Below are 72,089 nucleotides of genomic sequence, written 5' to 3'. Positions count from 1 at the left end.
TTCTAGTTGATTTTTCATCTAAGCTGTACTTTTCTCTAAGATACTGCTTGTAGATGTTTTAGAGTCATCCTCTTCTTGGGTGTTTGTATTTTTAGCTTCCCTGCTATCATAAATTTATTGTGGTGGAATCCTCCCACCTTCACATTCTCTCAGCTTACTTCGTGACTTTGGACACTTTTTGGGGGGTGGGAGTGTGAGGGATATTTTATACTAACTTTTTAATGCTATTATATTTTTAAAGGTCTTTGCTAAGAGCTAATACAGTCTACAGGTTGATTGTTAATGGTAATCACATTGCTGAGGAATTAAGAAGTACCATGTTATAAGTGGTCTCCCACAGATTAGTCATAGACTTTGAAGTAGCAACTACCCTCTGGGACCCCAACCTATAAATATTTGTGCAAGCTGGAGGAGTGACCCTAGAGGAGATATAATATAAGTGCTTAATAAATGCTTCTTGATTCATTGATGTGGTCACTTTACCCTTACCATGCTGGTTACATTCTTTTTGATGAAATCCAGGTATTACTAAGATGTAGTGCCCCAAATTTAAAAACAAAACAAATAAAAACCCTGCTCTAGATCTGTCTAAATAAGGCAAAATACAATGAGACAATCATCCCCATCTTTATGGCCACTCAATGGAGCCCTGAATCATAAACTTTCTTGTCTCTCTTGCTCCTATATTTTTCCTTTCTCACATTTTTTTGTTCCTCTATTCTAGAAGCCAAAGATAAATATGAAAGCAAGGGGGAAAGGTGATTAAAAGGTGCTATTCTTCATAAACAAAGACAAAAGTTGTTTATTTTCTAGTGGCCAATCCTCATTTTCTCACCTAGTCCCCTGTGCAGGATTCATTTTTCACCCACTCTGACAGGGATTAATGGTGCTGTCTGTGAGTATAGAACACAGTTTTTCTTTATCAGAAACTAATTGGTGTGTATTGTGGTAGAGCCACCAAACTTGAACTCACTAGCTCCTATCAATTGAATTAACTGGATAAGACTAAATTAAAAAAAATGATATTGTGAAAAATGATTTGATGTTTAAAACAGTGATTAAGTAGTAAAGAGGAATGAAAAATGGAGACATGTTTTGTAATGGGCCATTTAGTTTCTTGCATGCTTCTTATCTTTGACACTGAGGACTCTTGAACTCCATTTACAGGGTCACTGCTACCTGAGAATCTGAGATCAATTTTTTCCCAAGGCTAAAGGGCTTTAAGCTGTCCTATATATAGCTAGATCACTGATTTGGCATCAAAAGGTTCTTTCATCTTGACCTTCTGCTCCAAGTTGTAGAAACTCATCTCTTGCCTCATTCCCCTATGACAAAACCTTTGCTTCACACCATAGTTCCCGTAGCTGGCTTCTGGTCTTATGTTCTTATATTTGAATTCCTGCCTTGTCTATTATCACACATCCAAGTTTCTGTCAAACTAGAATCCTGCCTTTCCTTCCTACTCATCATAGTCCTCTCAATAAATGAATTTTTACCTTTTAAACCCCATTTCTTTTGGATGCTAGATGTCTCTAAGGATGACTACCCTTCTGCGTGAATTCTATTGCAATCTTCTGGAGCTTTCTCACCTTTGTGTGTCCCATCCTGGAGGGTAGTTCTGTCCTCTAGGGGGTGGTCATCCCCAGGCTGGCCTGTCATGCTAACTATTGGACCTTGGTTAGGAAAAGTTTTCAAACTATTGTAGATAAAAAAGAAATTATTATTTAGGTTAAAGTGAGTTTTGATGTTGAACTATTTGGCTGATTGCCTTAGTTCTATAGTTTATTTCACTGATGAAAACTAATTGGACTGATGGAATTTTCCCTCTGAGTGCAGAACCAACGTTGGCCTATGATGATAAGCTTCTAGGCAATGTGCCAAGGACAGGACACCACTGATGCTGTTTCTTACCCTTTCCAAAATATAATGTAAATTTCACACAACTTGACAGACTACACTGGGAAAATGCCCAATTTAAAATCAAATCATATCTCTTCATCCCATATTTTCTGAATTTCTGTTCTGTAAAGCATTGTGTTTGGTGTAGTGGGGGATAAAAAGATAAGGTTACAGAGACCCAGCTGTATAAAAACTCAGAATCTAGTATATACATTCAAATAATTGTTACATAAAGTAGAATGTGTTATGTACAAAATACAGGTACAAAGTACTATAAGAGTTCTTAGGAGGTATTGATGCGTGTTAATGATGAAAATGATGATATTGAAGGTGACTTTCAAAGTCTTTTATCACACAACCCCTTCCTACCTTTCTAGTCTTCTTATACATTACTCCCCTTCAAGTACTCTGCAATTCAGGCCTCTTTCTTGTTCCTTGAACACAACACTCCATCTCTGGACTCTGAATTATATTTAAAGCCAAGTGAACCAATTAGGTGACTTCAGTAAGTCTGGCAACAATATGGTCAGCTATAGAAAAGGCACAGGTTAGAAACAGAGCAGGTCATAGCTTCCATGGCCAATCAGTAGTGGGGTCAGGTCTAAGAGTAGGTGCTGCCCTTCCATTCTGAGAGATCTGATCTCAGGGAAAAAAAAAAAAAAGCTTTGATTATTTTTGAAAAATTCATAGCACATCAAACAAAACAACCCATCACTTAAAGTTATTTCCTTGCTTTCAAAAAAATTTTATACCACATGTTTGTTAGCCAAGTATCAAAAAAATAACAAAAGCAAAAACCTAAAAAAGGTAAATATATGAGTTATTTTATTTTATTGCTGTTCTTGATACACAATGACTTAAAGAATATCATGCAATTCATTTTTACTGCATCTTTACTTGTATATTTGTTCTTAGGTTACCTAAATCATTTAAATACAAATAAAATGAGTGTAGCAAAAAATAATGAAAGCAAACAGCAGGCAACTTTACAAATAATAGAATGTGAACCATTTCTGCCCTTCTTCAGAGTAAATTGACTCGGTTAAAACTGTGTCTTCAGGAACATTTTTACAACTGTAGTCATAAAGGTGCACACACTGATATTATATATTCCACAGATACACATAGTGTGACATGTAATATCCAGGAGACATCTGTTTCTACCATAGCCTTGAATGCTCCAACCTCAAAGTATGTACAATAAATATACCTGTGACTGGAATCAATTATCCCCTCCTTTTACAATCTGTACTATGAGAGGCCAAGATATAGGCAGGTTTCTTTGCTTAGATGAGGAAGCTGTTTTAACACTGGCCTTGTGAAATCACAACATGCCAAAAGTACTGTGCCAAACATGTAAATCATGTGTCAAAATTCCATATCCTTATATTGACCATCTCGGGTGAAAACAGATAACTCTCCAAGTGTTAACTGGCTCTACTCCTAATGTTAAATACAAAATCACATGAGAATTATAGAGATCCAAATAGAAGTAACATAAACCTTCCATAAATTATAAACAAAAACTCTTTGTGGGACATCATGGATGACTAATGGTCTACTGTATATATCTAAAAATGTTCTACTCTGTATATCTTAGAATGAAGTAGGTAGACAGAAATTGGAAGGCTAGTTCATTATGCCTTCCTCTTGCATTGGCTTCCTCTCCTTAGGTGTCTGTTGTCGACAATGTTGAGTTATTTTTCAGTAATTACAGTATTAGTGTACTGTCTTTGTATTATTCTTTACTTAATGCACCAAGTTCTGTAAGGGTTTCATCAAAATTCAACTTGTCAAAGGAAGAAAAATTCTCTAGAAAGTTCATGATCTCATAAGGGAGTATGGGGGAGGAAATAAGCAGGTATAAAGAACCTACTATGAGCTGGGAATTGTGCTAAGCACTTTACAAATATTATCTCATTTGATCCTCCCAATGACCCTTTGAGTTATTATTATCCCCATTTTACAGTTGAAGAAACTGAGTTAAACAAAGGTTAAGTGTCTTGCCCAAGATCACACAGCTAGTAAGTATCTGAGACTGGATTTGAACTCAGGTTCTCCTGAGTCCAGTGCTCTATCCACTACAACTCCTACCTTGTTCATAATAGAACATGGAGAAGTTTAGGGTTAGATCCCATCTTAGAGGATTATTCAGTTGCTTCTCCTTTTTTGTTGATTTCATATGCTTTTTGGTATGCTTGTTGTGACTCATTTCTTGTTATTAGCAGTGGCAAACTCAGCCAGATGAGGGGAATAGTCTCCTTTCATTTTCTTTCTTTCTTTCTTTCTTTTTTTTTTTTTTATTTTTTTAGTGAGGCAATTGGGGTTAAGTGACTTGCCCAGGGTCACACAGCTAGTGTCAAGTGTCTGAGGCTGGATTTGAAATCAGGCACTCCTGAATCCCAGGGCCAGTGCTTTATCCACTGCACCACCTAGCTGCCCCTCCTTTCATTTTCAAATAGAAAACTTTGCTTTCTGCTTGTGAAGCATTAGGAATCAATAACTTGCCCAATAGTCACATCACACCATTGTAGGTGTTTCTTAGCTTGGTTCCAATTTTCTCTTTCTATTCTCATATGATGTTAATCCTCCCCCTGCCCCAACACCTTTGTTCTTTTGCTTAATACTTAAAATAGATCCTCCAAGATGATCACTGGATTCCTACAATATTTTTGTTGAGAGACTAACAGACAGAGACAAGGAGATACAGAGACAGAGACAAATAATAGAAATAAACCCAATAAGTTTGAAACAGGGAAGAATAATAGAAGTGTGGCCTTGTTTTGTTTTTGCTATTGATGTATTCACAAAAGATGTTTACCAACCCAACCTCCTTGACAAAATAGATTAGGTCTAGGTCTAGCTGCTTTATAGAATAATAATCTCTTACATTTCTATCACATTACATTGTAAATGAAGGAATGAATGAAACCACTTATTAAATACTTACTGTATACATAGCACCAAGTTGAGTCCTAGGGATTCAAAGAAAAAAAATAGGGTCTTGCTCTCAAGGAGTTTATTTATACCTAGGGGGACAACTCCCATAGGGAGTTTCAGCTCTTTTAAGTGAAATAGAAAGGCCTAGTAGGCCTCAGGGTCCAGAGGCAAAGCAAATGGTAATTCATCTTTGTTTATGCCCTTTCTAAGGATAAAATCATTGCTATTTCCGATTTTAAATCATAGATTTGACAGAGCCAAGGACTTTGGGAATAAGATGATCTTTGTCTGGGTCTTCAGTCACTGAAGTTACTGAATAGGATGACATCCTATTTTTACAGTTGACATCCTATTTTTACAAGGGTTATCCTTCTGAATGATGGCTTCAGAAGTCATATTATTATAAAGGTTGGTGGTCTAGAGGTTAGTGCTCTTCCTGGTGTTCTTGGGCTTACTTGCCTGGTAGTGACAGCTGGTAGTATTAGTGATTGTGGATCCTTTCTCTCCTCAATGGTGGCTTTGAGGACTGGGACAGAAATGGAACTGATGATCTGGGGGCAATTCAACTCTGGAACTCTGGATCCTGGGCTGTTTCCACAAGGGAAAATGTACTTTCTCATACATTGTCTAACTTGACCCTCAAAATTACCCTGTGAGGTAGACAGGGCAGGTTATTATTGTCTTCATTTTATAGAATCTATAAAATCCATCCATTGATCTATCTATCTATCTATCTATCTATCTATCTATCTATCTATCTATCTATCTATCTATCATCTTTCTGTCTGTCTATCCTTCTATCATGTATACATTATTTGTCTACCTATTCTATCTCAACCTCTCATCTATTTGTCTATTATTAGTCTATCATCTATTTATTTATCTCTATCATGTATGTCTTTGTCTACATATCAGTCTATCTAGCATTTATTTATCTGACTGATATTATCATCTAAGTATCTATCATCTACTTATCTATCATCTTTGTATCTGTCTATCATCTATGTATCTGTGTATTTATCTGTCTGTTCCTCTCTGTCTGTCTGTTGAAACAGATTCATCAAGGCTAGAGGGCCTTCCCCAAGCTACATGGTTAGCCACAGAGTTGGGACTAGAACTCAGACCTGACTCCCAGCCCAGTGGTATCACATCAGACGGTTACTGGGCAAAAAATGACGGAGAAAGCATCTGCGACTCTTTAGTATATTTTAATAATTATGCGCACAGTAAAGCTGATGTGTTTTGGGGAATTGAATAAAGAAAATGGTCTGAGAAGGCATTAAGTAGGAAAATATTGTGCCTCCGGGAACTTTGGGGGCTTGTCTCACATTTAAAAATCCCACGTAGGAAAATTCTGAAATCAAGGATATAAATCAAAAGATGACAAGATGCTATATTGTCATCAAGCCAGGCACATGAGTGTCATATTAGCAGATTGTTTTATTACTACCAAGTGTACAAAACTCTTAGCAAATATACCCCCGTCATGCCAAGCTGGTAATGGCAAATAGAAGATAGGAGATTTGAAGCTTGCATAAGACAGACTTTGTAATCATAGCAATAGAGAAATGGAAATGGAGCCTCTTGTGTATAGAATATAAAGAAAATGGAAAAAAAAAAGTTCTTTTATCAAACTATCTGAAACTGTAATAGTCTTTCTCCTAAAATGTGAGGAAAAATTCTGCATAACTTTCAGGGAAAATAAAGACAGTCCAAAAACCCTTCTAGCCCATGACAGCATATCACCAAATGAGAAATGGACAATAATAGGAAATGTAGATAGATGATATAAAACGGGCTCCCAGATGCAGAGGCTTTCTGGATTAACTCTGGCAACACTTGTATACATTGTCATGTCAATAAAATTACTGAAATTGAAACTTGAAATTGAACAGCGTGTGAAAGAAAGATGATATTACTCAAGGGACGTAGGCAGTAAATATACACATTAAGGGAATCTGATGATCTCATGGAAAGTTTCAGTGGCTTGAGATGCCATCAAACTCCAAACAAAAGGGTATAATTTCAATTTTTCTCTCTGCTGAAGAGAATAGGATTTACTTATAGAGCATTTGGTTATAATGAAATTTGGCCCATAATGAATTGAAATAAAAATCTAGAAGAACTTCAGTGTGCTCCTAGTGCAGGTTTCTTGTAAGCCTGGGAGGACTGTTTAACCTCATTCAGAGTCCTGATCTTTGTCCAGTAGTGAGGTATTTATAGGAAGGAAGAGTCCTGAATCCTTTGTCTCCAGCTTATCCCCCACCCCAGAAGGTTTAAGGAAGAAAAGGACAGAAGCTGGTTCCAATCAAAGTTCTATAGAGGGTTAAAGCTAGAAACCGTGTCCCTTTCTCACCCTCAATGAGAATTTCAGGAAGAACCCCCTTGTTTTTTCTTAATTAGGAAATCCTTCAACTGCAGCTGAGGCAGCTGAGGAAGATCTGTCCTTGCAAGGAACAATTCACATCTCTTTTGGGAGAGTGCCTTGTCTAAGGAGGAAACCTCTTTCTTTTTTAAATTCTGAATTTGGAGATAGAAAGATTTTCCAAATCCCTTGTTTCAAGGAATTAGACAGACACTTTCCTCTTTTTCTGCAATGGAATTGTCTCTTAATAGACAGTCATCATGCATAATACCAAATCATTAGTAATTAGACATATGACAATTAAAACAACTATGAGATAGCACCTCACATTCATCAAGTTCACAAAGATGACAGTTCTTTTCTTTAACTTATGCATTTTATTTTGATACATGAGGTATTTGCTAATAAACATCTTCATTTCACCCTACTGTCCAAACAAAAAAAAATGTTAAACAAAAACCATCTAATATAGCATTTCAAACTGACAGTGCATGTAACTTTTCACTTGTTGTTTATTCAAAGGAAGAATATGTGTGCATTTTAACCTTCCTAATGTGGAACTGAAATTGTCCATTGCATTTGACCTGGATTCTAATGCCTTTTAGTGTTTTCTCTCTTACCTCAGTTTACCATTTCTTTTGTCTGTTTGGTTCTTATTTCTTTGCTTTGTATCTGTTCATAGAATTATGAATGCATAGATTTAGAGTTGGAAGGGAATTTAGAGGTGATCTAGTTCAGTGCCCTCATTTCATATATGAGGAAACAGGCTGAGAGGGAAAGTGACTTGCTTAATATCACATGGGTACTAAGTGGCAGAAGCTGAGATTTAAACCCACCTCTGACTCCAAATCCAGTCCCCTTCCCTTGGACAACACTGCCATCACAAATCTTTCCAAGTTTATCAGAATTTTTTATAATCATCATTCCTTATTGCATAATTACTTTTGATTGCATTCATGTACCATAAGCTGTTCAGCTATTACCCAATTATTGGGGCACTTAATTTGTTTCCAGATTTTTGCTACAAGTAGGGCTATTATGAATATTTTGATACATATTGGACTTATCTTGTTTTTATTCTCTTTAGGAGTATAAACCCAATGGTGGGATTCCAGGACTTCAGGGTTACAGACTAATAGCTTTGTTTTTATAATTCTAAATTGGTTTTCTTTTTTGGGAGGAACACTTGGACCACTTTTCAGCTCTACTAGCAATGAATTAGTGTTCTTTTCTTTCTGCACTTCTCCAACACTACTTTTAAAGTATTTTTTTTAACTATCTTTTCAAATTTGGTGTGGGGTGCTATCAGAACTATTTTCATCTGCACTTATCTTGTTATGAGCAGTTTCACACATAGTTTCATATTGCTCTGGATGGTTTACATTCCTTTTTAAAAAACTGTTAATATCCTTTGACCACATATCTATTTGGTAATAATAAATCCTGATCTTATAAATTTTCCATATAAATTTTGAATTTCAAAACTTTATCAGAGATGTTTGCTATTTAATAGAAAGATTTCCCCCTCCCTCCGATCCATAAACCATAACTTATTTTATCATTATCCTTCCAACAAATGCAAAAATAGTCTTCCTAACACACAGGTCTAACCATGACAAACCCCTGCTAAAGAATCAACAGTTTTCTATTTTCTATAGGATAAAATCAAACTCCTCAGTCTAGCATTTAGAGTCCTTCATACCCTGGCTTCAGTCTACCTTATCACATAGATTTCACATTCTTCCCTTTCATTAATTCTATATTTAAGCCTAATTGACCTATTTGTTGTTTCCTGTACTCAACATTCAATCCCTTGCCTTTGTGCCTTTCCACGGATCACAATCTATAGCCAGAATGGATTGCCTCCTCATTTTTTTACCACAGAATCCGTATTTTCTTTCAAGGCATGATCCAGGTGCCAATTCCTTTGGGAAGCCTTTCCTGATATTCAGGATTTAGTGCTCATTCCCTCACTTCCAAAAATCTTGTATAATTGGACTCCCAACCACATGTGCAATAGCAAGTTGGATCCCCAGAGCATGTCTGCTCTATCTCTGGAGACCTAATTGGCTACTTCTCCATTTCAGAATTCTAGGGGTACCCCTGAAGCTTTGGGAGTATTTTTCAAATGCTATCAGCTTGAACCCCCATTCTGGGATGTTCTTCCTGCTATCAATGACCAAATACTGCTGTCCCAAAATTATTTGACAGTGCCAGATATTATCTCCTTAATATTGTAAATACCATTGATTAGAATTAAAACAATTATCTCCATATCATTGAAAACCAATTAATATAGATTAACTTTTACAAAGGGCTATTGACTGAAGAGATACAGCATGGACATACAAACATATCTCCCACAAATCAGATCTCACTCTCCCTTTTCCCTCCTCTTTCCATCAGAAAGTGAATTCATATTTCAGTGGTTGCTGACAACATTTCCACCACAAATTTATTCCTGGGCATGGCATTACTATAGGAGCTGCTGTCCCCTTTTCTTTTTTGGAGGGTGGTTGTTTTTGTTTTTGTTTTTGTTTTTTCAGGGCAATGAGGGTTAAGTGACTTGCCCAGGGTCACACAGCTAGTAAGTGTGTCAAGTGTCTGAAGCTGGATTTGAACTTGGGTCCTCCTGAATCCAAGGCCAGTGCTTTATCCACTGCACTACCTAGCTGCCCCAGGGTGTGGTATTTCTGTTGCCACATACATTTATGGCTGTGCTTGGTCAAGCAGGTCATTTCTCACCTTGAGCTCAACAGCTGGACCTCTTGTATCTTGTCTTATCTTTCAAAATTTCACAAGCCTTGTACCAAAGGAGAGAAGGTACAAAAAGGAGGAATAAACATTTCAGTCACAGCCTTACCCCATGAAGCTCTGCACTCACTGACTTGGGCAATGAGAAAGGCAACTTCCCCCCACTAGCCCTCTGGAACTCAGTCATCCTTACATCTCAGATGTAAAGAAAAAACAATAACAAAAACCCTAAATTTTTCCCTTAGAACCTTTGGTATGCACACTCAGGTCTAGCTCTACAGTCAATTAAAAGTCTTTTTATCATCACAGTAGGCAGACAGGATTCCCTGGATAGGCTCTGAAATGAAGGGCATAGCCATCCATTATCAATTCCCTGAAGGAAATTTTCCCTATGCAGCCACATGGATTGGTGCCAGGCAGAGCACCATGTCTTTCTATGGGTGATTAAAATTGTCTAATTTGCCTTTTACAATTTCCTCTATTTTTGTCTCATTCTATATTCTTTCAGTATCCAGTTGTTATAGATATTTATTCTTTACCTTTTAATGCTGTGGCTTTTAAATACAGTTTGTTTATTTGGAATTTGCTATGGTATATGATATCAAATACTGCTTTAAATCTATTTTCTGTGAGACTCTCACTAGTTTTTCTAGTAGTTTTTTGTTGAATAAGGAGTCCGTCCTCTAGGAGTCTGTGTTATTTTATTTATCAAACACTGGGCTACTTAGTTTGTTTCTAAGTTTTAATTTTCTAACCTATTCCATTCTACTTTTAGTCAGTACCAGACAGTTTAAATAATGGTGGCTTTATAATAGAATTTGAAATTGGATAATCCATTCAAATTTTTTTTCATTATTTCCTTAAATGTTTTTAATCATTTATTCCTTTTGTTATTATTTTTTTGTCAAATTCACTACATATTCTCTTGGTAATTTAATTATAATAGTCCTAAATTTATATATTAATTTAGGCAGTATCATCATTTGTTTTTATTAGTTTGCTACAGCATAAATATTGACTATCTCTCTGATTATTTAGGATTTCCTTTATATTTGTTATTCATGTTTTGTACTTTTATATTATGGGGTGGGGTCATCAGGGGAACTCCCTAATGAACTTCTCATTGGAGCTGGACATGCATTCTAACCCTTTGCTGAAGGACATGTCCTTTGCTGAGAGATGACACAGCAACTCCTAACTGGTGGGTCCCACAACTAGTGGGTTGTGTCAAAGATTGTTGGCAGGGGCAGCTAGGTGGTGCAGTGGATAAAGCACCGGCCCTGTATTCAGGAGTACCTGAGTTCAAATCCAGCCTCAGACACTTGACACTTACTAGCTGTGTGACCCTGGGCAAGTCACTTAACCCCCCATTGCCCCACCAAAAAAAAATATTATTGGCAACTCTGGATAAAGCACTGGCCCTGGATTCAGGAGTACCTGAGTTCAAATCTGGCCTCAGACACTTGACACTTGCTAGCTGTGTGACCCCCCATGGCCCTGCCAGAGGGGAAAAAAAAAGATTATTGGCAACTCAATTAAGTATATATGTCTTCTCAGTGATCTAGCTATAAGAGGAGCTGAGGAGAAAGGGCTCTCTTTCTCCTTTGGGGATGCATCCATCTCTTTCTTTTCCTTGGACTTCAAGCAAGTACATGCAGGGGTGTGTTTCTCTCCCTTCCCCACCAGCAGCATAATCATGATACGCCCATGGTAGCAGAAATGTGTGTTTGCCTACATGAACCTGGATTCCAGGCCACCTTTCCTACTTTTTATTTTCTTTTCTGAGCACAAACCAGTGATCAATGGTCCTGAGAAACAGATCCTTCCAGTCCTGACCATAAACTCATGATTTGAAGAGGTCCAGAGTTTCTGAGTATGAGCCAAATGCTCAATGGGAGATGATTTCCAAAACAATACACTTCTCCTTTAGAGAGAATAATTCCTCACAGGACCATTCTGAAGTATGAAGCACTAATAAGTTGCTCCTGCATATCCAGGAGATCTGGACCCTATAAGTTGCTCAGGCAGTGCAGATCTGAGGTAATAATGATAGTAATAATGATAATAACAATAGGTAGCATTTATAGAACACTTTAAGGTGTTCAATGAGGTTGGGAAGAAGGGAGTGAGGAAGAGAGAGAAAGAGAGATACAGAGACAGAAACAGAAGAAGGGAGAAGGAAAGAGGGAAAATAAAAGAATCTGGGTCCTTGTGAATTCATCACTGGTGTCCTTTATAGGAAGGTATCCCCAGGCCTCAGGTCATATATGCAAGACCTTTCTGTCTTGGTAGTTTAACTCACAGATATTTTATGTATATTATAGTTATTTTCAATGGAATTTCTTTATCTTTTCCTGATGCTTTTTGTTAACAATATAGATAAATGCTGATGATTTTTGTGGATGTGCCATAATCATTGCATTACTATCAGTCTCTGCAAATTACTTTAAGTATTTTGATATGATATCATTCTGTGGAATGATGTTTATGGCAGTTTCCAGCACTGGATTGAAAGCTGGACTCAAGCAACTTCCTAGGCCTCATTTACTAAGTCAGGGATAGGTTGTAATCTGAGGTTTGCACAGTGTTGGAGAGAGCTCCCCCACAGACCAAATGATAGTAGCAATGGGAAAGTAGCCTTGGACTCAGGAAAATGTAGGTACAAGTCCAACATACATAAGCTATGGTACCAAGGACATGTCATTTGGACTTTCAGTGCTTCAGATAGCTCTCCATATAAGGCTACAAATCGCACAGTGGTTGATATGCATGAGTAGAGGGAATTTACATATTTGGGATTCCCTGTACTGATGAAATAATCATTCCACACAAACGAAATAATTGGTAATTCATTGTTTTTCATATCATGGGTGTTTTTAAGCATAATGTAGCATCATTGAGTGTCTCTCTTGACATCCAGTTTTATTGATGCTTTACCTGACATCGTGATTGCAACTCCTTTTTGACGACTTGCTTGAAGCATAGTTTATCCAGCCTTCCTTTTTAACTCTATATGAGTCTTAATATTTTAAGGGTGTTTCTTTTCTATAACAAGTTGTATTAGGGGCAGCTAGGTGGCGCAGTGGATAAAGCACTGGCCTTAGATTCAGGAGAACCTGAGTTCAAATCCAGCCTCAGACACTTGACATTAGCTGTGTGACCCTGGGCAAGTCACTTAACCCTCACCGCCCTACAAAAAAAGAAAAAAGAAAAAACATTTATAACAAGTTGTATTCTGTTAACTAGTTCATTCTGCTGCTCCTTTCCATTTTATGGCCAAGTTTAGTCCACTAACATTCATCCTTGAAGTTGTTGAATTTGTGTTTCCCTTCATCAATTTTTGTTATTTTACTTGAATGGATGTTGTTGTTCAGTCATCTCAGTAGCGTCCAACTCTTCATGATTCCATTTGGGGTTTTCCTGGCAAAGATACTGGTGTGTTTGTCATTTCCTTCTCCAGTTGATTTTATAGATGAGGAAACAGTGTTAAGTGACTTGCTCAGGGTCATACAACTAGTAAGTGTCTGAAGGAGATCTGAACTGAGGAAGATTCAAGTTTCTAATTCCAGGCCCAGTACTTTATCCACTGTGCCCCCTAGCTAACCCTTAAATGAATAAAGGAGAAAAATCTTTTTTTGAGACTGGGTCTCTTGCACACTTGCTGGAAGTGAAGCAGCTACTCATGTGCCTGATCCTACTGCTGATAGGCTCAGAAGGATTGACTTGATCTGTTTGTGATATGGGTTGGTTTTCCCCTCCATAGGCAGCCTGGTGGCCTCTTGCTTTCAGGAGTTCACCATACTGGTTCAGAATTTAAGTGCAAGCACCTGATTGACTTTCATCCTACTGCAAGCCAGACCTCCTAAACTTAACTAATCCACCAGCCTCAGCTTCCCAGTAGCAGGGACTAGAGGCATGTGCTACTCCATTTGGTGAATGCATTCCTCCATGCTAGGCACTGTGCTAAGTGTTTGGAATATAAAAAACAAATAAGCAAGAAAACTCTCATAGAGTTTATAATAGGAGAATCTAGAATTGAGAGGGAGGGGCACAGGCACTAAAAAATTATCAGCTCTCTATAGTAACTTTTTTTTTTTGTTTGTAGCAAATCTTCTACAGACACTTCCTATGTTGTCTTCAGCCCAGCCCAACTCTATATCCCTCCCCCTTTTAAAAACTCTTATTCTCTTTTATTTTTAAATTTCCTTTTGCCCAGGTAAGATTAAAATGTTTCCAGATTACACCCCCCCCACTGCTAAATACTACCCACTCCAAATCATCCTCTTTATTTTAATTTCCTTCATCATTCCAAGAAATATTAATTCAGTTTTTCCCTACGCACTTTCTAGGATATTCAGGGATATATTCCCTTTTCAGGGGTGATGCCCATAAATGTTGTCTGTTTACTCACTCAATTACCTTCATAACTGTGTTAAGTGAATCTTTCTTTTTTATCTTAATAGTATTTTATTTTTTCCAATAACATGTAAAGATAGTTTTCAACATTCTTCTTCTTCTTCTTCTTCTTCTTCTTCTTCTTCTTCTTCTTCTTCTTCTTCTTCTTCTTCTTCTTCTTCTTCTTCTTCTTCTGGCAGGGCAATGAGGCTTAAGTGACTTGCCCAGGGTCACACAGCTAGTAAGTGTCAAGTGTCCGAGGCTGGATTTGAACTCAGGTCCTCCTGAATCCAGGGCTGGTGCTTTATCCACTGTGCTACCTAGCTGCCCCTCAACATTCATTTTTATAAGATTTTAAGTTTCAAATATTTTTCCCTCCCTCCATTCCCTCTACCCTCCTCAAGACAGCAAAGCAATTTTATATAGATTATATATGTACAATCATGTTAAATATATTTCCACATTAGTCATATTGTGAAAGAAGAATCAGAACAAGAAGGAAAAAAAAAACCTCAAAAAACCCCACAAAAAGTAAAAGTAATATGATTCAATCTGCATTCAGATGCCACAGTTCTTTTTCTGGATGTGGAGAGCATTTTCCATCATGAGGCCTCTGGAATAATCTTGGATCATTGTATTGCTGAGAAGAGCTAAGTCTATCACAGCTGATCATCACACGATGATGTTGTTACTGTGTACAATGTTCTCCTGGTTCTGCTCACTTCACTCACCATCAGTCCAAAAGTGAAACTTTCAAAAGAGAAAACTTCCTTGCCTATAGTGGCTCCAGATTGCCCTACATAATTACTTTCCTTTCTTTCTTTCTTTCTTTCTTTCTTTCTTTCTTTCTTTCTTTCTTTCTTTCTTTCTTTCTTTCTTTCTTTCTTTCTTTCTTTCTTTCTTTCTTTCTTTCTTTCTTTCTTTTTTACTAGCTGTGTGACCCTGGCCAAGTCAACCCCAATTGCCTCACCAAAAAAAAAAAAACCCCAAAAACAACCCCCCCAAACCCCCAAAACAAACAAAAAATAATAATTTTTTTTTTACTTAAAGGAATTTTCATGGAGCCCCATTCCCAGAAATATTAATTTACAAAAAAGAGTTGTGATAGACAGAGCTTTTTATGCAAATTCAGTGGACTCATATTAGATCCAGATTTTGCCTCTCACCTAGAGTAAGCCATTCCAGCTCTGCTCTTCAGGAACCCAATTACCCCAGCTACCAATTAAGGAGATTTTACCAGATAATTTCCAGATTCCCTCTTCAAGTCTTTCACCTGCTTTATCATTCTTATAGGTTACTCATTATTTGTCTTCTTTTCAGGGTTTTCCCCATAAATGGTCTTTATTTTCTCAGTGGACTTCAGAAAAAGATGAAAATTCTAAAACATACTAGCTTGTCTCTTCCTTACAGAATGCAAATATAGATTTACGTGCTTGGTTTTTTATATTTTATATACTTCTTTGTTTTTCATAAATATCTTTTCTTTGATGAATATGCGTGTCAAATGTCCTGCTCACTTCTGATTTTTTAGTATTAATGATTTAAATTCCTTTCTTTCTATTGAAAATACAGTGGTACAGAGGGCAGCTAGATGGCGCAGTGGCTAGAGCACCGGCCCTGGATTCAGGAGAACCTGAGCTCAAATCCGGCCTCAGACACTTAAAACTTACTATCTGTGTGACCCTGGGCAAGTCACTTAACCCCAATTGCCCTGCAAAAAAAAAAAAAAGAAAAGAAAAGGAAAAAAAGAAAATACAATGGTACCTTGGTATTTGTCATTAATTGGTTCTAGAAAGCACGTGGCAAAACCAATAAGTACTGAATGAATTTTTCCCATAAGGAGTAATATAAATGGAAATAATCTGTTTTGAACCCTAGAAATTCAACATTTTACATGGCAATTTATAAATTGATGGGGTTGTTTTTTTGACACAAAACCTTAAAACTAGACAGACATAAATAAATAACAATAATTATGTTATAGGCCTAGCATACCCTAGAAGTTCTCTGGGGTACATCAAAAAACCTTCTCCTTGAGAAACTAAACCAAAGGACAGACACACCTAAAGTGGCACTGAATTGGGACTGAGCTAGCTCCAGGACCACCACCCTTCATTCTAGTCTCCCCCACCTCTGGGAAGATAAGATTAGGTGTGGCTACTGCCTTTGTGACTTGAGGAGGAGAGAGAAGGTTTGAGAGATCCTCAGCCACCACTTACCCAATTCCCCCAGCTACCACTAGTGGGGGATGGTCCTCACTCCAATAAGGGAATTTTGCAAAGTCAGATGATCACCCCCATCAGACCTCTATAAAAAGTATCTGCCTGTTTCCTGCTCAAGGAGATAGGTATCTCAGAGCCACAACTTTGTGCTGTGCCTTCTCCCTATGAGAAAAAGTCCAAGGATTTCTCTTGGTCTCCCTTCCCTAGCACCCTAAATAAACTATTATTTTATTCTAATTGGTTTTGTGTGCAAGAGGGTGTAATTCTTTAAAGAGGAATTCCTAAGAACCCCTATCCTGACCCCTATCCCAAACTCCTATCCCTTTCACAAACCCCCACCTATTTCCCCCATAACAAATTAGATAAAATAAAAGAACATTTAAATTCATTTTATTTGTACTGAGTGGAGTTGACGGCCTAATGGTATGGTGGCAAGGTAGAGGAGGAGGAGGAGAGAGATTTTTGCTTGGAAGGGGAGTCCCCTAGCAATATCAGGCACATGAACAAGAATTCTTTCTTTTTTCTGTCTCTTAACACCACTGAACCCTGGCTGGAGATTCCCATTTAGGGAGTTTCACTAGAAACCTATCAAGAGAATCTGGCTTCTGCCTGCATTTCAAAATGTTTCTGAAGTGGGGCATTGTTTGATCATTAAACAAGTGCACATTTCAGCTTGCTAGAGCTTTGTCATGGTGATACTTTTTAACAAGGTTTTGTGATTCAACCCATTGAGAACATACTTCTTTTAGCAGTGCAGCCAGGGCTTCTTCCCTTCCCTCCTCCTCACCTGAAGAAAGTTCCTGAGCCACTATCTCAGTGCTCTTTGAAGTTCCTGCACCTTCTCAGTGCTGAGTTCTTCTCTGTGCTCCTCCACTAACTCTTTGATGGCTTCTTCACTGACCTCCAGGTCCAGGAACTTGCCCAGAGACTCTTGGGCTAGGTTCAGCCTCAAAGCCTTCAAAGTCCCTCATAGTTTCTGGTTCTGGCCACAATTTCCTTGAGGAAGAGTTCATGGTATTGTGTGAAACAGTGGAGGATATTGAAATGGTCCTTCCAAAACTCTCTCAATATCAACTCAGTATCCAAGGTCACCTCTAAGCACTTGTGGAAGAAGGCCTTGGTATACAGGTTTTTTTTGTTTGTTTTTGGTGAGGCAATTGGGGTTAAGTGACTTGCCCAGGGTCACACAGCTAGTAAGTATTAAGTGTCTGAGGCCGGATTTGAACTCAGGTCCTCCTGAATCCAGGGCTGGTGCTCTATCCACTGCACCACCTAGCTGCCCCGGTATACAGTTTTTTAAAAGTTTGAGATAAAAAGTACAAACGGGGTAAATAGGATGGAGAGAAATAGATAGTAATAATAACTGTGAATGTGAATGAGATGAACTCTGCCACAAAATGGAAGTGAAGAGCAGAGTGGATTAAAAAGCAGAATCCTACAATATGTTATTTATAAGAAACACATTTGAAGCAAAGAGATACACACAGAATAAAGGTAAAAGGTTGGAGCAGAATATATTATGGTTCAACTGAAGTAAAAAAAGCGGGGGTAGTAATCCTTATCTCAGACAAAGCAAAGGCAAAAATAGATCTCATTAAAAGAGATAAGGAAGGAAATTACATCTTGCTAAAAGGTAACATAGATAATGAAGTAATATCAATACTAAATATGTATGCACCAAGTGGTATAGCATCCAGATTCTTAGAGAAGTTAAATGAGTTACAAGAGGAAATAGGCAGTACAACTATACTAGTGGGGGATCTGAATCTTCCCCTCTCAGAATTAGATAAATATAGTCACAAAATAAATAAGAAAGAAATTAAAGAGGTGAATAGAATATTAGAAAAGTTAGATATGATTAATATCTGGAGAAAACTGAATGGGGATAGAAAGGAATATACCTTTTCCTCAGCAGTTCATGGCACATATTCAAAAATTGACCATGTATTAGGGCACAAAAAACCTCATGGCCAAATGTAGAAAGGCAGAAATAGTAAATGCATCCTTCTCAGATCATGATGCAATAAAAATTACATGTAATAAAAAGCCATGGAAAGGTAGACTGAAAATTAATAGGAAACTAAATAATCTCATTCTAAAGAATGAGTGGGTCAAACAACAAATCATAGAAACAATCAATAACTTCATCCAAGAGAATGACAATAATGAGACAACATACCAAAACTGATGGGATGCAGCCAAAGCAGTGCTTAGGGGAAATTTTATATCTCTAAATGCTTACATGAAAAAAAAAAGAGAAAAAGGAAATCAATGAATTGATCATGCAACTAAAAAAACTACAAAAAGAACAAATTAAATATCCCCAACTAAATACTAAATTGGAAATCTTGAAAATCAAAGGAGAAATTAATAAAATTGAAAGCAAGAAAATTATAGAATTAATCAATAAAAGTAAGAGTTGGTTTTATGAAAAAAAAACAATAAAATAGATAAATCTCTGCTTAATTTGATTAAAAAAAGAAGAAAACCAAATGACCAGTATCAAAAATGAAAGGGGTGGGGCAGCTAGGTGGTGCAGTGGATAGAGCACCGGCCCTGGATTCAGGAGTACCTGAGTTCAAATCCAACCTCAGACACTTAACACTTACTAGCTGTGTGACCCTGGGCAAGTCACTTAACCCCAATTATCTCACCAAAAAAAAAAAAAAATGAAAGGGGTGATGTCACCACTAATGAAGTGGAAATTAAAACAATAATTAGGAACAATTTTGCCCAAATGAATGCCGATAAATTTGACAATCTAAATGAAATGGATGAATATTTACAAAAATACAAATTCTGAGGGTTAACTGAAGAGGAAATAAAGTCCTTAAAAAAGCCCATATTAGAAAAAAGAAATTGAACAAGCCATTAATAAATTCCCTAAGAAAAAATCTCCAGGACCAGATTGGTTTACAAGTGAATTCTACCGAACATTTAAAGAACAATGAATTCCAATACTATACAAATTCTTTGGGAAAATAGGTGAAGAAGGAGTACTACCAACTTCCCTTTATGACACAAATATGTTGTTGATACCAAAACCAGGCAGAGCCAAAACAGAGAAAGAAAATTATAGACAAATTTCCTTTATGAATATTGCTGCAAAAATTTTAAATAAGATATTAGCAAGGAGATTACAGCAGGTGATCACCAAGATAATACACTATGACCAGGTAGGATTTATACCTGGAATGCAGGGCTGGTTCAGCATTAGGAAAACTATCAACATAATCAACCACATCAATAAGAAAACTAACCCAAATCATATGATTATCTCAACAGATGCGGAGAAAACTTTTGACAAAATACAGCACCCATTCCTAATAAAAACACTAGAGAGTTTAGGAATAGGGGGAGCTTTCCTTAGAATAATAAACAGTATCTACCTAAAACCATCTACAACCATTATATGTAATGGAGATAAGTTAGAGGCCTTCCCAATAAGATCAGGGGTGAAACAGGAATGTCCATTATCACCTCTATTATTTAATATTATACTAGAAATGTTAGCTTTAGCAATAAGAGAAGAATAAGAAATTAAAGGAATTAGAATAGACAAGGAGCAAACAAAATGATCACTCTTTGCAGATGATATGATGGTATATTTAGAGAATCCTAAAGAATCAACTAAAAACTGCTTGAATCAATTAACAACTTTAGCAAAGTAGCAGGATATAAAATAAATCCACATAAATCATCAGCATTTCTATAAATGACCAACAAAGTCCAGCAGGGAGAGATAGAAAGACAAATTCAATTTAAAGTAACAGTAGACAATATAAAATAATTGGGAATCTACTTGCCAAGACAAACCCAGGAACAAAATTACAAAACACTTTACACACAAATCAAATAAGATCTTAATAATTGGAAGAATATCAATATCTCAGGGATAGGCCAAGCTAATATAATAAAAATGACAATTCTTACTCATTCAATGCCATACCAATCAGACTACCTAAAATTAATTTGTAGAGTTGGAAAAAATAATAACAAAATTCATCTGGAAAAACAAAAAGTCAAGAATATCAAGGGAACTAATAAAAAAAAATACACAGGAAGATGGGCTAGCTGTACCAAATCTGAAGCTTTGCTATAAAGAGGCAGTCATAAGGGGCAGCCAGGTGGTGTAGTGGATAGAGCACTGGCCCTGGAGTCAGGAGCACCTGAGTTTAAATCCAGCGTCAGATCCTTAACACTTACTGGCTGTGTGACCCTGGGCAAGTCACTTAACCCCAATTGCCTCACCAAAAAACAAACAAACAAACAAAAAAACCAAAACGAGGCAGTCATCAAAACTATTTGGTACTGGCTAAGAAATAGAGTGGTGACTAGCTGTGTGACCTTGGGCAAGTCTAACCTCATTCCCCCACACCAAAAAAAAAAACAACAAAAAGAAAAGAAAGAAAAAGAAATAGAGTGGAGAATCAATGGAATGGGCTAGGCACAGGAGACACAGTGGTAAATGAATTTAGTAATCTACTGTTTGATAAACCCAAAGAGTCCAGCTTCTGGGATATGAACTCAATATTTGACAAAAACTGCTGGGAAAACTGGAGGATAGTATGGCAGAAACTAGGCATCGACAAACATGATTTAGACATAAAAGGTGATACCTTAGGTGTAAAAGGTGATACTGTAGGCAGATTAGGAGAGGAACGAATAATTTACCTCTCAGGTCTTTGGAAAGGAGAATAGTTTATGACCAAACAAGAGATATATAATATCATGAAATGCAAAATGGATGATTTTAATTACATTAAATTAAAAAGGTTTTGTACAAACAGAAGCAATGCATCCAAAATTAAAAGGGAGGCAGAAAGCTGGGAAACAATTTTTATAGGCAGTCTTTCTGATAAAGGCCTCATTTCTAAAATATATCAGGGACAAAATCAAATTTATAAGAATCCAAGCCATTCCCCAATTGAGAAATGGTCAAAGGATATGAATAAGCAACTTTCTGATGAAGAAATAAAAGCTTTCCATTGTCATATGAAAAAAATGCTCTAAATCACTATTGATTAGCGAAATGCAAATTAAAATAGCTGTGACACCTATCAGATTGGCTAAAATGACAGAAAAGGAAAATAATAAATATTGGAGAAGCTGTGGGAAAATTGGAACACTAATGCATTGTTGGCGGAACTGTGAACTGATCCAACCATTCTGGAGAGCAATTTGGAACTATGCCCAAAGGGCTATAAAGCTGTGCATACCCTTTGACCCAGCAATACCACTACTAGGTCTTTTTCCCAAAGAGATCATAAAAAGGGAAAAGGACCCACATGTACAAAAATATTTAAAGCTGCTCTTTTTGTGGTGGCAAGGAATTGCAAATTGAGGGGATGCCCATCAATTGGGGAATGGCTGAACAAGTTGTAGTATATGAATGTAATGTAATACTATTGTGCAGTAAGAAATGATGAGCAGGTGGATTTCAGAGAAACCTGGAAGGACTTACAGGAACTGATGCTGAGTGAAGTGAGCAGAGCCAGGAGAACATTGTACACAGTATCAACAACATTGTGTGCTGATCAACTGTGATAGACTTGACTCTTCTCAGCAATACAATGGTCCAAGATAGTTCCAAAGGACTCATGATGGAAAATGCTCTCCACATCCAGAAAAAAAGAACTATGGAATCTAGATGCAGATTGAACCATACTATCCCTATTTTTTTTTGTTTTTCTTTTCTGAGGTTTTTCCTTTTTTGCTCTGATTCTTCTTGTACAGCATGACTAATGCAGAAATATGTTTAATGTGATTGTACATATATAACCTATATTGGATTGCTAGCTTTCTGAGGGAGAAGGGGGAGGGAAAGGAGAGAGGGAGAAAAAATTGGAACTAGAAATCTTATAAAAAATGTTGCAAACTAAAAGGATACAATCGTGTAGAAAATATATTTTAAAAGTTTAGGATTTAATGATAAAAAACAAGGCAGCATTGAAAAAAAAAGTTCGAGATGACCTGCTAGTCTCTGGGCTGAAGCAGAGGAGTTGTGTTAAGGGTCAAGAACTTCACAGTTATAAAATTAAACTCCTCCAGCAAGTCAACCTCCAAGCCAGGAGGGTGAGCAGGAGCACTGTCCATTATTAACAGAGCCCTCAGACGCACTTTTTCATGAAAATATTTCTTTTATACTGGAGTCAAACACTTCTTTGTTCATCCATTCAATGAAGAACTGCTTGACTCCCCAGGTTTTGTTGGTTGGCCTTCCACATTACACTTAACTGGGTTTTTATCATATTTTCTCTCTTGAAAACTTGGGGTTTTCATTGTGATAGACTGGTAGAGGCTTAAGTTTTAAATAGCCATTAGTATTCATACACAACAGAGTTAGCCTGTCCTTCATCTGCTTCTGCCCTGGTAATGCCTTCTCTTGAATGATATAGGTTCTATTAGGCTTTTTATTCCAAAATAAATCAGTCTCATCCCAATTGAAGACTTGTTGGGCAATAAAACCCTCAGTCTCTACATAGTCATGATGACTTGTAGGAACAAAAAAAAAATAAACTTGAAATGAAAAAAAAAGGCACGAGAAAGTACACAGAGAAATATATGGAGTTCGGCACTGAGCACGAGCTACAGTGAGACTAATGCATCAGTCTTTGTTTTGAACAGAGAGATGCTCTGTAGGGTAGTGTCTTGACTCATACAGGTTTTAGAAATTGCTGAGCAAGTGTAGTTGAGTGGTAAAGCATTTTTTCTCAAGATTACAGGAAATTTTCTTGCCTTTTTTAAAATAGGTTTTAAAAAAAAATTCTGAGGGGTGGCTAGGTGGCGCAGTGGATAAAGCACCAGCCCTGGATTCAGGAGTACCTAGGTTCAAATCCAGCCTCAGACACTTGACATTTACTAGCTGTGTGACCCTGGGCAAGTCACTTAACCCCCATTGCCCTGCAAAAAAAACCCCCCAAAACAACAAAAAAACAAAACAAAAAAAAGGAACATACAAAGGGCAGCTAGATGGAGCAGTGGATAGAGCACCGGCCCTGGAGTCAGGAGGACCTGAGTTCAAATCCGGCCTCAGACACTTAACACTTACTGGCTGTGTGACCCTGGGCAAGTCACTTAAGCCCAATTGCCTCACCAAAAAAAAAATTTCTGGGAGGCAGAATTCCTAGATTACCTTGCTACCTTTGAGGTTAATTGCTTTGCTTTGTAGAAAACCCAATAGTTCTCATAGTTTTCCTCTCTTTGGATGATATTTTGATATTTTTTTCTTACAAATCTACATTTTTGAGTTCTAAATCTGTCCATTTCTTTTACAGGATCTGCTGCTTTAGCGAGGTTCTTTATCATTTATCTTATATAATTGATCCTATTGCTTACTTACAAAAAATTCTTTTAGAGTTCAAGTTTACTTCCTAATTCAAATCATTATTACTTTTAGTTAGATTTTTACTCGCCCTGGAACTTTTTACAGCTGTCCCATTATCAGTTCTGGGGCCTATTTTTTTTTTTTTTTTTGTGGGAATATTTTCCCTCTCTTTGGGGACTCTCAACTTACTTTTGTTTATACCAGAATATTTATTCATTGTATTGGGTCCAAATTTTAGTAGTTTCTTCATTCTTCAGGCTTGCTATTGTATTTTCTGCAAGGTATTCCTTATGATGAATTCTTTCCTTTTCCTCTTTTGTTGCTGTTTTTGCTCATTTCCTTTACTTGGCATATTTCTTGTTGTTTTAAGATGATGAAGGGGAAGCTAGGTTTAGACACAACCCTTCATTCAGCCACCTTGCTGGAAAGCAATTATTTTCTACTAAGATATGTTATAGGCTGTTTTACATTCCCATGTTTTTGCAATAAAATCATATCCACACCAGTATCAGATATATAATTTCCCACAATGAAAGATTGGAAAAACCCCAGGTTTTCAAAACTGCCAAGGATTCAGAGATTGCTCCAGCTTCTCAGAAGCCTTTTGACACTCCTAGATCCCTATAATTTAATTGCCTTTGTATTAATTGAGTGTAGTGAAATGGAAAAAAGGGCCAACCTGGGAGTGAAGAAGACCAGGGTTCAAGTCCTAACCCTGATATATAATAGTTGTATGATGGTCAACAAATCGCTTAATTCCTCAGAGCCACAAAGACCTCTCTAAAATTACAACTTGGAACTGCATTGATGTATAGAGTTTCATCACAAATGAAATAATGGAACCAGATAAAAATAAATAGATACAGTCAGTCAAAGGTCTGGCTACAGCAGTTCTAGCAAATGTAGTTCTGATAGTTTCCCAAATTACCTAGCCTTTCTTCCCTGCAGGAATTTGTTAATCTTTAATAACTTTTCTTTTATTTTACAGCCTAGGGAGATGGGAGGAGGGAAGGTATTACATGCCTCTTTCCCACCTTATTTCCTCAATACTTTATGTCCAAACGGGCATTTACCAGGCTTCACAGTTAAGAGTCATTTTACAGATTCCACTGAATACTCATCTGACATGTTGCAGGCAATCAGCTTCACTGTGCTTGAATATACAGTAAAGGCAATGGCAAACACTTCTCCCCAACTGAATAGGACAATAGCCAAACTCTGGAAAGAGATAAGTGAATTCTTCAATCTAAATTGTGAAAAGACATTAAATTTATGAATCCTAAATAGTGTTACAAATGTTGTTTTTCCTTTAGATTCTTCATCTGAGGCTTTTTTGCCAAAAACCTATACATAACACATTTGTTGAGATAATCTTATCAGTTCACATCAGTTTAGGTTGGAGAAGTTAATTTTCTATATGCCATATGGTATAGAAAAAAGAACTGTGGGAAAAACACAGGGACTTGGGAAAGGTCTGATAATACCAGGTTTTAACATCTTCTCCATCTCATTTCTGATGCCATCTAATACCTTTTCATTAACTCAGGAAGATGGTAATCTAATTGAATTATTATCCCCTCCATCTAAAGTATGTACAGTCAAATCAGTTCTGCCTGGTTTTCCTTGAAGTATATCTGTGAACTCACTCAATACAGATATAATTCTTTTTCTTTTTCACTAAGAAATGTTCTCAGTCTGCCTTAATTGTTGCAAGCCGCATTCCTTTAAGCAATGAGCAAGCATGGCAATTACTTCTTCCTCCTTAGAATATGGTTTTACCCAACAAAATGATCCTTTTGTAATGCTCAGAATGAATCTCAAAACTCATTCTTGAGTTAGCCAAGGACCAAAATATACATTAGAGTAAAGGCAGTCTGGCTCATGCACAGGCCCAGCAGCTTGCTCAGGTAAGGCAACCTCTCCATGTGGAGGATATTAGGGAGCTTACTTCTGGGAGAATTGTGGTAATCTATAAAGGAAGTGCCTTGGAGGGATGTGTAGACATTCTGTAACAGTTTCCAGTTGAATATCCAAATGGTGAAGGGGAGGCTCTTTCATTGGATTTAATTATTATTATTATTATTATTATTAATAGCAACAATGATATTTATATAGTGCTTTAAGGTTTGCAAGTCACTTGATTTGGGCTGTACCTTTTCTATCGCATTTGATCCCACCAGCATCAGTCACTTCTTTGTCCTCAATCATTCTTATTTTTATTTTTTATTTTTAATTTATTTTTTTTATTTTTTTGGCAGGGCAATGAGGATTAAGTGACTTGCCCAGGGTCACACAGCTAGTGAGTGTTAAGTGTCTGAGGCTGGATTTGAACCCAGGTCCTCCTGAATCCAGAGCCAGTGCTCTATCCACTGCGCCACCTAGCTGCCCTGTCCTCAAGCATTCTTGAAGGATCTCTTAGGGTGACTCACTCAGGTGAGCGACCTTGGTCTAAGATGAAATGCCTGAGGTACTTCTGTGCTCTGAGGGTTAGTCTTTTGTTTGATTTTGTTTTTCATTGTGGGTGAAGGGAGTACAATTTCACAACCTAGTGAAAAATCATATCTACACCAGAATCAGCTATATAGTAAGTTAATATATAGATATATATACATACATGTATATACATATACATACATACATATATATGTATACACACACACACACACACACACACACACATATATATATACATAGAGAGAGAGAGAGACAGAGAGAAAGTTTAAAAAGTCATCAGGAGGGTGCTCCAGTGTTCTAGCATTCCAGAGCCAGCTCATCAGTGATATTACAAGGACCGAAGAGTGACCTGTGGGACCTCAGGCCAGCAGTCACTGAGATGAAGACTCATCTAGCAGTAATGCCACCCTGAAGATGAATAGTGGGACCATATCTTATCAAGGAATTGAGTTAAGTTTTGAGTTCCCCCTAGAGACAGAGGTAATGTTGGGAAGAGTATACTGTGCCAAGATTTTGGATGGTGGTATTTATGTACATTTCTTTTTGCTATATCTTTCAAGTAAGTATCACTTTGGAAAAGTTAATCAACCTTAAGTGATTAAATGAAACTGACATGCTAGGCCCTTAACAAAAGGGAGAACACAGCTGTTGGGTATTCAAGTTGATGGTGATAGAGAGATAACTCAATCCCTCAGGGTTACTCTCTCAACCCTGAGGAGCAGAAGTAGCAGCCTGACTCTGGGAGAGGGAGCCAGGATTTACTTGCTATCTTTGTATACAGGTTTTAATTTTAAATGTAAAATATGTGTAACGACCACTGAATCTGAATGCAATGGTATTTTGCAAAGCACATTGCATACATTATGTCATGTGAATCACATGGTATATATTCACTAGACAATCCTCATCTAAAGACCACATAAAATCAATAGCTTTTGAGATTCTAAGTGGATGTCTGCTTCAGAGTATAAAAGAAAGCAAAGGACTTTTTGATAAAGGGGAAGAACTTTCTTGTCAACCAGTGCATGCTGCTATATAGTTCTTGGATTCAGTCTTTAATTTGATCAGATATTAAGTGGCACACTTAGGGGTGAATGTTGGAAAAGTACTTTCAAATATTATAAAACATTTGAATACTGAATCTTTTTTTTTAGGTTTTGGGGCCTAATTGTGAATTTGGGGATTAGGCCAGATCCATTACTCCTGCAAGATTTTATCAAATCCTTTGTTCAATAGCTACTGACTCAAGGTTTCTCTTGTTTCACTCTTGGTTTAGGTGAAGAAGTTAGGAGATTCATGTTCTAGTCCTGATCCTGTCCCTAACCTGGGAAAAGTCATTGAGTTCCTTGGACTAGTATTTATATGGCTAAAATTTACAAATCACTTCATATCAGAGGTGTCAAGCACATGACCAATGGGCAGCTTGTAGCCCACAACACTGGAATGAGGCCTGAATCCAAATAAAATGTAATTAGGAAATATTTAACAAAATAAATAAATGTAACAATATAACTAAATAAATATAAGAAGAAATAAATAAATAAAAATACTAAATCAGTATGCAGACAGCATACTAGCAGACTAATACAGCCTTATGCATTGCTTTACATATTATCTCATTAAATTCTCACAACTTGCCTATGAGATAGATACTATTGTTTTCCCCATTTTATAGTTGAGGAAACTCAGGAAGATAGAGAAATTCAGTGACTTGCTCAGGGTTACACAGTTATGCAGAATTTGAACGTAGGTTTTTCTGACTCCAGGCCCAGGGCTCTATCCATTGGACTACTACTTTCCTCATATTTAGAAATGAGGGTGTTAGATTACATCAGGGCTTCTTAACCTTTTTCCACTCGAGACCCCTTTTCACCTGAGAAATTTTTACCCGACCCCAGGTATATAGGTATATAAAATAGGTATGCATAACCTTTTACAATTCCCAATTTTTGTGACCCCCACATTCAGTTACAGGATACCATATGGGATTTTGACCCTAAGTTTAAAAAGGTAGGGTTTAGATGGTATCCAAAGTTTCTTCCCGCTTCATAATCCTATCATCCTAGTTTCCTACATCTTCTGAAAGATACTTGGTTCTCTGTTCTGGAGAAGTTAGTCTTCTTCTTCTTCTTCTTCCTCCTCCTCCTTCTTCAGAGGCAATTGGGGTTAAGTGACTTGCCCAGGATCACACAGCTAGTAAGTATCTGAGGCTTGATTTAAACTGAGGCCCCCCTGACTCCAGGGTGCTCTATCCACTGTGCATCCCAGCTACGCCTAAGCTAACTTCTTATTAACAAGCTAAATAATATTAAATAAAGGATGGAGTCTTTGTTCTGACATTAATGATTTCTTATTCATGAAGTAAACATGATTTCAACCTGCTGATGAGGCCTCTAGCAATCAATGCTCCCCCACAGATATAATCCATGGCCTAGAGCTGAAGCTCTAGATTTACACTGACTAGGCTCAAACTTGGAAGTGTCTTACAAATCACTCTTTGCCTCATGCCCAAGGTTTTCACCTGGGAATATCAGAATATAGCCCATGTCTGCTTCCTCAGACCCCAAGCAAGCACCCAGGCTGAGAAAAGATTGAATACAACCAAGGCTTTATTCATAAGATATCAAAATAAAAACATAAAGAATTCACATATGAGCACATAAATAATAGACAATAATTAGACAATAATTCTTTTCTCTCCAGTGGACCTCCATTTCCCCTTAGGTTTGAAGTCCCTGAGCAAAGGAAAAGATCTGAGTCCATTAGTTAGTCAACCCATATTACCCAGGAAGGTATAAAGTTTTTTAGCCTCATAAGACTGCCCTGTGATTTAGAGTTGCTTTAAAGGGGAGAGAGAATACTCAGGGTGAGTATATGTCCCATCAAGGAAAGGTTTTTCAATGCTAAAAAAGATGTCATCCTTTAATCTTGTCCATCTGGTTAGCAAGTACTTACCTTTGATGACCCTCTATATAAGGTGAAGGAATGATTTTATGCTTGAAAATACCTCATCAAGAAATACTAACTTTGGGGGCCACTAGGTGGCACAGTGGATAAAGCACCAGACTTGGAGTCAGGAGTACCTGAGTTCAAATCTGACCTCAGACACTTGACACTTACTAGCTGTGTGACCCTGGGCAAGTCACTTAATCCTCATTCCTCCTCCCACCCCGAAACTACTAATTTCACAAGGGAAAGTGTAGAGAAGCCTATGACATATCCATCTGGACAATTTTTCATTTTTCACTTATCTGTGAAGAAGATAGAAATGAAGAAGCTGAAATTGCTGTTAGTGACAGCTCGGAAAATGAGAATGAATCAAAGTGCAATGTTACTACAGTTCTATTCAGTGAGTTTGGGTATTTTTTCTCTGTTTTTAAGATCTTATCCCCCAAATTAGTTGTGTTTGTGTGTGTGTGTGTATGTGTGTGTGTGTGTATGGACATGATATGTGTGACACCATGGAGGCAACTAAGTTTACTGATTATGGTAAACCAGGTAATAATCAACAAGCATTTATTAAACACCTACTATGTACCAGGTATTATGTTGAACTCTGGGTACTCCAAAAAAGGCAAAATGGTCCTTGATCTCAAGGAGTTCACAGTCTAATGGGGGAGACAACATGCAAACAACTGTACACAAACAAGATGTGTACAAAATAAATTGGAGACAATCAATAGAGGAAAGGTACTAAAATTAAGGGGAATTGGGAAATGCTTCTTAAGGAAGGTAGGATTTTAGCTCAGACTTGAAAGAAATCATGGGATTCTTAAGGAAGAGATGAGGAGAGAAAGAGTTCCAGACTTGGGGTGGGGGGCAACAAGTGAAAATGCCTGGAGTTTGAAGACGGAGGAGCTAGTGGGAAGAGGAGGGAGGAAGCCAGTGTAAAAGGATTGCAGAGTACATGACATCAGTAGAGGAACATGTAAGGTGTAAAAAGACTAAAAGAGTAGGAGGAGAAGAGGGTTATAATGTTATAATACTGTTGAAGACACTGATAATTACTTTTGTTCTTAAGCTTTTGCTTGTTTTTTTTAATCCATAAAGCAATGAAAATCAAAGAAATGCTAGATTTTTTAAAAGTTCAGCAGCTTGTAGCTACGTTGGTAAGAAAAATAAAAATATTTGAAAGTTAAGCAAAATTAACACATTTTAAATTATAAGAATAAACTATGCATTTAAATTTCAGAGGCTCAAAATAGTCATTTTATGAGCAAGTCAAAGAATATGTAATAGATTTGTACGTTCCTAGAGAAGGGAAATAAAGAAGTATTATTCGTATTTTAATTTTTCCTGATTCCAAAAGAAAAAACAAAAAAAAAGTGTATCTTTCCTCAGGTAAGAATTCAAATTTTCAGAAAATTTATATTTTTTAGCTCAATTTTATGGAATTTCCCTTCACCAATGAACAAACTTTATAGCAGTGATCTTTTTCCTATCCTTTGCCATCCTTTGAAAGCCCCACCATAATTCTTTACTTTCTGGGTCATCTTATTCCAGCAGATCTTGACCAACAGTTATGTTCCTGTCTGGTCATTCCCTCCATAACATGCACACAATAAAACACTCAATTGATTTTATAAACTCTGGCCTAGACTTTTGTGAGCTAATCAACTACTAACACCTTCAATTTCCCATTGTGCAACATGAAGAAATTTCCCTTCCAACTACAGATGCTACTATCTTCCCAATTACACTCCTTTCCTGTTTCCTAAAGGGAACTTGATAGCTGGTTAGGCCAGCTGGGATGGAGGGTGGAGAGTGTGCTGAACTTGGAATCTGGAAGATCTGACTTTTAATCTTTTCTCAGACACTGGCTGTATGACCCTAGGGAAATAATTGAACCTCTGCAAGCAGAAGCTTCATCATTTGTAAAAGGGGATCATCATAGCACCTACTTCCCAGGGCTATCACTGGAGGATCAGAGGAAATAACATGCAAAGCCCTTTTCAGAACTTAAGATAATACAAATGCTAGGTAATGCTTTATAGTTTACAGTGTTTTAAATATATTATCTCATTTGATCCTTATAACAAACTTGTGAAGTAGAGGGTTGAAGGGTTATTATCCTCAATTTGCGGTGTGTAGGTGGCATGATGGATAGAGCCCTGTCCCTAGAAGTGAAGAGCCAATTCAAATTCAGCCTCTGACACTTAACTAGCTGTGTGACCCTGGGCAAGTCACTTAACACTGTTTGCCTTGGTTTCCTCACCTGTCAAATGAGTTGGAGAGGAAAATGGCAAAGCACTCCAGTATCTTTGCCAAGAAAACCCCAAATGGGGTCACAGATAGTCAGATACAACAACAAACAGAACAACAGCAACAAGAACCATCCCCATTTTGTGGATGAAGACTCATTGGCACGCATTCCCTGGCAGTCATGGTATTGTCACTGATTTCACTCACGGTATAAATTCTTGGGTTGGAGATTAGGTATTCCTTTTTCTGTTCTCTCTTTTCCTGAGATGCAACCAGAGCAAGCTCAGTAATGTGCTATTTAGGTATACAGAATTTTTGGAAACTTTTTCAATATTTTCCAAATGGACAGCCTTGTATGAAAAAGCAGTAGGGGCCAGTCCCGCCCCCCACCCCAAACTGTCTTTCAGGTCTTGATGCACAGGTTGTATATACCAGTCCAGGCTCTCACTATTCTCATACATCCTCAACTTGACTCGTTCCCCTTATTTTAGTCTCATGCACAAATGACCAGGCCCCCCAGGTTCCCAGCAGACCCTTACTCAATATCACTGTCAGAGCTCTAAGCTATAACATTTCTTTGAATTTTGACAGTGATGCTCTCTCCTCTCTTGCCTTCCTATTCTCAAAATTGTCCTTTTCCCTGAGTTTCAAACTATTCTCCAAAAATAATAGTTTTCTTGCTCCACATTCTAAGGGGGTAAGTTCTATTGACATGTCTATTCAATCATCAGTATTGACAGAACATCTTGCCCTTCCTAACTAGGCCTGAGAAGTTATTGGCAGCTTAGAAGACCTGCATACTTATTTAGCTTTGGACAGAGATGCTCTTTTTGCTGGATTTCCCAGAGTCTAACACTTAGGTCCATGGTTATACAGAGTATAAGCAACACTCTAGGACTTCTGGCTTCTGGTTCATTGTTCTTTTCACAACGGTAGGAAAAGTATGTTGAATTGGGTTTACAGTATCTGGGTTCAAATCCTTTCTCTGCCAGTTACTACTTATGTGAACTTGGGCAAATTACTTAACCTTGATGGGCCTTGGTTTCCTATTCTGTAAAATGATGGAGGTTGGACTAGGTAACTTTTAAGGTCTTTGTAAGTTCTAAATCTATGAGCCTGTGATCCTTAGAGATTCCAATTCTAAGTATTAAGTCTGACTTAAACTTTTTTTTTTTTTTGGTGTGTGAGGCAATTGGGGTTAAGTGACCTGCCCAGGGTCACACAACTAGTAAGTGTCAAGTGTCTGAGGCCAGATCTGAACTCAGGTCCTCCTGACTCCAGGGCCAGTGCTCTATCCACTGTGCCACCTAGTTTCCCCTGACTTAAACTTCTAAAGGTAGTCTATGTATTTAAACAATACATAAAGAATATCATTCCTCCATATTATATTAGAGTTGATCTTTTGAAATAATTTTATTACCACTTCTGTGAGTTGTGGCTTAAAAATATTGTTTTTGGATCCCTTATTCTTTTTAGCTTGACATAGGAATGTGTTTACTATGAGATTTATTTTCCTTCAGTAAAGCAAGATTCTAGGCCTTCTACCTTGTTCTGTTTTTCCCAATTTGGCACTAAATTCTAATGTTTATGCCCTTCTTTTTTCCAGTTTCAAATGACTCCTATAACATCAGTTACTTTCTGTAATCTTTGACTCAATAATTATGGAAATGGATATCATTTGGGGTCCTCCCCCATTAGATCAAAACCAGTGTCTTTCTATTTCCTCCATGATCAAACATAGAATCCTCTGGTTTTTAAAAGCTTTTATAACTTGGCCCCTTCTGAATTTTCCAGTTTCCTCATATTTTCCACCCCTTCCACATATTCTGCCTTCCAGTGACACTAGCCTCCTTGTCAGTCATTACTGAATATACTGCATCTCCCAATTTAGGGTATTTTCACTGGTTGTCTACCAGTCCTCAAATACTCTCCCTCCTCATCTTTACCTCCTGAATAAGAGAAATAATTAGTAAATAACCAGTTATTGGGGAAATCCAGGTTGATTTTACCTTCCTAGATCCTCATTCTCTACTAGGCTAAGCCAGCATCTAAAGGACATTGCTGATAATGAAATTAGATTAACTTTCTCCTCAATCTTGCTTCAGACCCTACCCAAGTGGGGAAGCCCATGGTATATGCCTCAGGCTTGAGTGGAGACAAATCCTTTATCTAGATTACCCAATGTTAAAGGTGGTCTGAGAGCAAGAGTGATCAGAGTCATGTCCCCTGGTCCCTCATCAGAATGGGTCTACCTCTCATTATAATATTCATTTTTCTCATTAATTTTTAGCCAATGAGAGTTGATTGCTACCCTCAGAATCATTTACTTTCCAAGAGCATATAAACATTAAGTGTGTTCCAGGAAGGGTCTTTGGTATTCAAGAGTACCACTGACCACTTTTATTAATTATCTACTAGCATTAGTAAAATGACTAATTACTAAGAAAATATGCCTTTCAAACTTTTTATATATCACATGGCCTCCTTGACTTCCCTTCTTTCCATCAAATCTCAGATGAGGCCCAACCTTTTGCAAAAAACCTTTCCTGGTCCTCCTTAACTTTATTGCCTTCCCTCTTAAATTATCTCCAGTTTCAGAACAAAAGGTCAAGAATATCAAGGGAATTAATGAAAAAATGTAAAGGAAGGTGGCCTAGCAATAGCAGATCTAAACTATATTATAAATCAGATACTATTAAAACTATTTGGTACTGGCTAAGAAATAGAGTGGTGGATCAGTGGAATAACTTAGGCATATAAAACATAGCAGTAAATGAATATAGAAATCTGTTTGATAAACCTAAAGACTCTAACCTCTGGGATAAGAACTCACTATTTGGAAAAAAACTACTGGGAAAACTGAAAAATAGTATGACAGAAACTAGGCACATACCAACATCTTATACCATATACCAAAGTAAAGTCAAAATGGGTACATGTTCTAGACATAAAGGATGATACCATAGGCAAATTAGAAAAAGGAAGGAATAGTTTTCTTGTCAGATCTATGGAGAGGGGAAATTTTTTTGACCAAAGGTGAGATAGAGAACATTATGAAATGCAAAATGGATCATTTTGATTACATTAAACTAAAAAGGTTTTGCACAAACAAAAACAATGCAACCAAAATTAGAAGGAAAACAGAAAGCTAGGAAACAATTTTTACAGTCAGTTTTTCTGATAAAGGCCTCATATCTAAAATATATAGATAAATGAATCAAATATATAAGAATACAAGTCATTTCCTAGTTGAGAAATGCTCAGAGGATATGAACAGGCAGTTTTCAGATAAAGAAATCAAAGCTATCTATAGCCATATGGAAAAAAAATGTTCTTAGTCAGTACTGATTAGAGAAATGCAAGTTAAAACTACTCTGGGGGCAGCTAGGTGGCACGGTGAATAGAGCACCGGCCCTGGAGTCAGGAGTACCTGAGTTCAAATCCGGCCTCAGACACTTAACACTTACTAGCTGTGTGACCCTAGGCAAGTCACTTAACCCCAATTGCCTCACTAAAAAAAACCAAAAACCAAAAACCAAAAAACTACTCTGAAGTACCATCTCATACTTATCAGATTGGGTAATATGACCAAAATGGAAAATGATAAATGTTGGAGAAGATGTGGAACAATTGGAATACTAATGAACTTTTGGTGGAGTTATGAATTGATCCAACCATTTTGGAGGGCAATTTGGAACCATGACCAAAAGGTCATAAAACTGTACATACCTTTTGACCTAGCAATACCATTACTAGGTCTGTATCCCAAAGAGATCATAAAAAAGGAAAAAGGACACACATGTACAAAAAATATGTAGCTTCTCTTTTTATGGTGGCAATGAATTGGAAATTGAGGGGATGCCCATCAATTGGGGAATTGCTAAATAAGTTGTGGTATATGGATGTAATCAAATTCTATTGTGCTATAAGAAATGATGAGCAGTCAGATTTCAGAAAAACCTGGAAAGACTTACAAGAATTGATGCTGAGTGAAATGAGCAGAACAAAGGGAACGCTGTACATAGTATCAACAACATTATGTTATGATCAACTGTAATAGACTTAAGTCTTCTCAGCAATAAAATGATCCAAGATACTTCCCAGAGACTAGTGATGGAAAATGCTCTCCACATCCAGAAAAAGAACTATGGAGTATGAATGCAGATTGAAGTTGTTATAATTTTATTTGTTGTTGTTGTTTCTTCTTTTTTTGTCTTTTTTACCCTTTAGTTCTGATTATTCTCTCACAATATGACTAATGTGGAAATATGTGGAAGATAAATTTAATGTATAACCTATATCATATTGCTTGCTGGCTTTGGGAGCAGGAAGGTAAGGGAGGGTGGGAGAAACATTTAGAATTAAAGATATTGCAAAAATGAATGTTGAAGACTATCTTCACATGTAATAGGAAAAAATTAAAATACTATTAAAAACAAACAAAAAAAGAAATTATCTCTAATTTCTCCTATCTTGTTTATACATAGTTGTTTGTTTATTGTCTTCCTAATTAGACTGGGAGCTCCCAAAGAACAGGGATGTACTCTCCCCTCTTTCTTTTTTCCCCTAGCACTTAGAACAGGACCTGGTATGTGGTAGATACTTAATAAATGCTTGCTGTGGTAAAATAATGGAATTTGGCAGACTGATTGGGATGGGCCACACCTGTCCTGTCTTGAGTGACGTATGCTGCTGATGTCAGCAGGAGAAACCACTCTCCACAGGCAGTTTGAAAGACTTCCCCTTTTGGAGGAGGGAGAGTAAATGCTCACTGAGGGGAGCTCACTCTCTTTCCACTGTCAGTCTCTTTCCTGTCAGGTGAGCTGGTGGGAGCAGGCGAGAGAGGTTTTTCCTGGCAGTTTTGTCCTGTGGGCCCTGACTGCAAAGCTGTTTCCCATTGAAGCTATGGACCTCAGGTGGTGAGTTAATGTGCCTGGCTCTTTGAAATTAGCTGAGCTGTAAGTGAGTTTGGGGGTTGTATAGGCTTTTTGTTATAGTTAGGGAGATTATCCATTTTTCTTTTTCCCTTTTCCCTTGTCTTTGATTTTATTAATTTCAACTTTGCTGTGTATTTTATTCCCATTAATAAAACCTGATTCATTTGTGGAAAAGAGGCTGTTAAGCTCCTTTCTTATTGACCTGGGAGGAATATCCAAAAAGGCAGTTGAGAGGGGAGGGAGTTTCAGACCTATAGGTCCCTCATTATTTTCTGAACCCCAATATTAAGGCAAGTCACCCAATTAACTCTCCCTCTATCAAATTTGGCCCCAACATTGCTTATATTTGAACCCCCGTTTTGTGTAGGCTCCTTTGTTCTTCTTACTTAATGGGCATAATAGTATTTTTTCTCTTTTTTGAGGGGCAATGACATAATAATAATAATTTAAAAGACAGCTTCTCAATTGCTAGAACTTAGTTTCTCTCATTTCATCATAAATTGTAAGTTCAACAGGGTGTGAAATAAATCAAAAGAACAGAAGTAGCAATATCTGAGTTCTTAAAGAGGACCTTATATTTTATCCTCCATGATTTCCTTATATTTGTGGATAACCTTTATCTAATTAGCAATTTCAAATTCACAAGAATGTTGCCCTATGTCAGTAGCTGCTTTTGGGGATTTTTGAGAATGTGTGGTGAAATTCATCCTGGCATAGGACTTTGTGGTTTGAAACATTGCTACTTCAGGTGTTTGGTTTTTTGTTTTGTTTTGTTTTGTTTTGTTTTTTCCCCCCCCAAAGATAAATAAACTTTCTCCTTAGCTTAATGCAAACTGGCTACAACTGGAATTTTCTTTCCTTTTACACTTAAGTAGCATCTTCCTTCCTTTGCATAAACTCTTATTTACTGAAACTTCAAGCTCTTTTTTTTGAAGTCATACATTTTCCTTTGTATCAGGAGTTCATCAGACATCTCTGCTATTTGGGCATCATATTGTCAGCAATACAAATATTTCATAGCCAACATTATGGAAATAACCTAAATTTCTGTGCCAAAGAAGACTAATAGGAAGTAAATAGATACCTGTTCATTTGGTGACAGCCACACATTATGTAATCATCATTGGTGGATCCAGCTGTTGACAAGAGTTCAAGAAAATATGAGTCCTCACACATGCAGAAGAAGAAAATTCACAACTAAGAGACCATCTCAAGACATGTTTTCAATTGTTTCCCCACCAGAGGCATTCAACTTTAGTCTATAAAAACTAGTAGCAGAAATATGTGGCCAATCACTTGATATAGTCACTTGTATTAGTCTATATAAAAATGTAGTCAGCTCAGAAATGTATATCTCCTTGGGTCCCTTTATTAATGGGTGAGTGAACTGTAGAATGGTCCTGACATTTTTAGCCACATAGAAAGATCATTGACAAGAAAGTCCTTTCTTCCTGGTTCCAGGATAGGAACCCCAATCATTAGCCCATTGTTAAGGAATCTTTCTCTAACTGGGAGTATATATTATGAGCCATCATCCCACTTTTCCTTATAGGTTTGTAAACTCCTCAAAGTAGAATTTTACAAAAGGGAGTCCTGGGTCATTCCCCACCCTAGATTATTATTTTTTTTTTTTGCGGGGCAGTGGGGGTTAAGTGACTTGCCCAGGGTCACACAGCTAGTAAGTGCCAAGTGTCCAAGGCCAGATTTGAACTCAGGTACTCCTGAATCCAGGGCCGGTGCTTTATCCACTGTGCCACCTAGCTGCCCCTCCCTAGATTTTTAAAAAGCCTAATTCTTATTTGTTGTTGTGACACGAAGTGGTTACACCATTTTTTTTTTTTTTGGAAAATAAATGATCCAGGTTTAATCTAAACCTTTAAAATGCAGTCTTTTAAAAAAGAATATAAAAGTTTAAGAATTTATTTTGGGCACACAGGATACCTATGAATTTTTATCAGGCAATATGAGATAACTGAAACTAACCCCAATGTTAGTACTTTGGATTGGATAAATTCAGAATGCAAAGTTTATACTTGATCTGGTAATAGAAGAAATCTGGTTTCCTCTTTTTTGACTATCACATTAAGGCCTTCTATAGTTACTAAGGATGTCTCATATCCAGTGGCAATATATATATATGTATGTATTTTAATTCTCTTACTCTGAAGGAAAGAGGAGGTTGGCTCTTCAGATTCTTTTATACCCAAATTACTAGAATGGCCTTCTGGATGGACTCTGTGCCTCAAGTCTCTCCTTATTCCAGTTCATCCTCCATGTATCTATCCAAGTGATTTTCCTAAAGCACAGTTCTAACGATGTCACCACCCTTGTCCATTCAGTAAAATCCAGTGGCTCATTATCACTTTCAGGATAAAATATTAGATCTTCTGATTGGCTTTTTAAACTTCTCGTCACTTCGTACCTTTCTAGTTTTCTTACATTGCTGTTCCTTGCACAAGATAGTCTGTCTCTTGACTGTGCATTTTCCCTAGCTAGACTTCTCTCCCTTCTCATCTCTGTCTCCTAACTCCCCTGGCTTTCACAAAGAGTTAGCTAAAATCCTACTTTCTGGAAGAAACCTTTAATGATCCTCTCTAATGCTAATGTCTAACATCTGAGATTATCTCTACTTTATCTTCTATACTTCTTGGTTGTATACAAGTGTGTGCATGTTGTCTTTCCTGTTAGATTGTGAGTCCCTTTATAGAAAGGACTGTTTGTGTCTTTCTTTCTATCCTGAACACTTAGCACTAGTGCCTGGTATACAGTAGGTTTTTAAAATAAATGTTGGTTGACTTGATAACTTGACTACCAAGAACTTCCCCGTTTCCTAAGCTATTCTTGGTTGTTTTAACATGATCTACAGTTCTTCCATCAGTAGGCTCTCACTAGATAATTGCTTCTGACCCTTTTGTCCTGCCTTTTCTGCCCCAGTATGTGGCTGAGAGTAGGTATAAAAAAGCAAGAATGAAGACAGACCCTATCAATTTTGACTACAGCTTATAAAATATTTTTCAGTTTAGTGGCATACATCTCAGTTAATCTGACCTTAATTAGGCTAAATGTGTGTGTGTGTGTGTATATATATACATATAAATATATATATATACACATACATATATATACACACATGTATATAAATATATACACACATGTGTATATACATGTTTATATATGTACATATATAAGTGCCCACACACATACCCCCCACAAGTTTATATATATATTTATATATATAGTTTATATGTATGTGTGTATATATATATGTATTTGTGTATATGTATGTGAATATGTATACACACATACATACACACACACACATATATATATATATATTCCTTCACAAATGTCCTATTCTATTTGCTCATTATGCTAGGAAATGACAATGAATTTTTGAAGACTATGCCAATGAAACACAAACTCTAACAGGTTCCACCAAGCAAGAAAAAATTCAAGTATTGGCCTGGTGAAAAACTGCGTCTGCTGCCAGAGGACCTGCTTATCGAAACAGAGAGGCATATCACCAAATGGACAGTGAACAGGTCGTGAGACATTTTTGTCATGGTAATGCATGAAACAGATAAAAATAGATAGTTCCTAAGTGCCATGTAGCTTTCCTTTAGTTTCTCCAGTGACAGCAGAAGTGTTTTAGAGAAGGAAACAGGCATCCTAAAATCACATTGTTCCCTCACCATACCCACAAACCGTTGTTACTCTTGATGCCATCTTTGTCTGATGATCAATGAACTGATATACTACTAGAGAAACTGGAAAATAGTCAAATTGATGTTATTACTTCAAATGAAACTAGAACACATAAAGAAGGAATTGTTAAATGGAAGGATGGATTTCTTCCCAGAAAATCAAGTAAAAGAGTTGGCAGAAATAATTTTATTGTGTTCCCAAGAGAAACAAGAAATATAATTTCATGAGATATTTGGTCGTCTTACCTTCAGAGTTTATGATGAATGTAAGCAAACAGACCTCCGTAATGAAAATTACAGCTTTTCTGTATTAGATGATTTAAAAATATGCTGGATTTAGAGTCAGAGGACTCAAGTTCAAATCAGGATTGCGCTGTTTAATCCCTGTGTTACCCTGGGCCCATTACTTAATCTCTCTGGGGCTTATTTTCCTTATCTATAAAATGAAGAAATATGGTAGTAAACTAGGTGTGCCTCTAAGGTCCCTTCTAGCTCAGAAGAGCCTATCATCCTAAGTAGAGTAATAATATAAAGTATTTCATAAGATCTTCCACACTATGCCAACCGATACTGTTTGATACCAGGTGACTTCAACGTGAAGTCATATGCTCAATAGTGCTGAAAAATGTGTTATAAAAGAAGTCTAAGAATCAAGAAATGATAAGGCCCTAAAGGTTGTAGAATACTCAGAAAGGGTATATGTATATGTTATGAAAATTTTCTTCAGGAAGAGAATTAGATGGCATTAGACTTGATGAAACTAAAAATGCAATCATCAAAAAAGTTACTAGAGAGTATCTTTAACAGACATGAATTGCCACTGGTTACCTCAATAGTCAAAATCAGTGCCAAATTTTAAAAGAATATGGAGATGAGAAGATACTGCAGATAATTAGCTCCAACCCATACTATTAAAAAATCTATCAAGAGTGAAAAACAAAAAGCAGATTAAGGCAAAGATATTGGTACTCTTTAACATAATTTCTTTGAGAAATTAAAAAAATTTAAAAGTCACCTTAAAAAAGTTGTTATCTCCCCCCAAAAGTTGACTAAGAAAATATGAGTGTTTATTGGCCCATTTGCCTACTTTCTCATTTCTATGAGAAGGGTCTATGATCAAGAGCATCCTTGATGAAAACATAAGATTAGAATAAGCAGCCTTCAGTAGATGATCGCTATAGCAGACTATACCTTCAAAGTCACACAAGTAACTGAGAGGTATAGAACATGCAAAATTCTATTGTATACTTTGTTACCAAAAAAAAGTAACCCAGTAGAACAAAAGGTACCTTTAAAGCCTCTTCTCAAACAATGTATATTTCCTGAGTATGCTAAGATAATATAAAACTTTATGACCAATTTAATCATCAGTCAATAAGACTTTATCAAGTGGCACATAGTAGGCTATGTGCCAGGTACTGGGTTGAGCTCTGGTGATACAAATAAAATAAAAACAAAAACAGGAAAAGATAATCCCTGACCTCAAAGAAGTAATGGGGAAGACAACAAGCCAACAAACATGTAAAAAGAAGCTGTATACAAAATAAATAGGAAACTGGAAGATAGTATAGCAGAAATTAGGCATAGACCAACATCTTACACCTTATACTAAAATAAGGTCAAAATGGATACATGATTTAGACATAAGAGGTGATACCATAGGTAAATTAGGAGAGAAAGGAATAGTGTACCTATCAGATCTTTGGAAAGGAAAACAGTTTTTGACCAAACAAGAGATAGAGTATATTATAAAATGCAAAATGGATGATTTTGATTATATTAAATTAAAAAAATTTTGTACAAACAGAAGCAATGCATCCAAAATTGGAAGGGAGGCAGAAAGCTGGGAAACAATTTTTGAGGCCAGTGCTTCTGATAAAGGCCTCATCTCTAAAATATATAGGGAATTAAATCAAATTTATAAGAATCCAAGTCATTCCCCAATTGAGAAATGGTCAAAGGATATGAACAGACAGTTTTCTGATGAGGAAACCAAAGCTATCTATTCCCATATGAAAAAATGCTCTAAATCTCTAATGATTAGAGAGATGCAAATTAAAACAACACTGAGGTACCACCTGACACCTATCAGATTGGCTAAAATGACAAAAAAGGAAGATAATAAATGTTGGAGAGGCTGTGGGAAAATTGGAACACTAATGCATTGTTGGTGGAGCTGTGAGCTGATCCAACCATTCTGGAGAGCAATTTGGAATTATGCCCAAAGGGCAATAAAGCTGTGCATACCCTTTGACCCAGAAATCCCACTTTTAGGTCTTTTGCCCAAAGAAATCATGGAAGGGGGAAAGGGACCCACATGTACAAAAATATTTATAGCTGCTCTTTACGTGGTGGCAAGGAATTGGAAGTTGAGGGGGGTGCCCATCAATTGGGGAATGGCTGGACAAGTTGTGGTATATGAATACAATGGAATACTATTGTGCTGTAAGAAATGATGAGCAGGAGTTCAGAGAAACCTGGAGGGTCTTGTGTGGGCCGATGATGAGTGAGATGAGCAGAACCAGAAGAACATTGTACACAGTATCATCAACATTGAGTGTTGACCTACTGTGATGGACTATATTCTTCTCACCAATGCAATGGTACAGAAGAGTTCCAGGGAACTCATGATAGAAGAGGATCTCCAAATCCAAGAAAAAAAAAGAAAGAAAGAACTGTGGAGTATAGATGCTGATTGAACCATATTATTTCTTTTGTTTTGGGTGCTGTTGTTTTTTTTTTCTATTTTGAGGTTTTGCATCACTGCTCTGATTCTTTCTCTTGTAACAGGATTAATGCAGAAATAGGATTAATGTAATTATGTGTATATATATATATATGTGTGTGTGTATATATATATGTATATGTATATGTATATGTATAGAGATATATAGATATAACCTATATCAGATTGCCTGCTGTCTAGGGGAGGGGGGAGGGAGGGGAGGGAGGGAGAAAAATCTGAAATTGTAAGGCATGTATAGACAAAAGTTGAGAACTATCTTTACATGTAACGGAAAAAATAAAATACCTCATACATTAAAAAAAAGCAACTAAAAAGGAAAAAAAAACAAAATAAATAGGAAATAATTAAAAGAAGAAGGAAATTAGAATCAGGGAGGATTGGGATAGTAGGATTTTGACTTCAAGAAAGCAAAGGAAACCAGAAGGTAGAGATGAGGAGGAAGAGCATTCCAGGCACGGGGGCAGTCAGAGAAAATACTTGAAGCAGAGATGGGGAGGGATTTATCGGAGGAACAAGGAAGCCAGTGTCACTAGATTTAAAAGAGTGTGAGAGGGGGGAAAGAGTGTGAAGGGAGTGTAAGGGAAAAGAAGACAGGGAAATTATGTGTCGGGTGGTGGGTTTAAGATATGAAGGATGGGGTATTTGATTCTCAAGGCAATAGGGAGCCACTGGAGTTTTTGGAGTGTGAAGATGACATGGTCCAACCTACATTTTAGGAAAATCACTTTTGTGGCTGAAAGGAAGATAAACTGGAGTGGGAAGAGACTTGTGGCAGGCACATATACTAGAAGGCTATTCCAATAATCCAGGCACGAGGTGATAATGGCTTGGACAAGGGTGGTGACAATATAATTGGAGAGAAGGAGGCATATTCAAGAAATGCTGCAAAAGGTAAAATTGACAGGCCTTGGCAATAGATTAGTTATGGAGGATGAGAGATAGGATTTGAGGTGACACCAAGGTTATGAACCTGGGGGATGGGTTTATTGTTTTGTTGACTGTCTAGACTTAAGACATTGGCAACAATGCAGATAAAACTTACCAGTGTTCATGCATACATCAAGTCCATCTCTGTTAAACATATCCCAGGACACACCTGTATTGCCCTATGAATATAGCTTGAGTTCAACAGGAGGGCAATAGAAGGCTCAGGGAATGAAGTCATCACTACGACTGGTAACTCTAGACTAATAATAATAACAATGATGATGATAATGAAGAGGATAAGAATTACTACTACTCTTTCGGTCATGTCTGACTCTGTGACCCCATTTGGGGTTTTCTTGGAGGGGTTTGCTATTTCCTTCTTCAGCCCATTTTACAGATGAGGAAATTGAGGCAAACAGGGTTAAATGACTTGCCCAGGGTCACACAGCTAGTAAGTGTCTGAGGCCATATTTGAACTTGGGAAGAAGAATCTTCCTGACCTCAAGGTGGGCACCCTACCCACTGTACCACCGAGCATTTATATAGTGCTTTTAGTTTTGCAAAGTGCTTTACATTGCACCCTTTATCCCATTTAAGCCTTTTGATAAACTCACACTTCCTCTTGCCTTTCCCTCTTCCTCTCTCCCTGTTCCTTTCCCCCCAATAATGCAATGCTCAGTTATCACTACTTTGAGTCCTTAGTTCAGCAAGTGTCTCCTCTGCTGGGGGAGGGGCACATTTTTTATGCGGCCTGAACAGAAGGGTCAGTTAGGTGATGCAGTGGATCAGGGCCCAGGGTATAGAGTCAGGAAGACTTCAGTTCACATTTTGTCTCAGAAACTAGTTGTGTGACTCTGGGAAAGTTGCTGGGTATCAGTTTCTTCATTCATAAAATGATTATAATAATGCAACTGCCTCCCAGGATTGTTGTGAGGATCAAATGAGACAATATTTGTTAAATAAATATATGGTCCACAGTAAACACTATGTAAATATTAGCTATTATTAAACTTATTTCCCTCAAGTTTTCATTTGAATTTAGAAACTGTTAGTAAGCTTTTGGAGGGCAGAGTCTGTTTCCCTTTTGTCTTTGTGTTGTAAGCATCTAGATGGCATTTAATAAATGTTGATTGATTGATTGAAAAGGCATCTCCTAGTCCTGTTCTATTGGAGTTGGCTGAACCAGCCTTTTACTTTATCCACGTTGTTCCTTATTTTGTAGATTCTGGTCAAGTTTCCCTTCAGCCTTTCTCCCTCTTCAGATATCCCCAGAGCACTGTCTGTATCTCTTAGGATCATAGATCATAGATCTAGAATTCTGCCTGTATTTCTGTACACATTCTGTTTCTTCTTTTGCCAGTCCCCCAGAGTCCCTTGAGAGAAGGAACTGCATTGTTTTGCACAGTTGGAGCTTAATAAGTATTTGTTGAACTGAATTATAATGAGTCTCCTTTCAAGGATGAGCGTCTTTCCCTTCAGAGCTGGCCTTACCACCCCCAGCGTTCTCCTCTCCCTCTTGGATTCCATTATATTTTTATTTTCGTGTGTGGGGGAAAAGATCGTGCATTCTCACCTGTGTGTGAAAGCATCAGCATTTTATGTAGGGGTAAAATTCTCTTTTCAGTTTGGATTCTAATATCTTTTTGATGAAGTCCATTATTTTATGGTCATTCTTAGACCATAAGGTAAATGATGTGTAATGATTCTTAAATTCCTTTCCTGGATCAAAACTGGTACCTTAGTTTAGAATATATGCATCTATATGTATATGGATGAATTATATGTGATATATATTATGATATTATGCATAATATATGTCATGTATAATATTAGGCATATAATATATGGGGTGTTCCACAAGTCTTAGCACAGTTTTAAGCTTTAATAACTTCAGAAGTATAAATGCTGCAAACAGAAAAAAACACATCATTTAAAGTTAAATTATTTAAATTTATTTTATACATGCTTAGTTTTATGAATTTTGAATAATGCATTTTTAATTTTATTTTTTTTTTAGACCCTTAAAGGCTTAAGATCTTAAGGCTAGTATTACAAATCCTTTTAGTCACTGAGCAATAGCTGATGAAAGTTTTTACTACGTCTAAAAATCAATTAGATCAGTGCATAATACAAGATGGTTATTACGTTGAATTTCAACAAGGATCCTATTAATAATTTATAACAAAATTAAATTAATGAATTTTAATAAATAAATATTAAATAATAAATTAAAATAAAATTTAAATTAATAAAATTAAATTAATAGAACAGTTGTTGTTTGCAAAGATGCTGGAGTGGTTTTTGCTATTTCCTTCTCTAGCTTATTTTACAGATGATGCAAATAGGATTAATTGAGTAGCCTAGCATCACACAGCTAATAAATATCTAAGGTTGGATTTGAACTCAGGTCTTCCTGACTCTAGTCCAGGTTCTCTATCCACTGGGCCACCTAGCTGACTATTCCTTACATTGTAAATGCCTCATAAATGTGTGCGCATATATTGATGAATTAACTTGCACTTGCTACTCTACCATATTCCTTCAGAATTACTCATGTTCTAGTGAAACGGAAGGAGTTACACGGCAGCAGATTTGGGGGTACACGAAGCCCCTTGCTGTCTGTTTCTCTTTTCCCTGCAAGCTAGTATTTAAGTCTTTTCCTGATTTTATGCTTACTTTTCTATTTGAAGAGAGGCCTGCTATATTCTTCTCATCACTGCCCTCCCTTTTAACACTACTTGTCCTATTTTACTCTTTTTATAAAGTGGGCAGAGACTGCCCATGTAAGATAGGTGAATTCATATGGGTTAGAGGCATTGATAGGTATTTTTTGAGTTTTGGATGACTCTTCAGGAAAGGAGGAGAGCCAGAATGATAGCAGGAGGCAGGCAGGGACTGGCAAGTTCTGAAGATTTCTTTTTTGTTTGTTTGTTTTTGCAGGGCAATGGGGCTTAAATGACTTGCCCAAGGGCACACAGCTAGTAAGTGTCAATTGTCTGAGGCTGGATTTGAACTCAGGTCCTCCTGAATCCAGGGTTGGTGCTTTATCCACTGCGCCACCTAGCTGCACCCTCTGAAGATCTCTAAGACTTGTGTCCTGTCCTCTATTCTCCAGGGGAAGGAGATTATCATATCAGAATTATATGTCTACATTCCCCCCAAAACACCAAATTTATGGTGGAAGCAAACAATAAATTCAGGCAAAAATCACTTCTTGAGGAAGGGAGATAACCTCAAATTTATACTTCTCACTTTAGCTCTTTTTCCCCAAACACTAGTTACACAAGATACCATCACAAATGGTGAATAAAGAATAAACACATTTTTCCAGAACTTAAAGAAATTAAACAGTTTAGAATATACTAGAATATACACAAGAGTATGCATGCTCTTTATTATTTATTTATTTATTCATTCATTTATTTGTTTGTTTAATTATTCATTCATTCATTCATTCGTTTGTTTGTTTGTTTTTGTGGGGTAATGGGGGTTAAGTGACTTGCCCAGGGTCACACAGCTAGTAAGTGTCAAGTGTCTGAGTCTGGATTTGAACTCAGGTACTCCTGAATCCAGGGCTGCTGCTTTATCCACTGTGCCACCTAGCTGCCCCCATGCATACTCTTTAATTGGGAATGAGATGAGCTCTCAACTAAGGGAGAGAGAGGCTCTGCCCTAATTTAAAGATATATATATATATATATATATATATATATATATATATATATATATATATATATATATATATATATATATATATATATATATATACACTCACACACACACACACACACACACACACACACACATATATATATATATATATATATATATATATATATATATATATATATATTTTTTTTTTTTTTCCCAAAGACAATCTGGGAATCAGGGAAAGGTACAAGAGCCAGTTTCCCCTACATGTCTGCTGTTTTCAAGGTCTGTCTCACTCCACATGTTTCATTTCTGTCACAAAGAGTGTGTTAAACCACAGATCTATGGAAGCTCTTAAAGCAACTCTTTTCATCTCAAAGGCACACAACTTTACTTCAGCCTTTGCTCCACCAATTAGTATTATCTTAGTACATACGCAAAAAGCCTCAGCCTAGGTTTGAAACCTGGGTTACATTTTAATTTTTTAATGATAAAAATATTTTATTATTTTCCAGTTATATATAAGGATAGTTTTCAACATTTGTTTTCTTAGGATTTTTAGTTCCAAATTTTTCTCCCACCCTCTCTTCCCTCCCTCCTCCCCAAGACAGAGAGCAATCTGATATAGGTTATATATGTGCAATTATATTAAATATATTTCTGCATTAGTGATATTGTGAAAGAAGAATCGGAGCACAAGGGAGAAACCTCAAAAAAGAAGGGAAATAAAGACCAAAAGTAGAAACAGTATGATTCTATCTGCATTCATAAAGCACAGTTCTTTTTTCTGGATGTTGAGAACATTTTCTATCATGAAGTTCGTTGAAATTGTTTTGGACCATTGCATTGCTAAAAAGAGCCTAGTCTATCACCATGATTCATCACACAATGTTGCTGTTACTATATACAATAGTATCCTGGTTCTGCTACTCTCAACCAGCATCAGTTCATGTAATTCCTTCCAGGTTTCTCTGAACAACTCCTGCTCATCATTAGTTTTCACATTGATTTTTTAAAATTTGTGTTCTAAAATGTTCTTCTTCCCTCCCTCCTCATCCCTCCCTATGAACTCCAACAATTCAATGTCATACATGTGCAGTTATGCAAAACATCTTCTCATTAGTCATGTTGTGAAAGAAGATAGACAAAATAACTTTAGAAAGAGGAGCTAACAAATAAAATTATACTTCAATCTGTATTCAGATACCGTAAGTTCTATCTCTGGTGATGTTTTGCATTTTTCATATGTCCTTCTGATATCCTACTCATCATTTCTTTCACAGTTACTACTGTTAACTGTAATACATTCCATCTTATTCCCTCCCCTTGATATTTACTCTGTTTTCTATCTTCCTTCACCTTATCCCTCCTCGAAAGTGTTTTGCTTTTTTTACTGTCCCCTCCCCCAATCTCCCTTTCCTTCATCTCTCCCCTTCCCCCATCTCCTTCCCCTCCCAATTTCCCTCAGGGCACAATATATTACTATACCTACTTGAGTATGTATGTTATTCCCTCTTTGAGCCAATTCTGATGAGAGTAAGGTTTACTCACTCCCCTGTTCTTTCCCTATCTTTCCCTCTACTCCATAAGCTTTTGCTTGTTTCTTTGACGTGACTGACTTTTCCCCAGTTCACCTTTCTCTTTCCCTTTCCCTTTCTTCCAGTGCATTCCTCTTACCCCTTAACTTTATTTTAAAGATGTCATTATGGGTCAGCTAGGGGACACAGTGAACAAAGCACCAGGCTAGACCCAGGAGGCCCTGAATCCAAATCCAGTCCAAGACATAAGCCACCCCACCCTGCCTGCCCCACAAAAAAACTAAGGATAAACAAAAAATAAATGCTTTACAGGTATCATCCCTTCATATTCAATTCATACTTGTGCCCTCTACCTAAGTATATTCCTTTCAGCTGCCCTAATACTGAGAAAGATTTTATGAGTTAGAAGTATTATCTTCCCATGTAAACAGTTTAATCTTTTAATATCCCTCATGATTTATTTTTCCTGTTTTTATTTTTCTCCAGGGTCTTGTATTTGAAAGTAAAATTTTCTATTCAGTTCAGGTCTTTTCCTGATGAATATTTGAAAGTCCTCTTTTTCATTGAAGTCCCATTTATTCCCCATAAAGATTATACACTATTTTTTTATTCAATTGGATTTGCTTTACTGTGTGTTGGTTTCTCATAAAGTCACTAGCTTCCATTTGTTCAATCCTGATTTTTAGGTAATTATTTTCTTCAGAGAGCTTTTGTATCTTCTATTCCATTTGGCTTTTCAAGCTGTTGACTTTTTTTCTCATGACTCTCCTGCATTGCTCTCATTTTTCTTTACATTATTTCCTCCATCTCTCTAAATCTTCCTTCTATCTCTCCTGTGTTCTCTTCAAAGTCCCCTTTTAGTGCTTCCGTGGCCTGAGACCAATTCATATTTTTCTTGGAAGCTTTGGATGTTGGATCTTTGACTTTGTTATAATCTTCTTCTGAGGGTGTATTCTGCTCTATTTTTCACCAAAGAAGTTTTCTATTGTCTTCTGCTTTCTCTGCTTACTCATCTCTAACCATAAGCAGATGTCTGATTGAAATCTGATTCTCTATGGTCAGAAGCTTGTTGTACCTGTGCCCCTCCCCCACTGGGCCATTACCATTCAATTTGACCCACTGGTTCAGAACCAGGGCACTTTGCCCTAACTCCAGCAGAGATCACAGTCACTTCACCCCAGCCAATGGCCAAACCCCTTAACAGTTCCGTGAACAGAGCCTCAGAAGAAGCTGCTGGCACCAAAGACTCTAAGACCCTAGAGGTGTGCTCTGTTCCTGGCTGGGTCCAGACTGTGAGCTGAGCTCCTCTCTCAGCCTGCACAGCAGGTAATCCTAGTTGTCATCTTTGGCTGGCAAATAGTCTCACTCTGTTCTTATGTGAGTTAGATTGCTCTGGGGGTTGTTTAATGGCATTATTTTGGAGTGAGTGGACATTTTAGTTTTGTCAGGAGCTTGCAGGAGTCACAACCTTTCCTCCACCATTTTGGTTCTACCCCTGGGTTACATTTTGGATCATTGTATTGCTGGGAGTCGTTAAGTCATTCACAATTGCTCACTGAACAATACTGCTGTCACTATGTACAATGTCCTCCCAGTTCTGCTCACTTCACTATATATCAGTTCATATGAGTCTTTCCAGGTTTTTCTGGGATCTTCCTGTTTGTTGTTTCCTATAGCACAATACCGTTCTACTACCCTGGGTTACCTTTTAAACAAACTTTTTTCCCCTTCAGTATCTACTTCCGACTTTCTGCACAGTCCTACAAATTTTTCTTTTTTTTTTTTTGCCTCAACTTTATGCATGAGAACTTTCAGTTACAAACCCGACTTACTAGAATGTAACTTTTAGAAACACATTTAAACAGAATTTAAGGGGGATTTAAAACAGGCATATAAAATGACTTTATCACTAGCAAATTGGGTTTTTATGGCTATAGAATAAAAGGAGGTAGTTGTAGAAACTGTCTATTCTCACTGAAGACTGCTCTTACTTGCCTTTTTACTTCCCCGGTGAGTCTAGAACCACTCAAATAATCCTTTGCAAGATGAATAACTGATCTTCAGCAGAAGAGCAAATGCTACAAGTTTAAGGATTTAGCTGGATTTAAATGTTATGCCTTATGGCACCTGAGAAGGTACACATCCCTATTTGAATTAACAGGTCCTCTGTCTTGGTTTCCAGGACAATCCCTAGCATAATCGCTTCAATTGCTGGGGCCCCATGTTTTTCAGTCTTTTACTCTAGAATATAGATAATGTTGATATGTGGTTTTCTAAGTCAAAACACAGTCTGCAGGGATTCTTATGTATGTTTTAGTGGCCCTTGTTTCCATTTGAGTTTGACAACATTCTTCTAAACATTGCAGCACATTCCTAAAGATGGTTGTAGAATTCTCTTCTCCAGAGAAAAGATAGTCTACTATTTCTTTTGAGGAGTATAGCTATCTGTTTGTACATTGGTTCCCACTGATATTTTCTAGGGATGTAAGTGGATTTGCATACATTTTTGTGTTGATGTAGTTTATGTTCTTTTTTAAAGGAGATTTCCCACAGTCTAGTCTCCTACCTTCAGAATCAAAGTCAAATACTTCTGTATTGGTTGAGAATACTGGGCTCTTCCTAATAAGAGCAGTCATTTAAATATTTTCCTATAAGCAACTTTAGTTGTTCCACTGTTGATTCCTTTGGAGACAAAATAGGAAAAGATAGTATGATTATTATGTTTAGGACACAATCCTTGATTTAAGAAAAAAAAATGTGTATTTTTCCTCCTGATTAAAGGGCATTTAATTAGTTGGATTCAATTGATTAGGGTTTTTTTGTGGTGCAATGAGGGTTAATGGACTTGCCCAGGGTCACACAGCTAGTAAGTGTCAAGTGTCTGAGGTTGGATTTGAACTCAGGTTCTCCTGAATCCAGGGCCCTTGCTTTATCCACTTCACCACCTAGCTCTCCATTTAGTCAGTTGGAATTGTTGATAGCTACTCATGTGATCTTAGAGGAGTTTATCCTGGTGATTTGAGGATGGCCCTCTTGGTTGAAGGTCTCAGAAAGGCAGCAACTTCCTAATTCACAAATTCACCTCTCTCTATAGTGTAGTACTGCCTTTTTGGGTCAGGGCTTTATATATTTGTGGCTTTAAACAAGTTGAAATTAGCTCTGAGTCCCTACTCATTGTTTGGCCTTACCTCCTTTCTGAGCTTAGTATTTTTTTGGTGAGTGCTTGTCATATGACAAGAAAAAGCTCTTGGCTCAGGGGCATCTAGGTGGTATAGTGGATAAAGCACCGGCCCTGGATTCAGGAGGACTGAGTTCAAATCTGGCCTCAGACACTTGACACTTACTAGCTGTGTGAACATAGGCAAGTCACTTAGCCCTCATTGCCCTGCACAAAAAAAAAACCAAAACAAAACAACAAGCTGTTGGCTCTCCACAGGTACATATTATTAGACACTATACGTATCTTTTATTCTAGAATTTATAAACAAATAAGCCATATATAATATCAAGGACATAGTTCTTAATAAAACATCTGCCAAATAGCTGTGAGTTTTCTTCTCCATCCTGGCAACTCACAGAAAGAATAGGAGGCATTCAAAACCAGGAGTTCAAGTAAAAACATAGTTTGAGCTTACTTAGTTCTCCGCTACTGTGTATCTCTTCTAAGACTGGGGAAAAGTGTGCTCTTTAACATGCAATATATGCTCCTACCATCAGAGGGGCAGAGCCAAGGTGGCGGAGGAGATGCTGTGACTCCCACAAGCTCCAGATAAACCCATCTACTCACTCTCAAATAATGCCATAAAAAAACCACAGAGCGGCCTAACACACATAAGAACAGAGTGAGACCATTTGCCAGCCGAAGAGGGCAATTGGGATCACCTGTTGATCATGCTGTGAGAGGAACTCAGCACATGGGTTCAGACCCAGTCAGGAACAGACAGTGCTTCCAGCAGCTTGGAACATTCAGCAACAGTGGTTTCTTCTAAAGCTTGGGCCACGGACCAGTGAGGGTGTCCGAAGGTTGGCCAGGGTGAAGTGGCTAGAGTCTCTGCTGGAGTTAGGGCAAAGTGCCCTGGTTCTGAACCAGTGGGCCAAATTGAATGGTAATGGCCCAGTGGGGGAGGGGCACAGGCACAACAAGCTTCTGACCACAGAGAATCAGATTTCAATCAGACATCTGTTTATGGTTAGAGATGAGTAAGCAGAGAAAGCAGCAGACAATAGAAAGCTTCTTTGGTGAAAAGATAGGGCAGAATACACCCTCAAAAGAAGATAATATGGGGGCAGCTAGATGGCGCAGTGGATAGAGCACTTGCCCTGGAGTCAGGAGTACCTGAGTTCAAATCTGGCCTCAGACACTTAACACACACTTACTATCTGTGTGACCCTGGGCAAGTCACTTAACCCCAATTGCCTCACTAAAAAAAACCAAAAAGATAATGACAAAGTCAAAGATCCAACATCCAAAGCTTCCAAGAAAAATATGAATTGGTATCAGGCCATTGAAGCACTCAAAAGTGACTTTGAAGAGAATGTAGGAGAGATAGAAGGAAGATTTAGAGAGATGGAGGAAAGAATGTAAAGAGAAATGAGAGCAATGCAGGAGAGTCATGAGAAAAAAAAGTCAATAGCTTGAAAAGCCAAATGGAAAAGGAGATACAAAAACTCTCCGAAGTTTTTTTTTTTTTTTTTTTTGGTGAGGCAATTGGGGTTAAGTGACTTGACCAGGGTCACACAGACACAGCTAGTAAGTGTCAAGTGTCTGAAGCCGCATCTGAATTCAGGTACTCCTGAATCCAGGGCTGGTGCTCTATCCACTGTGCCACCTAGCTGATCCTCTGAAGAAAATAATTACCTAAGAATTAGGATTGAACAAAGTGACTTTATGAGAAATTGAGACACAGTAAAGCAAATCCAACTGAATAAAAATAATTAGAGGGTGATATGAAATATCTCCTTGGAAAAACAGCTGACCTCGAAAATAGAATCAGGAGAGATAATTTGAAAATCATTGGACTACTTGAAAACCATGACCAAAAAAAGAGCCTAGACAGAATCTTCCAAGAAATTGTTAGGGAAAATTTCCCTAATATTATAGAAGCATAAGGTAAAATAGAAATTGAAGGAATCCGCCAATCACCTCCTGAAAGAGATCCCCAAAGGAAAACCTCCAGGAATATTATAGCCAAATTCCAGAGATCCCAGGTCAAGGAGAAAATATTGCAAGCAGCTAGAAAAAAGAAATTCAAATAGTGTGGAGCTAAGTAAGGATAACACAAGATCTAGAAGCATCTACATTAAAGGACTGGAGGGCATGGAGTATGATATTCCAGAGGGCAAAGAAACTGGGACTATAGCCAAAAATCAACTACCCAGCAAAACTGATTATAATCCTTCAGTGGAATAAAATGGGACTTCAATGAAAAATAGGACTTTCAAACATTCATTATGAAAAGACCTGAAATGAATAGAAAAATTGACTTTTATACACAAGACCCTGGAGAAGCATAAAAAAGTAAATAGGAAAAATAAATCATGAGGGATATTAAAAATTAAATTTTTTATATGGGATGATAATACTTCGAACTCATAAGATTTTTCTCAGTATTAGGGTAGCTGAAAGGAATATACTTAGACAGAGGGCACAGGTGTGAATTGAATATGAAGGGATGATATCTGTAAAGCATTTATTTTTTGTTTATCCTTGTTTTTTGTGGGGCAGGCAGGGTGGGGTGGCTTATGTCTGGGGCTGGATATGGGTTAGAGGGCTCCTTGGTCCAGGGCAGCTTCTTTGTTCACTGTGTCATCTAACTGACCCAGGATGACATCTTCAAAATAAAGTTAAAGAATAGGAGGAATGAAAGGAAGAAAGGGAAAGGGAGAGGTGGATTGGGGAAAAGTCAGTCACATCAAAGAAACTAGAAAAAGCTTACGGAATAGAGGGGAAGATGGGGAAGGAGTGGGGTAGTGAGTGAGCCTAACTCATCAGAATTGGCTCAAAGAGGGAATAGCATACACACTCAAGAAGGTATAGTAATATATCTTGCCCTGTGGCAAAATGGGAGGGGGAGGGTGTAAGGTGGGGGTGGAGGAAGAGGCAGTGGAAGGAAGGGCAGATGTGGGGAGGGGCAGTAAAAAGCAAAACACTTTTGAGGAGGGATAAGGTGAAGGAAGATAGAAAATAGTAACTATCAAGGGGGAGGGAATAAGATGGCGAGTAACAAAGAAACTGTGAAAGAAATGATGAGGATGATATCAGAAGGACATATGAAAAATGCAAACCATCAACAGAGATAGAACTGAGGGTATCTGAGTACAGATTGAAGTATAATTTTATTTGTTAACTTCTCTTTCTAAAGTTATTTTGTCTATTTTTTCACAACCTGCCTAATGAGAAGATGTTTTGCATAACTGCACATGTATGACTTACATAGAATTACTGGATTTCATAAGGAGAGATGAAGAGGGAGGGAAGAAGAAAATTTAGAACACAAGTTTTAAAAAATCAATGTGAAAAGTAATGATGAGAAGGAGGAGTTCAGAGAAAAGGACTTACATGAACTGATGCTGACTGAGAGGAGCAGAACCAGGAGAAAATTGCATACAGTAATAGCAACATTGTGTGATGAACAATGGTGATAGACTTGGCACTTTTTAGCAATGCAATGGTCCAAAACAATTTCAAAGAACTTCATGATAGAAAATGTTCTCAACATCCAGAAAAAGGAACTGCAGTTTATGAATGCACATTGAACCATACTGTTTCTCCTTTGGATCTGTTCTTTTTCCCTTCTTTTCTGAGGTTTTTCCCTTGTGCTCTGATTCTTTTTTCATAATATCACTAATGCAGAAATATGTTTTAGTGATTGTACATATATAAGCTATATTAGATTGCTTTCTGTCTTGGGGAGGAGGGAGGGAAGGGAGGATGGGAGAAAAATTTGGAACAGAAAATCCTATGAAAACAAATGTTGAAAACTATCCTTATATGTAATTGGAAAATAATAAAATACTGAACAATTTTTAAAAAGAAAATAAAGAAAAAAATAGATAGAGCTATCAGAAAGGAGAACAAGGAGAGAGTGATGTCCCAAAAACCTAGAGAGGAGAGAGCCATCAACAGTACCATAGGCCATAGAAAAGTCAAGGAGAATGAAGATTTAACTAATAACATTAAAACCCATTAGAATTGGCAATAAAGATAACATTAGTATGTTTGGAGAGGGCAAATTTTTTAAAAAATTAAAAAAACAAACATATTCTCCTACCAGGTCAATTTTTAGATGGAGAAACAGAAATTCTGGAGGAACTGTGGACTGGAGAGTTGTGGTGTGGGATCTTGGTATCCACTACAAACTAAGACTTGGGAGGAATGCCATTTCTCCTGTTGTTAGCTGTCTGGTGGTTATTGGTAGAATGTCTGACCTTTTCTGCATTTTGCTAGCCTATCAAAGAGTAGAAACAGTTGACTCAGAAACAAACCAGTCCTATCAACATGTAGGGCTGTCATTTGGAACTATGACTAAAGTGCTATAAATCTGAGCATGCCCTTAGATTCAGCTATACTGCTGCTGAGTTTATATCCCAAAGACATCCCATAAAAGAGAAAAAGACCCATTTATACAAAAATATTTATAGCAGCTTTTTTTGGTGGCTAAGAATTGGAAATCAAAGGGATGTCCTTCGATTAGGGAATGGCTATACAAAGTATGGTATATGATTGTGATGGAATATTATTATGCTATAAGAATAATTTCAGAAAGGCCTGGAAAGACTTGTATGAACTGTTGTATAGTGAAGTGAGCAGAACCAGGAAAACATTGTGCACAGGGACAGCAGTATTATTTGATGAAGAACTGTGAATTATTTAACTCTTCTCAGCAATACAATTGTCCAAGATAATCCCAAAGGACTAATGATGAAACATATTATCCACCTCCAAAGAAAGAACTAATATTGATCAAACCCATACCAAAGCATGCTATTTTTCACTTTCTTTCATTTTTTCTTTTATTCATTTTCTTATACAAAATGACTGATATGGTAATGTTTTACATAATTGTGCATGTATGACCTATAACTGCTTACCACCTCAGGGAACAAAAATGGGAGGGAGAGAAGGAAGGATAGAATTTGGAACTCAAAACTTTAAATAAAAATGTTTATTATTAATTTTTTAAAAAGAAGCAGTGCTGTCAGTATAGGTCTTGTAATCTTCTCTTCACTGCCTCCAACCTTTAATGTCAGATCACCTCTCTGCCCTGGCCAATTAGGTGGCTTGGTGGATAGAGCACTGACCCTGAAGTCAGGAGAACATTAATTCAAATCTGGCCTCAAACACTTGACACTTATTAGCTGTGTGACCTTGGCCAAGTCACTTAACCCTGGTTGCTTTAAACATCTGGGGCCATGTCCAATTGTCCTGATATATATCTTGCCACTGGACTCAGATGGCTCTGGAAGAGAGAGTGAGGCTATTATTGTCCCTCCTTATTATTGTCCCTCGCTTAAATCCAATTTACTTCAAGTCATGATATCACCCTGATGGCATGTTCCTTTTCAAGGATGGACAAAGAACAACATATTGGGTCACTTCCTATTGCCATTTCATCTCTTCCCTCCCAAGTCAAAGTCCCTTTTGTTCCTTATAGCAAGGGAGAGTAGCAGCTTTAGATTGAGGGGTGTAATGAAATATAGCAGACAATAGTGGGTGGAGGGAGGTAGGTGTGAGAGATACTGCTAAGAAAAGTGATGTAAGGTCATAAGTTCCACCAAGTTCCTTGCCTACCTATTATTGCCTTTTAGGTAAGAGCTTGGAGACCACTAGTTTAGAAAAATAACTTCTAGGGGAAAAAAGTAAAAGTTATTCTTAATCCTTGCACTTTTTGAATAGAATAAACTAGTGACATTCATGAAACCTTGTATCTCTTGTGTATTTCTTATTTGCTTTGCAAACCCTTAAGTGCTATAAAAATTGTAGATATTATTGTTATTGTTCTTGTTCTTATCATCATCATCATTAGATAATGATATAAAAGGGACCTTAGATTATCAGGAAGGTTATTTTGTGTTATTGTGCTTTAGCTTTTTTCTCTACCAATTAGTATTCTCCTACCACATATGCAAAATGCCTCAGCCTTGGCTTGAAACCTGGGTTACATTTTAAACAAACAATTTTTCTTTCAGTAACTACTTCTGGATTTTTGTACAGTCCTACAATGTTGTTGTTGTTGTTGTTGTTGCCTCAACCCTATGCATGAGAATTTTCAGTTACAAATCTGACTTACTAGAATGTAACTTTTAGAAACACATTTAAATAGAATTTAAGTAGGATTTAAAACAGGTATGTAAAATGATATAGAAGGGGGAGCTATTCTCAAGAATGATATTTTGTGTCATCAGCAACCTGGTATTAATTATTGATTTAGATATTTTGAGGAATACAATTTATTTTTATTTATATATTTATGTCATTGCCATAATTGGGTGAACATTAAGGAAAAGCTCTGTGATTGAATGTAAGCTTCTTGAGAGTAGCTGTTTCACTTTGGTCTTGGCAGATATTTAATAAACGGTTATTAGGACAATGATTGAAGGAAGAATTGGAAGGGATCTGTTTCTACACATTAGTGATTGAAGTGAAATGTATTTCTTTCTTCCACTTGATTATACTCTTAGATTTAACATGATATAAGAGGCAGATGGTCACTGAGATGCTGGAGCCAGCTTGTATCAGCTTGAGAGACACAATTGTTTAATTTTCAGTGTCATCACTTATTCTTTGGAAACAAGAAAATACAACAAACCAGGGCTTGATTTATTGTTTTGTTGATTATCTGGACTTAAGAAAAATTGTGGAGAAACTGTTAATAATGCTAATTAAACTTAAAAGTATGACCCACATGGTTTTTTTCCCCCCTGGAGAGATGGTTGTTAAATATTTACCAGCATACCACTCGTCAGGAGATGCAGAATAGAAATCCCCAGCTTTGTTACCTACTAGATAAATCACCTTAAAGAAAGTCACAACCTCTGTGACCTTCAATTTCCTCATGTAGAAGTGATAGGTTTGAGCTAGATTATTTCTAAAATCTCTTCCAGCTTTTATAGCCTGTCAGTAGATTGCATTATTTTGTAGAAGTGCAAGTTAAATTATCCCACAATCCTCATCATGCATCACAGTTCAAATATAACACACAAGGGATGCCCTAACCCCTAGGAAAAGGCTATGTTGAACATCTTCTAAAAGCATTTTCCTAAACACAAGTGCCTTTACTAGTGGATGCCTCTATGCATTATCCTCACATCTTACCCTGCAAGTAATTGATTTAAACAGATGGGTAACAAACCAATACATGCAAAATCCTGGAGGGCAGTGACAACACCATTTTTGGGCATTTTCCAGACAGTGCCTAGTATATTATGGACCCTCAGTTAATATTCACTGAGGTTTCATTGTGGTTTGATGAGATGGATGAGTCATACAATATGTCAATAAAGTTAAGTATTACCCTAACCACATTCTTAAAGTTATTAAAAGTGTCAAGAGCAGTGTGATTTATTTGCTCTTTCTATGGAATTATTGCAAGGACGGTATTATAAAAACGTGCCTGGCTTAAGTAATAATGATTTATCTTGATGTATTCATCTGGGCTTTAAGGGGTAGCCCCCTTTTCTGATTTTTGTCTGCCCCTTTAAAGTCTTCTGCCTTGTGGGAAGAGATCTGGATTAGCAGGAATCAGAAAGCTCAGGCTATCAGCTGCTAGTGACTGACTGGGTCGGTTTCCCTTCAGTCACAAGTCAATATTTATAAAGTACATTACTATGTGCAAGGAGACAAAAACAATTCCTGTTCTCAAGGAGATTACTTTCTACTAGAGGGATACAATAGGATCACAAATAACGAAGTACAAGTAGATGTACCACTCTCAATGAGAGGGCTATGGCCTCTTAAAACCCTATCTCGGGGCAGCTAGGTGGCGTAGTGGATAGAACACTGGCCCTGGAGTCAGGAGTACCTGAGTTCAAATCCGGCTTCAGACACTTAACACTTACTAGCTGTGTGACCCTGGGCAAGTCACTTAACCCCAAATGCCTCACTAAAACAAAACAAAACAAAACAAAAAAAACCCTATCTCTACAATTCTATGATGCTCATGCTTAACTCAATGACAATTCAACATCTAACAAGTGCTTATTATATCCTAGGTGCTGAGTGTATAAAGAAAAAAGCAATAAATAAATTCTTGTCCTCAACAAGCTTCCAATCTAATGGGAGGGATAAAATATCAACACAAATAATTGAGGGCAAATCACTACACTTTTCTCAACCTCAGTTTACTCAACTTTAATACCAGGGAGTTGACCTGAGGTTCATTCCATTTCTAAAACCTGATTATTTTTGATTCGTATTTTGGGCACCCAAAACAATGGTCAAAGAGCATGGCCAGCTTAAAACTTTAAACAATATTTGAGCAAACTCCTTTCCCCTCCTGGTTCCTACCTGACATTTTTTTCTCCTGCATGCCAAACAACTACCTGGACATGACCTTTCGGATCCATACTCTCTACCCTGAATTGTAAGATACACTATCTCAGAAAAACAGGCCTCCATTTGAGTCCAGAAAATGTACAACTATGCAAAAAGAGGCTTCAGTTCTAGCTCTGGAGCATTGTGCATCCCAACAGAATCACCAGAGCCAGCAGCTGCATCAGTTCAGGGAGGGATGGGAATTGGAGTTATTTGCTTTGGGAATTTGGATTCTATTTAATCATTTACATGTTGTTCAGTGGTCTGCATGCTGAGGAGTAGTTCCCTAAACATTATCTTCCAGGCATCCTAAACATTTAGCTCAGGTGGCTTTTCTCCGTGAGTCCAGTGCATTGTTGGCTTTTCCCTGGTTTTTTCCTCCAATGACTCAGCAAGTAAACTCTGAGAGCCGAGAAGTTGCCTTTTCCATACATAGATAAATGAGTGATTAAAAACGATATTAGGGGGCAGGTAGGTGGTGCAGTGGATAAAGCACTGGCCCTGGATTCAGGAGTACCTGAGTTCAAATCCTGCCTCAGACATTTGACACTAGCTGTGTGACCCTGGGCAAGTCACTCAACCCTCATTGCCCCACAAAAAAAAGGAAAAGGAAAAATCATTTTGATGGTCTCATGAACCCAACATGAACACTTAGTATCTGTATGACTATGGTCAACTCATCTAACTTTTTTGCATACCTATTTCCTCATCTGTAAAATGGGATAATTATGCTGGTATCATGTACCTTACCAGGTTGCTGGGAAGACAGTACTTTTGTAAAGATGATTTATCTTTCTGGATTCACTTTGATTTTTCTCTTTTCATCAGGTACTTTGAAGCCTTCTGCCTTGTAAAGAGAGACCCGTCATCTGTGGCCATAACATGACCTTGAACATTTAACACCTGTCTCAGTTTACCCATCTAAAAAGTCCCATATATGTGTGAACTATTATTATTTTTTAAAATATATATAATAAATAATAACAAATAAAGGAATCTGTGCAAGCTTGCTCAAAACCAAAATATTTTAAAGCAAGCTAAAATGGCCATTAGATAGCAAACTTGTTGATTTCCCCATTATTAGAATCTACACAATAACAGGCCTTGCAATCAGGAAAACCTAGTTTAAGTCCTGCCAATGATATACACTAGCCATGTAACCATGGGTCTTAATCCATTGGTGTCCCAAGAAACTCTCTAAAACTTTAAATCACAGATGGTTACCCAGGAATTTTGCCACACTAATGAGATCATAGATGTAAAAACCAGAAAATAATTTTTTTAAAGTAGGAATTTCCCCACACTGATGAGATCACAGATATAAACCAAATATATATATATATATATATTTAAATTGCAATGCTGTTGTCAGTTTTAAATGTGACATAGCCAGGTTGCATGCTCACAGAAAACATTGTTTCTCTGTCCGGTTGTCTGTATACAAATGCATTTCAGGATCTCAGTGCTACCCACAACCTCCAGGGGGCACCAGAGCTTGCGCATAGCTGTAGAAACACTCCAGACAAAAGGACGGATCTCAGCAGTATATTGCATTTTTATTTATTTATTTATTTATTTTGCAAGATCCGCCTTGAGGAAGAAGATAAGGCGGCTGAGAAATACAAAGCCATATCCTTACTGGGGCTGCTCTCCCGGCCACTATGTCCTCCACGGGCCACTGGGATGATGGTTATTTATTACTCTTGCACTGATGCCAGACTATATTTGAGCCCAAGACTTCCACAAAAGAACCAATTACTTTGGGCAGCGGTAGGTTTGGAAAGAACGTGCCAGATTGAGATCTTACTCACTGCAGCCCCGTTTCCTGGTCCCAAACCTTGGTGTTTGTTACGTGTGGGCAGCTTCTGGAGGAGAAACGGGGAGTGACAGCAAGTAATGTGGCCAAGAGCTTGAATGTGAAGGAGGGGAAAAGAAAAGAATGGGGGGAGGGGGTGAGAAGCAGAATCCCATTCAAGAAGGGAGCAGAAGAAAAAAGAGAAAAAAGCTAATGTATGGTGATTGTTTTAACTAGTGTTATGGGTTTTCTAAGCAAAACAATTTGTAGGAAGCAAACTTCCCAAAGTGTGAGTACTTAATAAAGAAGAAAACAGAAGGATTGATAATAGAAATTAGCCTAATGAATAAACAAGCTGTTTAAAAAATGGGCTCCTCTCTCAGTCCCGTTATTTTTAACTTAGTGGCAATTTGCATACTAGTTAATTTGCATATATTAAATACAGTTCTCCTTCCTCTCCTTCCCACCTCCTCCACCACTACCACTTCAGAATAGCATTTCATTATCGTGGTGCTGGGCCGGAGGAGTTGGAGGCTCTGGAGAGTTTATTAATTTATCCAACACATGCTGTGTACATTTTTATCACTTGCTGCACATTGGACCTGTATCTTTGAAGTCGTTAAAAACACGAGGGGTGTTCTGCTTGAGGTATTCAAAAAGGGGGGTGGGAAAGAGTCTGCCAGCAAAAATGTTCCGAGGGAAAAAAAAAGAAAGATCATGTTTAGTTTGCGTTCTTTCTAGGAAGACGAAAATGAGCAATGAATGAATGTCTCATCTGTATCAGAGAGCCTATGGTTTTTTTTTTAAAAAAAATGAAATAGAACAGTTTGGGGTGGGGGAATAAAGGCTCAGGAAAAAAAAAAAAAACAACACCTAGCTAAACATGAGATGCTTCCTCCTCCTGCCCTTGCTGCTGTTAACATTGGATTGGAAAAAGAAGAACATAGCTTTTCCATAGCCCTCCATTACCTCTAATGATGATAATGAGCTGCAAGGCTAATGCTGCAGTCTTGCCTTGTCATTGCTTTTTTTTTTTTTTTTCACACCAGTGCTTCCCCTCCTACTCCTACTCCTTCTCTATGGTGTTCTATAACCAGGTCCTAGGGGTTTCTCCTTCCCAACCCTTATCTCCCCTCCCCCACATCCCCTCCTCCACCCCAGCTGGTATCACAATACTGAGGCTCTTATCCCATCCTCCTTACTCTGAAATTCCTATTCTATTGAACCCCCCACAGACATTTCCCCACAAACTCTTCTTCTCCATAGCTCACTTTCATTGGGCCTCTTCCTCCAGAACTTAACATTGTAGGCACTGAATAGCATGGGGATAGCTGGCTAATTGTTGTTTCTCAAAGAGCTACCAATTGTCAATGATTTACTTGGTCACAGAAGTCAAAAAGAGCCCACCATGATTTTGAGTTGCGAATAGATGGTTTTTGCTTTTGAATCACCAGGATTGCAACATCCTCATTGCTCCTTCCAGGAGTCTCTGCCATCCTCTCTCTCTGAGTCATCTGTACGGCTTTCTGCTGTCCCCAGGTGCTTAGGCTAAAAGAATGCCAGCAGCATATACAGTTCCAACTGGATGCCAAAACCCAATAAATAAAATCTAAGTGTAAAGAAACAGAGTAAACTCAGTTTCTTTTAGGATCCACTATTTGCTTTCTTTCTAACCCTGAGCATGTGGTTTGTGCTTATTTCTCATCACTATACTTATGGCAAGACAATGTGAATATTATAATTTAGTTCTATATCCCTGAATGATAAAAACCAAAGAACTCAGTGTCAGAAGGGACTTCATTCTTCACTGAATTCAATCCCCAATGGGTGTTTGAATCCTATTTACAACATACACAATAGGTGGCCATCTAGCTTCTGTCTGAGTACCTCTGGTATTCTGGATAAGTCTGCTACTTTATAATGTCATAAATTTAGAGCTGGAAGAGGTCACTTAGTCCAACTCCCTTCATTCTACATACGAAGAAACTGAGGCCCAAGAATGTGAAGTGACTGGCCCAAGGTCACATAGTAAATAGTAGAACAGGATTCAAACTCGGAGCTTCTGATTCCCAAACACGATACTTTCCATTATGTTATGCTGCCACCGTTCCAGTATTTCATAGTTCAGTTTATATATGGAGAGCTCCAATTATTATGAATTTCTTTCTTAAACCAAGCCAAAATCCTTCTGAGAAGGATTGAGCACTGTGCCTTAGGCATAGATGAACCATATAAGTTTCCCTGGGCATTTCTTCTCTTCCTAAAACTAGCCTAGGGATGTCTGACTTTGATCCCAGGGCTTACACTTTTTACTGCTCTCTATGCCAGCATCTATCTCTAAAGTTTCCTGGTTCCTCGACTTCCTTGGAACTCTGGGTTCCAAGAAGGAGAGTGATATATCTAATTCCTAATTTCTGTCTCCTACCCCACCCACAGTACTTCCCCCTCCATCTTTTTTTTTTTTTTTTTTTTGGTGGACAATGAGGGTTAAGTGACTTGCTCAGGGTCACACAGCTAGTGTCAAGTGTGTGAGTCCAGATTTGAACTCAGGTCTTCCTGAATCCAGGGCTGGTGCTTTATCCACTGCACCATCTAGCTGCCCCCCCCCACCCGCTTCCATCTTAATGCCAATTTCAGAATATCTTCATTTCTTTCCATTCTTACCCTAACTGCTACATAATCCCAGACCAAAGCTCCTTAAACTGTGGATCGTGACCCCATATGGGATCATATAACTGAATGTGGGAGTTGTGAAAAATTTGGCAACAACAAAAGGCTATGTATAACTTTTTTATTATATATCCAGAACTGTCTAAAAATTTCTTGGAGAAAAAGGGATCATGAGTGGAAAAAGTTTAAGAAGCCTGATTTAGACTACTAGTTCTCAAACTTTTCCATAGCAATAGAGTCCTTCTGGTTAAATGAAACTTGGTATAATTCTTATAGTAAAATCCTCTAAAAGCATTATTTTTAATGCCTACTAATAATTAAAGTAAGTTTTTTTCTTTAAAAAATCTTGGGATTGGAGCAGCTAGGTGGCGCAGTGGATGGAGCACCGGCCCTGGAATCAGGAGGACCTGAGTTCAAATTCGACCTCAGACACTTAACACTTACTAGCTGTGTGACCCTGGGCAAGTCACTTAACCCCAATTGCCTCACTAAAAACAAACAAACAAACAAACAAAAAGCCTTGGGACCTTTTAGGGCTCATCTCAACATAATTTTTAAAAAATACTGCTCTATTTGGAATTATGCCCAAAAGGCTATAAAGCTGTGCATACCCTTTGACCTAGCAATACCACTAATGGGTCTTTTTTCCAAAGAGATCATAAAAAAGGGAAAAGGACCCACATGTTCAAAAATGTATGTAGCTGCTCTTTTTGTGGTGGCAAGGAATTGGAAATTGAGGGGCTGTCCATCAATTGGGGAATGGCTGAACAAGTTGTGATATATAAATGTAGTGGAATTCTATTGTGCTGTAAGAAATGATGAGCAGGCAGATTACAGAGAAACCCGGAAGGACTTGCATGAATTGACTGATGATGAGTGAGATGAGCAGAACCAGGAGAACATTGTACACAGTATCATCAACATCATGTGTTGATCAACTGTGATAGACTTGATTCTTCTCAGCAATACAATGGTATAAGATAGTTCCAAAGGACTCATAATGGAAAAGGCTCTCCAAATCCAGAAAAAAAAAAGAACTGTGGAATATGGATACAGATTGAACCATACTATTTCTTTTGGGTTTTTTGGTGCTGTTTTTCTTTTTTGAGGTTTTTCTTTTTTGCTCTGATTCCTCTCTTATAACATGACTAATGCAGAAATATGTTTAATGTGATTGTACATATATAACCTATATTGGATTGCTAGCTGTCTTAGGGAGGGGGGAGGGAGGGAAAAAATTTGAAACTAGAAATCTTGTAAAAACAAATGTTAAAAACTATTTCTACATGTAACTGGAAATAATAAAATACTTTTATAATAAAAAAGACAAAATTACTTCTCTAGACCTTAAGAATGGATTTTTCAGGGAGGTTATTTATAAATAAGAATAGAATATACAAATTCACAAATAATGCACTAGAGGAGGCAGAATCCTATAGAATGTAGGTCTTTGAATTCCTTTTTTAGCTATGGATTCCCAGGTGTACTATCATGATACTCTCTTAGCTTGGAATGTCTGACCCTTCTGGCCCCTACCAAGAATGACTTCTTTCCATTTCCTAAATTCCTAGAGGAATTGTTCTACAGTTTCATACTTATTTTAACACATATGTAGTGTTGCTTTTATATTCCATCTATATAATTCCATCATAATTTAACTAAATAGGTATCTTTACTCTCCATCAAATGAAAAAAGCAAGTATATAAAATAATATCATTAAAGCTTATTCAATGATCTAAAAAATAGGAAAATAGCATTACTCTAAAACTACATGAAGACTAATATTTCTATTGCATGCTCCCCATGTAACTTCTACTCATTGATTTTAGTTGTCCTAATTGACAGTAAAATTTGATTGTCACTGGGAACATAAGAACAATAATAAGCATCAAATTAATTATTATGTATGAGGATAACATCAAGTTATATGACTATACTGAAAAACAAATTAAACAGCTATTCATCTTGTGCAAACTTTCTCCAATGATATAAAAATATAATTTAGAATCATTAAATGTAAAATTCTTAATATGCATCAAGAAATATCATAAACTGAAGGCTTTGAGTTTGAATCCAGAAGTCAAACTGAATCTGTGGATCAAGCTGATACTGACAGATACTGGAGTCTTTTTCAATCAAGATACATTAAGCTTAAAGCTATAAAAGAGAAATGTATATTGAGATCCTGACTGACCTCCTGAAATCGAGGCTTAAGGGGAAGACATTTAGAGCAATAAAAAACTATATTATACCATTCTCTAATTTTTTTATTCTTTTAAACATTCATTTTTCAAAATTTTAAGTTCCAAGTTCTCTTTCTCCCTCTAACCCCTGCCCCATCCATTGAGAAGGCAAGCAATATGATATCAATTATACATGTGAAATCATGCAAAATAATATATATATGTCAAGAATAAGAAAGAATGTGAAAAAATATGCTTCAATCTCAATCAGAGTTCATCAGTTCTCTTTCTTTTTAGAGGTGTAATATGCTAAACAAAAATATATCAGAATTTCATTATATCCTAATAAATAATTGAAAATTAAACCCCAAAGTTAAAGTGATACAAGAGGTCAAAATAATGTAAAGAACAAAAAACCAACGTAATATCAATAAAAATTTATTCTATGGAGATTTAAGAAGCAAGAAAGTCAGAGAAGAGAGAACCACAAAAGAAGAAGGGGGTAGAATTTTCTGATCATCTATATGGTCAGAATATGTACAAAACAATGAATGTGATGTTGACTAAAACATGAAATGGAAAAGTCATGTTAGACTAACATAATGAATGGTAGAACACTTGTGACAAGTGAGGTGACTAAACAAGTTTCTCTGCAAAACTCTAAAGTAGATTGTCTGGGCAAGATCTATAATTATTGGTTCAAATAATTACAAAGTTTGGGAACATAAATTACTAGCAGAACACTTTACTAGCTTCCTCTATGTTGCAAGACTGATCCCAACTTTCTTAAAAGTTGGACAAGCCTGTGAACTCTCCAACTATAGACCAATTATTTATTTGTGTACTTGATACAAAGCAATCATGGGGTGTTTGACTGAAAAAAAAAAACACCAAACTTATGAACATTTGCATGAAGACAATATATTTACTGAGAGTTAAAACAGTTACACCAAAAAAACCATCTTTAAAGTGCAAAGAGACACTTATTGAACAGGTTTAAAAGGTCTCTCTAAAAGAAAATATATTTTAAATTAATTGTTACTGACATTACTGTGCTGGTGCTATGTTTTAAACAGAAGGAAGATTTCCATGTGAAAACTAAATCCTATAGCTGTCTCATCATGCTTTTATTTATTTAACACATTTGTACTGCATGACTATGTCATAAATGCAGAACTGAGTCAAAGGCTTTTTGAAAATCAAGACAAGTGGTATTAATGTTTTTATTAGATAGCTTGTTCAATAGTCATTGAATCAATAATGAATTTCACTTTATACCTTTGGGATTTTTTTGGCATAACATTTTAGCTTATCAACTAAGTATATTTGTTATATATTGCTTTGTTATCCTGGCTAAAATTTTATTAATTTTTTTGCATTGAAATCCATTATGGAAATTGGTCTATAGTTTTCCTTCTCTTTTTTTTGCTCTCCCAGGTTTAGGTATCAAAACCATCTTTGTATAATAAAAGGAATTTATTAGGACTCCTTTTCCTAGAATCAAAATTAGTTTATAGAGTATTGGGATTAATTGTTCTTTAAATGTCTGGTAGAATTTACTTGTGAATTCATTTGGTCCTGGGTATTGGGGGGGGGGCAGAGCTCAGTTATGGCATGTTCAATTTCTTTCTCTAAGGGCTATTGAAGTATTCTATTTCTTTTTCTGTTAATCTGAGCAGTTTATACTTTTGTAAATGTGCATCCATTTGACTTAGATTGTCAGTTTTACAGGCATAGAATTGATCAAAACACATCTAAATAATTGTGTTAATTTCATCTTCATTGGTAGTACATTCATTATTTTCCTTTTTGATATTAGTAATTTGGTTTACTTCCTTATTTTCCCCATCAAATTAACCAATTGTTTATCTATTTTATTATTTTTCCTCATAAAACCAGATAGTAGTTTTATGAGTTCATTTTTTTACTTTCAATTTTAAGAATTTCTCTTTTGATTTTCAGGTTTTCTATTTTGTCATCTAACAGGATTTTTAATTTCTTCTTTTTTCTAGTTTTATTTTATTTGCATTCATTGATCTGCTTTGTTTCTTTTTTTAATGTATGCATTTAGAGATTTAAATCTTCATCTAAGTAATGTTTTGGCTACATCCTGCATATCATAGATTGTTGTCTCATTGTTATTCTCTTTAATAAAATTATTGTTTCTATGATTTGTTCTTTGACCCATTTAGTCTTTTGGATTAGATTGTTTCGTTTGCCAGTGCCCTGGGCCTTTATTAAAAATAATTTTTATTGCATTATGGCCTGAAAAAGGGGCATTTGATATTTTTTCCTTTCTACCTTTGGTTGTAAGGACCTTGATATTTTTTAGTGAAGGTGCCATTCACAGCTGAGAAAGAGGTATACTTTTCTCTATTTCCATTTAGTTTTCTCCAGAGGTCTAGCATATCTAACATAATATTCTATTCATCTCCTTTTCTTCTTTCTGATTTATTTTATAGTTAGACTTATCTACCTCAGAGGGAAAAGTTGAGGTCCCCCACTAGTATAGTGTTGCTCTCTATTTGCTCATATAATTCATTGAACTTTTCCTTTAATAATTGGAATACAATGTCATTTGGTGCATATATATTTAGTATTGATATTACTTCATTGTCTATGGTTCCTTTTAGAAAGATGGAGTTTCCCTGCTTATCCCTTATAATTAGGACTATTTTTGCTTTGACTTTGTCTGAGATCATGATTGCTATCTCTGCCTTTTATTTTTTACTTGAGCTGAAGCATAATATATTCTGCTTCATCCCCTTATTTTAACTCTTGTGTGTCCCTCTGTTTCAAGTATGTTTCTTATAAACAACATATTGTTGGATTCTGGTTTCTAATCTATTCTGTTATTTGCTTCTGTTTTATGGATTAGTTTATACTATTCACATCCATAGCTATGATTACTAACTGTGATCCTTCCATCCTATTTTTTTCTATTTCTCTTTCTCCCCTTTTATCCTATCCCTCCTCTAAAATTCATATTGCTTCTGACCACTGCCTTATTTTATCTGCCCTCCCTTTTATCACCCCACCTCTTTCTCATATCCCCTTCCCCTCCTACTTTTTTTGATAAATTAGATTTCTATTACTTATTGAATATGAATACATATTTCCCTTTTTTGAACAATTTAGATGTGAATGAAATTCTAACATTGCCCACCCCTCCCAAACATTCTCCCCTCCACTGTAAAAACTCTTCCTTCCCTACATCTTCTATTTGTGATAACTTTTGCCATTTTTCTTCTTCCTTCCTCCTTCTCCCAGGGTATCCCTCTTTCTTGACTATCCACTTTTTTTTACAACATCTCAACATAATCAACTTACTCTTGCATGCTCTTTCTATGTAGAATCTTTCTAACTGCCCTAATAATGATAAATTTCTTATAAGTTAAATGTTTCATCTTTCCCCATAATAAGGTACACAGTTTTACCTTATTGAATGCCTTATGATTTCTCTTTCATGTTTACCTTTTACACCTCTCTTTAGTCATATTTTGGAAAGTGAAAATTTTTATTTAGCTCTTGTCTTTTTCATTAGGAATGCTGAAAAATCCTTTATTTAATTAAATATCCATTTTCTCCTTTCAGGAGTATATTGTTTTGCTGGATAAGTTATTTTTGGTTGTAATCCCATTTCTTTGGCCTTCAAGAGCATCATATTTCAAGTCTTTCTCTTCTTTATCATGGAAATGGATAAATCCTGTGTAATCCTAACTGTGGTTCTGTGGTATTTAAATGTTTTTTTTTTTTAAATAGCTGATTGAAGTATTTTCTCTGTAACTTGGGTGCCCTGGAATTTGGCTGTCTAATATTCCTGAGAGTTTTTATTTTGAAATCTCTTTCAGGTGATGATCAGTGGATTCTTTAAATTTCTATTTTACCCTCTGGTTCTAGGATATTGGGACAGATTTTCATGATAATTTCTTAAAATATGCTGTCTAGGTTCTTTATTTGTGACTTTCAGGTAATCCAAATGATTCTTCAATTATCTTTCCTCAATCTATTTTCAAAGTCGGTTGTTTTCTGAAGATGTGTTTCATATTTTCTTCTATTTTTCATTCTTTCCACTTTGTTTTATTGGAGTTTTTGGGACATGTCATTGAGGCATTAGATTTCATTTGCCTACTTCTAATTTTTAAAGAATTATTTCTTTAGTGAACTTTTATACCCCTTTTTTCATTTGTCCAATTCTGTTTTTTAAGGTACCTCTTTTGCTATGCTGTTGTCTTATAATTTTCTTTCTTTGCTTTCATTTCTTTACCTTATTTTTCCTCTATCACTCATTTGAAAATCAATTCTGAACTCTTATAGAAATTCTTATTGGACTTGTGTCCAATAAAAAAAACCCAAGGCTTTGCTTTTAGCTGTTTCACTTCATTCTCTTCTTCTCAGTTTGTGTCTTCATCTTCCCTGTCACGATGGACATCTTTATAGTCAGGCTCTTTTGTTGTTGTTGTTGTTTACTCACTTTCTTTTTGTTGTTGTTGTTTTTTTTTTTTCCTTCCAACAAACATTTATTTTATTTTTTCCAGTTACATGTAAAGGTAGTTTTCAACATTCATTTTCATAAGATTTAGAGTTCCAAATTTTTCTCCCTCCCTTTCCTCCCCCTTCCACAAGACAGCATCCAATCTGATATAGGCTATATGTGTACAATCCACAAATACTTTTTTTCCAGTCTGTGTTCAATCAATATCAGTTCTTTTTCTGGAGGCAGATAGTATGTTTCATCATTAGTCTCTTGTGATTGTCTTGGATCATTTTATTGCTGAGAGTAGTTAAATCATTCCCAATTGCTCATAGAACAATGCTGCTGTTACTGTGCATGTTGTCCTCCCAG

The sequence above is a fragment of the Dromiciops gliroides genome, chromosome 3, assembly GCF_019393635.1.
Source record: "Dromiciops gliroides isolate mDroGli1 chromosome 3, mDroGli1.pri, whole genome shotgun sequence".
NCBI classification, from domain to species: domain Eukaryota; kingdom Metazoa; phylum Chordata; class Mammalia; order Microbiotheria; family Microbiotheriidae; genus Dromiciops; species Dromiciops gliroides.
The sequence above is the reverse complement of the archived record's forward strand: the minus strand, read 5'-3'. Positions refer to the sequence as shown.